This window comes from Salmo trutta, chromosome 1 (genome assembly GCF_901001165.1).
Source record: "Salmo trutta chromosome 1, fSalTru1.1, whole genome shotgun sequence".
In the NCBI taxonomy this organism is placed as follows: Eukaryota; Metazoa; Chordata; class Actinopteri; order Salmoniformes; family Salmonidae; genus Salmo; species Salmo trutta.
Genome location: NC_042957.1, coordinates 18,092,015 through 18,145,765, shown reverse-complemented (window position 1 = coordinate 18,145,765; position 53,751 = coordinate 18,092,015). Strand labels below are relative to the sequence as shown.

The window sequence follows — 53,751 nt, the reverse complement described above, 5'->3', positions numbered from 1 at the left end:
TAATTTATTATTGATGTTTGCAGAAGTACCCCCTACCATTCTATTTCTGGGTAGGTTCCATCTCAGTCAAACTATAGAAGATAAGCAAATTCCCATTGTATTGTAGAATAATGGTTGATTCTTGCCTTGGCCCACAACAATGTTTACAGATGGCTCGTTGCGCAAGCTTCCGTAACAGAGGTTTCCCATCAACAGAGGCATATCCAATATCCCTAGGTACAATAATTTCGATTCATCAAGTTGAATGTGTCATTTGCTATCAAATAAGTATTTAAAACACATTTTTAGCCAGGGTCTCCCATTTTCCTCCTGTAGAAGTGGGAGATTACATAGTAGCCTGCTCTTGCATGGTCTAGACAATGGCAGCACAGAGGCGGAAAATGGGAGATGTGTTTCAAAGGACACATTCAACCTGACGAATTGTAAGTCTTGTTGCTAGATATATTAGATGTGCCTCTGTAAACTTTATTTTTGTGAAACCAAATAATTTAGGTTTGGTTGATAAAGGACGCCAGGCTACAGAAGCCTCTGTAAACAATGGGTTGTTGCAGGACAAAGCAAGCTTGATTCATGAAAGCATGGGAGACTTATTACAATTATTCCGTTTCCTTATAGCATTGCTATGGTCGACTCCCTTACTGCAAAGCCATAATAAAAACCTGTTAACCTGTTGTGTTCAACTGTGTGGATGTGACGTTCTGTTTGACTGCAAACCACTTGTATCCCCTATAATGCCCACGTTTGATTTAAAAAACAATTGCTGACAAGAATCTAGAAACAAGCCGTGTTTAAGCTTTCAAACGCCAGACTACGTCCAAATGTAAAGGTTGCCTCAGAGAAAAACGGTGCAACGAGCAGTACAGCAGATATTTAGATGAGTGTGACGCAAGACTTCGCTCTCTCAGTCACACACAGTATCTGCGCATATGCACGGGTTCACTTCACACGGTTCACATCGTGGTAGCCACGTGACCAAAACAGCGGAGAAGTTGAGCCTCAATCTTCAATGCTATTAGTTGACCCACTATGCTGTTTACTTTCTACATCATTTCGCTGAGTCTACCTTTACCTACAAAACATGGATAATATGCTTATAAGGGTTGCGGTGTACAGTAAATCATTGATGCTCCTACAGAGACAAACAATGATACAGCGAGAGGAGGACAGTCAATTTATTGATAAATTATTGGCTCAGTGGGCCGTACTGATTATATTTCCAAAATGATCATCTACTATTATCTAATGGACAAAGTTAATGGTTCATAACACCTCTAGCTGTTCAATGAAACTGATGATCATTGATGCTCTGAATATAAATGGTTAGAAAAGTATTTATTCAGACAGGCAGATTGGTTGATATTTGCATAATTGATGCAGAAAGAATTCAAACAGTCATTTATTTCAATCTGTTGTGTTTCTCTGATGTAGCTTTCTGTTCCTTTTACTGCTCAAAGTAAATTGTCAGAAATACAATTTTCATTACAGAAAAATAAAACACTGGTGTTGGCACCATCATTTTGTGGAGTGATGATTATTCTTTCTGACCAAGGACATTCTTTGTCTCTAACATATATTTTCAATGAAATACATTCCGTTTCCACTTGAAAAATGTATAAAACATTAAAAAAAGATATTTGAATCTACGCACACGCGCAAGGTTTCTTTAATTGATACAGCTACTTCTTCTGAAACCCATTTATTTTAGAACCTCTTTTCTGTCATGCCTACAAAGATTTGAATAAGTGAGATCAGATTTAAGTTTCAGAAGGCACATTTTTCACTTGACATAACCATTTTAACAATTGAAGGTTGTCTCTATAACTGTTGACACGAATGTATGTCTACCTCTCAGTAGCCACAATCCTCTCTGGATGGTGTACGTCAGAGACCGGACTAAAATAGAGGGGAGAAAATATCGTAAAACGACAGTTGCAATATTTGATTGGGAGCATATGTGCTATTCTCCACGGCCGCCATGTGTCTGGCAAGCAAGACTACATTGGTGCCAACTGGAGAGGAATTATGGGAAAGTGCTAATTGGTGTGATTAATTGTCATTTTTAATTCGGTGAGAAGCTCATTCATTTAATCAAGAGGTGCCATTGACATGTTTCAGGAAGACAAAAACAGGAGCCAACATTACTGAGATAAAAATGCCTTGAGAGGCTCAATTAAATGGATATGGAATACTGTATAACTGAAAACTACTCTTTAAGAGAAACATTCACACAAAATCGAAAAGATGGGGGAAATATTTCAGTCTTTGGAGAAGAAGTGATGTCATCCTCACACTCAACCATTATTACTGTCAAAGATTATGGCTATACTGACAAGATACATACATGTCTCTCTGCCCTAACAATGGGAGTCGTTGTCCACAAAGTGGCATGGCAGTCTAGTGTTGCTCCCTCGTACCCTTTCTTTGGATTGGTGGATACATCTCATTATTGTAAACCTATTTTGAATATTCAATCAAATAAACCTCACATAGAAAATAAGCCATTAACTTTTATGTTGACCAAATTCCACACTTTCACATTGACCTCCATACAAAAACTCCGTGCATGTTGGGCGAAACAATGAAAAACGCCACCTGCTGGAAGGAGACAGATATTCTGCCGAGTTGGGCCTCTCTCTTCCTCTGTTACTGTCGCTGGGCATTTTAATAAAAACCCTGTTACTTTTCTATCACGGCTAGTCAATAAAAAGTATCTTGAAGTGACTGAAAGCATCTCGTCTTGTCTTGCTGAAGACATTACCATCCATTATTTAGTGATCTGGATGTGTCCAAGCAAAGACATGGCAAGGTTTCACACGGCTGTTGAGCTGGCTGACTGGGGAGAGTAGCAGTTCAAATTCACACAGAGGACTATCACTTTCCTCTCACTGGCTATCCCATCAGCCTTGCATACCACTTAAACGTGCTACGTTTCATCTCAATGTGAAATCTGTAACAGTGAACAACACTTTCTGTGGGAAAATGGGTTTATCCAACACTGTTCATCTCAGGCTTATGAAGTGAGGGTGTGTTTAGGGTGACTGAAGTCATCTTACAAGGACAGACTAAAAGGGGGAAATTATACATAGCACTGTCACTGCTTTTATGGCAGATCGGCAATGTATGGCTTGAGAAAGATTTTGTGACAGCAAATTCCTGAAGAGAGAAAAATCCACAAGGAGAGGAATCCACGATAGACTATTAAGATGGAGCCGCAGTGTCATGGAGAGGGATCCACTATAGACTATTGAGATGCAGCCGTAGTGTCATGGAGATTGTTTTTATTTGAAAGAAATGGCTGCAGTCACCTTCAGAGCAGAGAAATCCCCACCATCATGCGACTCTCATGCTGTTCTCCTCTCAGGCCCTGCGTGGAGGAATACATAGCATGGAAATCATAATGAGAGGAAGCACCCTGGTCTCACGCTGGGTAGTCATGCTGCTCTGACTAGAACAACAGGCATTATATACTGTAAGACCCCTTTTGCAACACTCACTCATCTATCTTACTCCTCACACAACCGTCACCCCTTAACCATTCTTCACAACTTACCCCCTCCCGTATCCCACGTATCTCACCCCTTCTTCAATTAGGCCTCAAACACTCCTGACCCCTCCCTCCATTCAGCTGTAACCTATCTCACTCTCCTCCACCCTGGCTCTTTTACCCGGAAGAGCCAGATTTATCATGTGAAGGCAGATCAATACCAAGACAGCCTCTGAGAATGTGGCACCAAATGGCTCTTAATAGGAGTATCGACTGTTTAAAACATTAAGACATGCTTGGCTGGTGCCGTGACTAAAACATATTTTATATAAGGAAAGCCCCATGACTCCCTCACCCATTTATCCACCACCCTCACCCAACATTCACTCCTCCTTCCCTCAACCATTACCCACTCCTGTCATTCTCAGCCTTCCTAACCCTCCCATCCCCTACTTCGCTCAGCTGTCAACTGAAGACAATTTTGCAGTATCACCATGAATTTCCACGCTCTCCTCTACCATCCTCTAGTCTCACCCTGTCAGCCAGCCAGCCAACTGGAAGAGACAGATTTATCATGTGAAGGCAGATCAATACCAAGACAGCACCTGAGAACGTGGCATCAAATGGCTGGTATTAGGAATATTGACTGTTGAAAGCTCTCCTAAGCTTTTCATAAGACATGCTTCACTGGCCATGGCTTCATGGGAGGATTTACCTTACATTAATATCAGGGCTTTTGTCAACACCAAGCAGTCAATATAATGAAGAATTTGTTCTTAATGGACTCAGCTGGATAAACAAAGGTTAAATAATTGTATTTATTTTTTAAACACAGTTCTAACCCTGCATATAATTACATAGAGAGAAAGAAAGAAAGAGTGAGTGTGTGTATGAGACAGAGAGAAAGACCACAACACAGATAAAAGGGAGAGCCTCAGTTTAAAGTTAAACACTTTATTATTTAATTAGTTAACCACGTCAGTGAATCTCAGGGCAGAATCACATGTAGAAAAATACACTTGTCTTTGATAGCTATCTGTGATAGACGGACTCCAGGCATGAAGAGATGTAGAGGAAAACATGGAGTTCATCCTCAGACAAAATACACAACCATTCTGCTACTGTGGCCCTGTACAGAAATAACCCCTAGCTCCTAGGTACTTGAAATGAATGGGTAGGAATAACCAATATGCTAGTAGCTCTGCCTCCACCTCACACTCTGATAATAGTTGATTCCAAAATGTTCAGATCAAGTTACAGAAGTGCCTTGGGGTACCGACTATATGAGTTAGTGGTCATCTCTTATGGCTAGGTGTTGTTTCTGGATGGTGATTGACTGTGGCTTAGTGGGGATGGACAGAGAGAAAGAAAGAGCTGTTGAGCTTCCTGTTGTTGAGAGCAGAGACGTGAGCTTACGCAAGTCAACCGTAGTCAGCGGGTATAATCAGTCTCCATAGCACTCAACTCTTATTCCAATAAGCCGGTTGAAAGCTCCAGCAGATGGGTTTTTTAATAAGATAAAGATAATACAAAAGACTGTACATAAAGGCTATCTGACTAAATGCGTAATGTAGCCAGCAACGGTCCACTATGTATTATGTCTGATCTGATCTGCTTGAGCAAACCTCTGACCTTCCATCATCAGTTAGAGTCTCCAACTTGAGAGCTTGTGATAAGAGAATCAGGAAAATCTCTAACCCATTATGACATAATGAGTGATTTACATGTGTAGTCAGAGCTGCTCTTGTGTTTCTCCAGTTATGATTTGTTCCGGTTTCCATGATCTATATTGAATTTAGTCATTACTATTTGTCTGAGGGCGAGTTCTGGAGATAAAGGGTCTGTTAGGATTCACAATGTCACACATGATAAGGAAGAGCGAAAGTAAAAATACTTATGAGAGCAGTAGCGGTGCGTGGGTAAAATCACTGGGGAAGCCAAGCCTGGGAAAAAAAGCCATATTACAACCAATTGTATGTGTTGTGATAATTGCATTGTTTGCTCTATAACCTGTTAGTTCATATGCCTTGGCACCATGATATATAGGCCTAAGACCGAGACAATAAGACACAGCGGCATCACAAAACCTGAGAGCAACATATGTCCTGTGGAGTCCATAAAGCATATTGCATGTGACAAACAGTTACATGACCTACAGCATGGTCAATCAAGCTAATGTTTCCGACATCTTCAGACTACTAAACAGCTATTGATTTAGAACCCTGCCTCCACTATTCCAGCACCATTTCAACATCATCAAATAACCTATGCTTAGTCAATTACAGTGACAACTAAAAGATTGCAAAAACGATTTATTCCAATCACTGTAAGCTACACTATACAATGCATTCGGGAAGTATTCAGACTCCTTGACTTTTTTCCCATTTTGTTACGTTACAGCCTTATTGGATTAAATCGTTTTTTAAATAACCAGAACGTAACCATTCAGAACCTTTACTCAGTACTTTGTTAAAGCATCTTTGGCAGCGATTACAGCCTCAAGTCTTCTTGGGTATGACGCTACATGCTTGGCACACCTGTATTTGGGGAGTTTCTCCCATTCTCCTCTGCAGATTCTCTCAAGCTCTGTCAGGTTGGATGGGGAGCGTCGCTGCACAGCTATTTTCAGGTCTCTCCAGAGATGTTTTGGGTTCAAGTCCGGGCTCTGGCTGGGCCACTCAAGGACATTCAGAGATTTGTCCTGAAGCCACTCCTGCGTTGTCTTGGCTGTGGGCTTAGGATCATTGTCCTTTTGGAATGTGAACTGTCACACCAGTCTGATGTCCTGAGTGCTCTGGAGCAGGTTTTCATCAAGGATCTCTCTGTACTTTGCTTCGTTCATCTTTCCCTCGATCCTGACTAGTCTCCCAGTCCCTGCCGCTGAAAAACATCCCCACAGCATGATGCTGCCACCACCATGCTTCACCGTAGGGATGGTGCCAGGTTTCCTCCAAATGTGATGCTTGGCATTCAGGCCAAAGACTTCAATCTTGGTTTCATCAGACCAGAGAATCTTGTTTCTCATGGTCTGAGAGTCCTTTAGGTGCCTTTTGCCAAACTCCAAGCGGGCTGTTATGTGCCTTTTACTGAGGAGTGGCTTCCGTCTGGCCATTCTACCATAAAGGCCTGATTGGTGGAGTGCTGCAGAGATGGTTGTCCTTCTGGAAGGTTCTCCCATCTCCACAGAGGAACTCTGGAGCTCTGTCAGAGTGACCATCGGGTTCTTGGTCACCTCCCTGACCAAGGCCCTTATCCCCCGATTGCTCAGTTTGGCCAGGTCTAGGAAGAGTCTTGGTCCTTCCAAACTTTTTCCATTTAAGAATGATGGAGGCCACTGTGTTCTTGGGGACCTTCAATGCTGCAGACATTTTTTTGGTACCCATTCCCAGATCTGTGCCTCGACAAAATCCTGTCTCTGTGCTCGACGGCCAATTCTTTCGACCTCATGGCTTGGTTTTTGCTCTGACATGCACTGTCAACTGTGGGACCTTATATAGATAAGTGTGTGCCTTTCCAAATCATGTCTAATCAATTGAATTTACCATAAGTGGACTCCAATCAAGTTGTATAAACATTTCAAGACTGATCAATGGAAACAGGATGCACCCGAGCTCAATTTTGAGTATCATAGCAAAGCGTCTGAATACTTATGTAAATAAGGTATTTCTGTTTGTTATTTGTAATACATTTGCAAAAAATTCTAAAAACCTGTTTTTGCTTTGTCAGAATGGGGTATTGTGTGTAGATTGACAAGGGGGGGAAATTATTGAATCAATTTTAGAATAAGGCTGTAATGAAACGAAATGTGGAAAAAGTCAAGGGATCGGAATACTTTCCGAATGCACTGTACCGTAATTTCCGGACTATTAAGCGCACCTGAATATAAGCCGCACCCACTGAATTTAAAAAAACATTTTATTTTGAACATAAATAAGCCGCACATGTCTATAAGCCGCAGGTGCCTACCGGTACATTGAAACAAATGAATTTTACACAGGCTTTAACGAAATACGGCTTGTAACAAAAATAAATAGGCTTTAACGAAACACGGCTTGTAACAAAAAATAAAAAATTAGCAGTAAGCTTTAGTTGTCTTTTTGCACTGAGTCAATTCCTCACGCTGCTGTTTCCAACGTCTTATCATCGACTCATTAAGACCAAGCTCCCGTGCAGCAGCTCTATTTCCTTTTCCAACAGCCAGATCAATCGCCTTCAACTTGAAAGCTGCATCATATGCATTTCTCTGTGTCTTGCCATGATGAGGGTGACAAAATGACTACCGTAATCAGAATGATGGGAAGTTTGAGAGCGCTCGATTTAATCTAAACAGTAAACAAAAAAGTTGTTTGACCTTAACCCGTTCAGCAATTTCATTGGTCTAATGAAAGCTTCATGCCGCCAAAAAACTGAGCGCGTCATAGAATGTGTTTTTTAGAAAAAAAATTGAAAGCGGGAAAAATCCATATATTAGCCGCGTCATTGTTTAAGCCGCAAGGTTCAAAGCCTGGGAAAAAAGTTGCGGCTTATAGTCCGGAATTTACTGTATATACAAAAGTATATCGACACCCCTTCAAATTACTGGATTCAGCTATTTCAGCCACACTCGTTGCTGACTGGTGTATAAAATCGAGCACACAGCCATGCAATCTCCATAGAAAAACATTGGCAGTAGAATGGCCTTACTGAAGAGACCAGACTACCCCTGTCTGGTCTCCTTCACCACCAGCAGTTACCATACCGGTCTCCTACGTGGTTGCTACTTAAAGTCCCCAGGACATTCACAGTATTAGGCAAGACTGCCTTCTCTTCTTGTGCACCAGACGCATGGAATAATCTCCAATCCATGCTTCATCTAGATATGTTAGTGCCACTGAATGAATTTAAATATTGATGGAAGACTCTGTTACAGAGGAGTGTAAATGCTTTTTTAGGCTGGATCATGTTGTTGTATGTTTTAATTACATAATGTATTGATTGTTGCTGCCTTCTTGGACAGGTCTCCCTTGAAAAAGAGACTCTGGGTCTCAATGGGCTTTTCCTAGTTAAAAAAAAACTGTGACCTTCAATTAGCCATAGGATGCCACCTTTCCAACATGCCAGTTCATCAGATCTCTGCCCTGCTAGAGCTGCCCTGGTCAACTGTAAGTGCTGTTATTGTGAAGTGGAAACGTCTAAGAGCAACAACAGCTCAGCCGCAAAGTGGTAGGCCACACAAACTCACAGAACGGGACCGCCTAGTGCTGAATTGCATAGCGCGTAAAAAACATCTGTCCTCGGTTGCAACACTCACTACTGAGTTCCAAACTTCCTCTGGAAGCAAATTCAGCACAATAACTGATCATCGGGAGCTTCATAAAATGGCCGAGCAGCCGCTCACAAGCCTAAGATCACCATGCGCAATGCCAAGTGTCGGCTGGAGTGGTGTAAAGCTTGCCACCATTGGACTCTGAAGCAGTGGAAACGCGTTCTCTGGAGTGATGAATCATGCTTCACCATCTGGCGGTCCAATAGACAAATCTGGGTTTGGCGGATGCCAGGAGAACGCTACCTGCCCCAATGCATATTGCCAACTGTAAAGTTTGGTGGAGGAGGAATAATGGTCTGGGGCTGTTTTCATGGGCCCTTAGGGAGGTAACCCTTAATTCCAGTGAAGGAAAATCGTAACGCTGCAAAATAAAAATATCATTCTAGACGATTCTGTGCTTCCAACTCTGTGGCAACAGTTTGGGGAAGGCCCTTTCCTGTTTCAGCATGACAATGCCCCTGTGCACAAAGCGAGGTCCATAAAGAAATGGTTTGTCGAGATCGGTGTGGAAGAACTTGACTTGCCTGCACAGAGCCCTGACCTCAACCCCATCGAATAACTTTGGGATGAATTGGGACACTGACTGCGAGCCAGGCCTAATAGCCCAACATCAGTGCCCGACCTCATTAAAACTCTTGTGGATGATTGGAAGCAAGTCCCCGGAGCAATGTTCCAACATTAGTGGAAAGCATTCCCAGAAGATTGCAGGCTGTTATAGCAGCAAAGGGGGGACCAGTTCCATATTAATGCCCATGATTTTGGAATGGGATGTTCGATGAGCAGGTGTCCACATATTTTTGGTCATGTTGTGTAAATTTGATTTGGTTGTCCATGGTACTGATTTCTGTGTGTGTGCGTAGAAAAAAAACACGTTGATTAACCCTAGTTGTAGAGAAACGCCAATGCCTTTGTTCTCTCTTACATGTTGCCAAAACAGTCTATGACTCTGACATACAAATTTTTTTTTATAATAATAATAATACAGTACACGCTTTTTGTTTTTGTTGTCCTAGGCTACCTGGCTCAAATGCTTGCTCGCTAGCCTAACTTCCTTTCAAGGACAACAATTAGCCAGCTAGTTAACATTAGCCTACTATATCTAGCTACATAAACTCAGCAAAAAAAGAAACGTCCCTTTATCAGGACCCTGTCTTTCAAAGATAATTCGTAAAAATCCAAATAACTTGACTTAATTGTAAAGTGTTTAAACCCTGTTTCCCATGCTTGTTCAATTAACCATAAACAATGAATGAACATGCACCTGTGGAACGGTCGTTAAGACACTAACAGCTTACAGACGGTAGGCAATTAAGGTTACAGTTATGAAAACTTAGGACACTAAAAAGGCCTTTCTACTGACTCTGAAAAACACAAAAAAAAGATGCCCAGGGTCCCTGTTATAGTCCTGATACCTGACAAAGACAAATCATTTTGATTATTCTGAATATCAGCTACCATAGGCGGCGCGTCCTAAAGTTAATTGAAATAAATTGACCAAATGTATATAAATACTTAGCCACAGAGGATCATTAGCTTCTTAAAAAGAAATTGCTGTGGATTGTTTCAAGTGAGTAGGCTTATGCCTAAATTGGGAAGTCCGCAATTTGGCCAGCATGTGTGGCATTAGGCCTAGCTGATTATTGAGTTCTGGCTGTCAGTGAAAAGCATCTAAAATATGTGTGAAGATAATGTGTCTTGAGTATAATTTCAAATGTTGAGACAAGAAGAAGGGGAGGGGTGGGGGCTGAATTTATAGGCGCATCTCTCTCCAGAATGCACTCCCGTCAATTCTTGCACATTGTTTTATTGTATGAATTGTTTGCCCTTTGATTGTTTATTTTTTTCAATTCCCCATTACATACTGTATGTCACCAGTAGAAAATGTACTATTAGGAAAAGAGGGATACCTCATCAGTTGTACAACTGAATGCCTTCAACTGAAATGTGTCTTCCGCATTTAACCCAACCCCTCTGAATCAGAGAGGTGCAGGGGGCTGCCTTAAATCGACATCCACGTCTTCGGCACCCGGGGACCAGTGGGTTACCCGTCTTGCTCAGGGGCAGAACGACAGATTTTTACCTTCCCTGTCATTTGGTTACATAAATTTGTCACGTCCTGACCATTGTAAGAGGTCATTTGCCATAGTGGAGTGGTGAGGGCGTGACAGGTGGTTGTTTTGGGTGGTTTTGGGGTTTTCAGTTTCTAGGTGGGATCGTGATAGAATTCTATTTCTATGATTCGTTTTCCATGTTTTGGCCGGGTATGGTTTCCAATCAGAGGCAGGTGTCTTTCGTTGTCTCTGATTGGAAGCCATACTTAGGCAACCTGTTTTCCTTTGGGGTTTGTGGGTAGTTGTTTCCGTTTAGTCTAGTGTACCTGACGGGACTGTTGTTTTGTTGTTTTGTTGTTAAAGTGTATTAATTAAAGACAAAGAATGAGCACTATACCTGCTGCGCCTTGGTCTCCATTCAACGACCCCTATGACGAAATTCCTGTTAATGCATGTATTAATTAGTAATTTACCTTTCTCATTCTCGGAGTGGAATTGTTGTTTTGGTTTATTTCCTATCATAATTTACGAGTTTTATAAACGTTTTCATTCTTTTGTTTAGAGCGCTCCATATGAGCTTTTGTATGGTTTGTTTCTCTGTGCTAATGTTGACCGAGTGCCTGAGCATGCATAAAGTAGGCTACCTAGCCTGCTGCGTGCAACTGTAGGAAAGTGCGAATTTGGGGATGTCTGATTTCTGACCACCACTAATAATAAGCTGAGTTTAAATCATAAGTGGCACGCAGATTGGTAGAAATGGTAGGATAAATTCTTAGCTTCCCCAAAGATGAAACACACACGTTGCCTATTTCAGCTACCCAAAATGATCAGGCGTTGCGTTATCTTGGACAATTTAGCCCACTGAGTGAAACTCCCAGACAACAGTCGTGAGTAGCCTCATTTCATTCCATAGGCTTTTGTCAATTTTTCTTTAACCCATCCTGTTTTTAGTATATGTTGTGTTAACATGTTAATTCATATTCACATCGAAGCATATTTTTATTTGATAAGGTGCCATTTAGGCCATTTGATAGGAAACACGCATGATGTAAATAGTGTCTGTCTCATGAAATTGTCATAAATTTGGTTGCCCTGTAAGCTACAGAAATGGCCACAGAGGCTATATACTCATTCTACCGTATAGGCTACGCTGCATCATGCCCCTGCCTTTGGCAAAGAGGGCACTGTTTATCTAGAGGCGGCATCAGCGTTCACCTTAATAGCCCATATGCCTCTCTATCCCCCCCATCTCTTCCTGGACTGGGCGAGAGGGTAAGAGGGGCTAGAGGAGACAGATAGGCGAGAGGGATTAGGAGAGAGAGGTTGAGACTGCTGCCTGCTAATGAAACTCAGGACTATAGGGTACAGTAGGTCTACCTAAGGGGAAGTAGCTACTAGAGCACCAATAACAGAACATAAGACTGAGATTAGCCTTATTGTGAAAACAGTGGTGAAACGGTAGCTTAACAGGCCGGTATGCAGCTTTGAAGTTGGTATGCCTATGTAGGGAATGTTTTGGTTGTATTTGCCTTCCATGGAGTGGACCAGAAGGACTCACAGACACAGATGAATTACAGCTTTAATCATTTGAACGGAGGCTTTACCGAGGTATGGCCCACCTTTTTCACATGCGAGTGTTATGTGGTATGTCTGCACATGTTAAAATTGCTGCATTAGAGGTCCATTGTTAGCACACTGAGTTCCATAGTGTGATCATTGTGTTATACCTGGCATAGCTGATATGTGATTGACTGCCTTAACATGTAAGAATTTGTTAAGTTATGAATAAAACAACATTGAGGCCTGGATTCAATCCAAAGCAAATTAACAACCTATGCAAAGCAATAGATTTAAATATAAAGGCAACTTCCCAGACAATGGCTGCGATCACATTCACTGTTAACGGCTTAATCACAGTACACAGGTTGTTTATCTGCTTTTGTTTGAATCCCTGTCTCAGTTGATCTCCACACGCTGTCCTGGAGTTATCCTGTTCTTTGAAGACTTGAAGAGAATTGAAAGAGTATGTATTTCCCAAGTCCAGTAGCTAGCTACAAAGCTCACCTGGAAAAGCGGTCCGAGGTCGACGTCGAATCCCAGGTCGGCAAATCCCGTGGTGATGACCTTTGCCCCCCTTGTCATGGCCGTCCTGGCCCATCTTGGCCTCATGCTTCTTAAACTCCACTACCCTGGGAGAAGATTAATAAATCATATCAAGAGTGAGACTCAGGGGGTTGAAAACAGAGCAGAGGAGAAGACAATTTTAAGTACTATTCTCTTCTGCTTTTACTGGTTGTGTGCTATAGAGATCTTCTCATGCTCTCCAAACTCGCTGCGATAGGCTCCACTCACCATTCTGGTGCTGGCTTTATGTTCCCCAAACACAGCCTTCATGGCATCCGTGATCTCCCCTACAGAACATCTGGGGAATACACAACAGCATGTCTTAACAAATATTCTCATTTAATCACATACAGTGGGGTCCGGAATAATTGGATCCCTTGAAAAATATCAGCTAAAAAGACTATATAAAATAAAAATAAATACTGAGCTATTTATTCTGGTCCTGGTGCCCTTGTTAAGGTGAACAGCATCATGAACTTTACCAAGTACCAGGACATTTTTGCCAAAAACCTGGTTGCCTCTGCAGGAGTCCGAAACATGGCCACAAGTGGATCTTCCAACAAGACAATAACCCCAAGCACAAATCCAATCCACAAAGAATGGTTAATTGACCACAAAAATCAACATTTTGCAATGGAAATCTCAGTCTACGGACTTGAACCCCATTGAAAACCTGTAGTTTGAATTGAAGAAGCTAGTCCATAAGCGCAGACAAATAATATCAAGGATCTGGAAAGATTCTTTATGGAGGAATGGTCTGATCCCTCCCAATGTGTTCTCCAATCTCATAAAACATTTTAGAAAAAGGCTCAGCGTCATTATTTTCGCAAAGGGAGGGTGCTAGAGTATTGAAAACAGGGGTGCCAATCATTTTGTCACCTATTTTTTTTATTATTACTTGTTAAATTAAATATCTTTAGCTGAACAATTGAATTAGTATAAAATACATATATTTTTAAATGTGAGCATACGATATAGCTCAGTATTTGTATTATTTATTTTATACAGTCTTTTTTCTCATCTTTATCAAGGGATCCAATAATTCCGGACCCCACTATACATAAGCAAGGTTTTTTACAAAGCTCTCCTTTCAATACTCCCTGCCAGTTCAGCTTACTTTATTTATTTAACCAGGATAGTCCATTCAGTAACAATTGCACTGCACTGATCGCAGGGGAGTCCTGGGTTCAAAGACAAATGCCGTTATGTATTTCTTAGGTGATTGTATACGCAGTGCTGGGGAGTAGTGAACTACATGTAGTTCAACAAGTAATTTAACAACATTTTGCTGTAGCTTGGTAGAAGTTGAACTAAATTCAAATCTTGGTAGTGTATTTAGTTGTTAATGGCTTTTTTGCCATGTAGCGGTGTGGCTAATTACTGGAACTACACACTGCTTTTTTGCAAAAAGAAAATATTGGTAATGGAGGCAATCATTTTCTTTTTTATTCAGCATCAGACCAGCCTAATTCTCACTTGAAACTTTTTTTTGTGTTTAATAGGCTAAGTTACACATTATGTTAACATCTGACTCCAGAGAGATCTGTTGTTGCAATTTGTATTCTATGACATTTCAGATTTAGGTATGATAATTTTTCACAAAGTAGTTTACATGTAGTGAACTACTTTTTCAAAGTAACTTTAGTTAAGTAAAATACAGAAAGAATTCCACATTGTTATATTACTGCCTTATTTTAAAATTGATAAAATAAAAAATTGTCCTCAATCTACACACAATACCCCATAATGACAGAGCGAAAACAGGTTTTTAGAAATGTTTGCAAATTCATTACAAATAAAAAAACAGAAATAACTTATTTACAAAAGACCTTTTGCTATGAGAATCAAAATTGAGCTCAGGTGCATCCTGTTTCCATTGATCATCCTTGAGATGTTTCTACAACTCGATTGGAGTCCACCTGTGGTAAATTCAATTAATTGGACATGATTTTGAAATGCACACATCTGTCTATATAAGGTCCCACAGTTGACAGTGCATGGCAGAGCAAAAACCAAGCCATGAGGTCTAAAAAAATTGTCCGTAGACCGCTGAGACAGGATTGTGTCGAAGCACAGATCTGTGGACGGGTACCAAAAAATGTCTCTAGCATTGAAGTTCCCCAAGAACACAGTGGCCTCCATCATTCTTAAATGGAAGAAGTTTGGAACCACCAAGACTCTTCCTAGAGCTGACCGCCCAGCCAAACGGAGCAACCGGGGGAGAAGGGCCTTGGTCAGGGAGGTAACCAAGAATCCGATGGTCACTTTGACAAAGCTCTACAGTTCCTCTGTGGAAATAGGAGAACCTTCCAGAAGGACAACCATCTCTGCAGCACTCCACCAATCAGGCCTTTACGGTAGAGTGGCCAGATGGAAGCCACTCCTCAGTAAAAGGCATATGACAGCCCGCTTGGAGTTTTCCAAAAGGCACCTAAAGATTCTCAGACCATGAGAAACAAGATTCTCTTGTCTGATGAAACCAAGATTGAAATCTTTGGCCTGAATGCCAACCATGACGTCTGGAGGAAACCTGGAACCATACCTATGGTGAAGCATGGTAGTGGCAGCATCATGCTGTGGGGATGTTTTTCAGCGGCAGGGACTGGGAGACTAGTCGGGATCGAGGCAAAGATGAACAGAGCAAAGTAACAGAGAGATCCTTGATGAAAACCTGCTCCAAGAGGACAACAACCCTAAGCACATGACCCTTGAACCCGATCAAACATCTCTGGAGAGACCCAAAAATAGCTGGGCAGCCACGTTCCCAATCCAACCTGACAGAGCTTGAGAGGATCTGCAGAGAAGAATGAAATAAACTTCCAAATACAGGTGTGCCAAGCTTGTAGCGTCAAACCCAAGAAGACTCGATGCTGTAATCGCTGCCAAAGGTGCTTCAACAAAGTAGTGAGTAAAGGGTCTGAATACATATGTAAATGTGATATCAGTTTTTTTGTAAACATAAAAAAAAATCTGTTTTGCTTCGTCATTAAGGGGTATTGGTGTGGTGCGCAATGTCTAATATTAAAGAAGTCTTGAGGTATTGTTCGCCTGAGGTAGAGTACCTTATGATAAGCTGTAGACCACACTATCTCCCAAGAGTTCTCATCTATATTATTCGTAGCTATCTAGTTACCACCACAGACCAATGCTGGCACTAAGACCGCACTCAACCAACTCTATAAGGCCATAAGCAAACAAGAACATGCTCATCCAGAAGCAGCGCTCCTAGTGGCCTGGGAATTTAATGCAGGCAAACTTAAATCCGTTTTACCAAATTTTTACCAGCATGTCACATGTGCAACCAGAGGGGGGAAAAAAAACTCTAGACCACCTTTACTCCACACACAGATGCATACAAAGCTCTCCCCCACCCTCCATTTGGCAAATCTGACCATATTTCTATCCTCCTGATTCCTGCTTACAAGCAAATACTAAAGCAGGAAGTGCCAGTGCCTCGCTCAATACGGAAGTGGTCAGATGACGCGGATGCTACGCTATAGTACTGTTTTGCTAGCACAGACTGGAATATGTTCCGGGATTCATCCAATGGCATTGAGGAGTATACCACCTCAGTCATCGGCTTCATCAATAAGTGCATCAACGATGTCGTCCCCACAGTGACTATACGTACATATCCCAACCAGAAGCCATGGATTACTGGCAACATCCGCATCGAGCTAAAGGCTAGAGCTGCCGCTTTCAAAGAGCGGGACACTAATCCGGACGCTTATAAGAAATCCTGCTATGCCCTCAGACGAACCATTAAACAAGCAAAGTGTCAATACAGGATTAAGATTGAATACTACTACACCGGCTCTGACCCTCATCAGATATGGCAGAGTATGAAAACTATTACGGACTACAAAGGGAAACCCAGACGCGAGCTGCCCAGTGACGTGAGCCTACCAGACAAGCTAAATGCCTTTTATGCTCGCTTCGAGGCAAACAACACTGAAGCATGCACGACAGCACCAGCTGTTCTGGACGACTGTGTGATAACGCTCTCGGTAGCCGATGTGAGCAAGACCTTTTAACACGTCAATATTCCCAAAGCCGTGGGGCCAGGCGGATAACCAGGATGTGTACTCAAACATGGCGGACCAACTGGTAAGTGTCTTCACTGACATTTGCAACCTCTCCCTGACTGAGTCTGTAATAACAACATGTTTCAAGCAGACATCCAAACAGTGGGGGAAAAAAGTATTTGATCCCCTGCTGATTTTGTACGTTTGCCCACTTACAAAGAAATGATCAGTCTATAATTTTAATGGTAGGTTTATTTGAACAGTGAGAGACAGAATAACAACAAAAAAATCCAGAAAATCGCATGTCAAAAATGTTATAAAATGAATTTTTTTTATTGCATTTTAATGAGGGAAATAAGTATTTGACCCCTCTGCAAAACATGACTTAGTACTTGGTGGCAAAACCCTTGTTGGCAATCACAGAGGTCAGACATTTCTTGTAGTTGGCCACCAGGTTTGCACACATCTCAGGAGGGATTTTGTCCCACTCCTCTTTGCAGATCTTCTCCAAGTCATTAACGTTTCGAGGCTGACGTTTGGCAACTCGAACCTTCAGCTCACTCCACAGATTTTCTATGGGATTAAGGTCTGGAGACTGGCAAGGACACTCCAGGACCTTAATGTGCTTCTTCTTGGGCCACTCCTTTGTTGCCTTGGCCGTGTGTTTTGGGTAATTGTCATGCTGGAATAACCATCCACGACCCATTTTCAATGCCCTGGCTGAGGGAAAGAGGTTCTCACCCAAGATTTGACAGTACATGGCCCCGTCCATCGTCCCTTTGATGTGGTGAAGTTGTCCTGTCCCCTTAGCAGAAAAACACCCCCAAAGCATAATGTTTCCACCTCCATGTTTGACGGTGGAGATGGTGTTCTTGGGGTCATAGGCAGCATTCCTCCTCCTCCAAACACGGCGAGTTGAGTTGATGCCAAAGAGATCCATTTTGGTCTCCTCTGACCACAACACTTTCACCAGTTGTCCTCTGAATTATTCAGATGTTCATTGGCAAACTTCAGACGGGCATGTATATGTATTCTTGAGCAAGGTGACCTTGCGGGCGCTGCAGGATTTCAGTCCTTCACGGCGTAGTGTGTTACCAATTGTTTTCTTGGTGACTATGGTCCCAGCTGCCTTGAGATCATTGACAAGATCCTCCCGTGTAGTTCTGGGCTGATTCCTCACTGTTCTCATGATCATTGCAACTTCATGATGGTGAGATCTTGCATGGAGCCCCAGGCCGAGGGATATTGACAGTTCTTTTGTGTTTCTTCCATTTGCAAATAATCGCACCAAATGTTGTCACCTACTCACCAAGCTGCTTGGCGATGGTTTTGTAGCCTATTCCAGCCTTGTGTAGGTCTACAATCTTGTCCCTGACATCCTTGGAGAGCTCTTTGCTCTTGGCCATGGTGGAGAGTTTGGAATCTGATTGATTGATTGCTTCTGTGGACAGGTGTCTTTTTTACAGGTAACATTCTGAGATTAGGAGCACTCCCTTTAAGAGTGTGCTCCTAATCTCAGCTCGTTACCTGTATAAAAGACACCTGGGAGCCAGAAATCTTTCTGATTGAGAGGGTGTCAAATACTTATTTCCCTCATTAAAATGCAAATTAATTTATAACATTTTTGACATGCGTTTTTCTGGATTTTTTTGTTGTTATTCTGTCTCTCACTGTTCAAATAAACCTACCATTAAAATTATAGACTGATCATTTCTTTGTCAGTGGGCAAACGTACAAAATCAGCAGGGGATCAAATACTTTTTTCCCTCACTGTACCTGGTATTCTATTATATTGTTTGCTTACTTATACAAATCATACTGCCAAAGTTTCCTTTAAAGTGACAATGGGCCCAGGGTTGCTGACCACGGGACTAGCGAAGTATACTAGTTCCTCACCTGGCTCTGGCAACCTCCACAGCCAGCTCCAGCAGGTTCCCCTCCCTGGTATGAGCACACTCCTCTATGGTCGCCAGACACCTCTTCGCAGCCTCAGCATCACGACTCGCCCTCACCTGCAGGAGAGATACATAGACTTGATATACATATAGAAATAGATCTTAACTTACTTATTCCTTTAGCTCCTAGTGAAGCAAATGGCCTCAACAGTGCATCTCCAGCGAACACTATATACAGTTGCAGCCAAATACAATAATGAAGCATTCAAATGAAGCATTCAAAGAAAAGAACACCCTGCCCACAATCAAACATGGGAAAGGTTAGATAACGCTGTGGGGTTGCTTTACTGCCTCTGGTACTGGGGTTTTTGAATGTGTGCAAGACATCATGGAATCAGCCAATTGTCAAGGTGTATTAGAGTGCAATGTGTCCAACATCTTTCTCTCTGTTAAAGGTTGTGGGCCTTCCAGCAGGACAACAAGCCTAAACAAACATCAAAAGCACCCTGGAATGTTTCAAGAAGGAACATTGGACTGTTCTGGAGTGGTCAGAGAAGAGTCCTGATCTGAATCACATCCATAACCTATGGTGAGAGCTAAAAACAGCAGTTGGTGGAGGGCACCCATCAAACATTGAAGAATCAGAGCAGTTTGCTGCTGAAAAGCGGCCAAATTGCCAGTAGGTGCAGCAAGCTCAGCAAGGGCGGCATGAAGCCTAGTGGTTAAGAGTGTTGGGCTAGTAACTGAAAGGTTGCTGTTTTGAATCCCAGAGCCAGCAAGGTGGAAAAATCTGTTGTTCTGCCCTTGAGCAGTTAACAACTAACCCCTGGGCGCCGATGAAGTGGATGTCCATTAAGGCAGCCCCCCACACCTCTCTGATTCAAAGGGGTTGGGTTAAATGCAGAAGACACATTTCGGTTGAATGCGATCAGTTGTGCATCTGACTATGTATCTTCTTTCCCCTTGTGGCTACAGTTATCCTGGCAAAAGGCTGTGCTTCCAAGCACTAGCTCCGGGGTGGCAATAATTTTGTTCATGCCATTTGTCTTTATTTTCTAAATTAAAATAGTAAACTTAAGTTACCAAAAATACTTTTGGTTCTGCAATGTTGAAAATCCAATAACATGTGGAGACAAAGTGTTGTTAAATGTCTTATTTTAGTAGAAAATATAGAATTATTTAAGAAAAGGGCAAGGGTGCCAATATATTTGGCCGCAACTATATACAGTGCCGTCAAGTATTCATACCCCTTGACTTAATCCACATTTTGATGTGCTATAGCCAGCAGCATACCACCCTGCATCCCACTGCTGGCTTGCTTCTGAAGCTAAGCAGGGTTGGTCCTGGATGGGAGACCAGATGCTGCTGGAACTGGTTACCAATGTAATTAGAGCAGTAAAACTAAAAACAATTGTCATACCCGTAGTATACAGTCTGATATACCACAGCTGTCAGCCATTCAGGGCTTGAACCCCCCAGTTTATAATTACATTTAGACAGTGCCATCACTCTCCAGTTTTTTCACATTTGTAATCCCAGTTGTTAACATGTGTTTCTGTCCTAATCAACCCTGTTAGAAACACAGCACCATAATAGTGAAACCACAATACCAGATATTGGCAGTTTATCACTTGGTAATGAGATTCTCTTAATTGACCTGTCCTGACTGGCCGAGGAGTCTTTTCTAGTAGCAGTGATTGGGACAACAATATAGAGAATCTGTAACGGCTGTCGTAGGTGAGAGAGGACCAAGGCGCAGTGGGTTGCATGCTCATCATTATAATTTGTTAAATAAACGTGAACGATAGACCGACAGTTTCACAGGCTACAATAATAACAGCAGTGCGAAATACAACTACCCACAATTAACAACCCCAAACACATACCTATATATAGGACTCTCAATCAGAGGAAAATAGAAACACCTGCCTCCAATTGAGAGTCCACACCCAAACCGAAACATAGAAAAACTAAACTAGACAGAACGTAGAAAATACAACCTAGAACATACCCAACACCCAGAACTAACAAATCACACACCCTAAACACAACCAACCACCCCGAACCAACCAAAACAAATACCCTCTGCCACGTCCTGACCAAACTACAATACAAATAATATCTAAACTGGTCAGGACGTGACAGAATCAGGGAAAAAAGAGGATGATGTCAGAAAGGCAGAAATTCCAGATTAATAAAACGATGACAGAAAGGCAGGAATTACGGATTAATAAGGGGAAATCACTATGGTAACTCAACCTTGAGTACCGGTAGTGAGTCCGTGATGGGTTTTTCCATTAAAAGATTGAAGCTGCCAAGCTAATGACCTTGTTAGAAATTAATTGGCTACTAAACCCAGTCAGACAAAGGAATCACTTAATACTAAGCCTCGAGGACACAGTAGCACACACACCAATCAAGACGTGATCACACAGGAAACTGCAAGCTAGCAAAGGACGGAGAGGGGTGTGGCACAGTATAGGCAGGTCGGCCACCAGGCAGACAGTCAGAACCGTGCACTAGGCCCATTTATCGGCAATCAAAAGCTGTCTCCAGCAATGGAATGGTGTATTCCGCAGCTTCTTGGCGTGAACTTTTTTGCAACTTCCGTAAAGCAGGGCATATCATCAATGAATAGGCTAGGATATTGAGATGAGCGAGATGCAACACTTTGCTCTCACACAATCACACACAATACCTGTACGTCACACTGTTCATAGAGAGGTAGCCATGGCACCAAACAGGGGAGAAGTTGAGCCTCGTGTCTCAACACTCTTAGTTGTTGCGGAAATTGACCCAATATGCGGTTAACTTTTTGGTTTTGATTTTTCTTAACGTTAAGGATCACAATTTCACACCCCTACTGTGTAGAGTGTATTTTCAACCAGCAACTATCAGGAAATAACACTGATAAAACATTCACACTTTACAGTGTTAGTTTCATCAGTTATTGTACTATATGATACAATACACAGAACATATTTTTTAAATAATTCATACTCAACACACCAGTGTTTCCTTCAGGATTTTATTCAACAGCGGTGGCAGAGGTAGAATTGGGGGGGTATAAGACGGGTGGGGTCTTCCTAGAGAAACATTTTTACAATTATAATTAGGTTTCCATACAAACCTTTTATGGGAGTGGGATCTTTTTGTGTCGGTAAAATGTATTATGCGAGAAATGGTGCAAATATTGATATAATAACCATCCTATCGAAGTAAACTTGGAGTCACGCAATGATATGTTGCATGATCCTCCCACTACGACTCAGGAAAGCATGCAGTTTATTAGGCAACAGATTAAATACATTTTGAACTTCACAGGGTGGTGAAAGTGCAAGGTGATGATTTTGATGCCCCTTTCCAACAAATATCAAGGGTCTTATTCTGGTGACATGTCACATCCTGACCAGTAAAGGGGTTATTTGTTCTTATAGTTTGATCAGGACGTGGCAGGGGTGTAACGCCCTGGCCATAGAGAGGGGTTTTTTGTTCTTTATTTTAGTTAGGCCAGGGTGTTACATTGGGTGGGCGTTCTATGTTCTTTTTCTAGGTTTTTTGTATTTCTTTGTTTTGGGCCGTGTGTGTGTGTGTGTGTGTGTGGCTCCCAATCAGGCACAGCTGATGTTCGTTGTTGATTGGGAGTCACACATAAGGAGCATGTTTCCCCTTTGGGTTTTGTGGGTAATTGTTTCTGTCTAGTATTTTCTGTGTAGAGTTAATCCTGACAGGACTGTTTTGCTGGCGTCTTTTGTTTATTTTTGTAGTGTTCTCTTTTTCATTAAAACACTAATGATGAACACATCCTCCGCTGCGTATTGGTCCACCTTTTCCGACGATGACTTCTCTGTTTCATCTGACGACGAAGACAGCCAGGGGGTATTTGTTTTATGTGGTTCAGGGTGTGTTTGTGTATGTGTTCATGTAGAGGGGCTATTTGGTTTATATGGTTCGGGGTGGTTGTGTATGTAGAGGGGTATTTGATTTATGTATTCCGGGGTTTTTGGGTTATCGTTCTGTTAGTTTATTTCTATGTTCTGTCTAGACGTTTGTATTTCTATGTTTTGGTAATGGGATTGGGGCCTTCAGTTGGAGGCAGCTGTCTATCGTTGCCTCTGATTGAATGTCCTATATTTAGGAGTGTGTTTGTTTTGGAATTGTGGGAGATTGTTTCTTGTTTTGCTGTAGGCCTGACGAGACTTTTTTTTTTTTTTTTTTGGTATACGTTGTGTTTTTCCTTCTTCACAAATAAGATGAGTATACATTTTCCCGCTGCGTTTTGGTCTACACCCCGCGACAGACATGATGATCGATGCTTGGCTGCCGTTTGACAAATAAAAATTATATTACTCTTTTGTCCATTATAATCTCATCATGTAGGCTATACCCACACTGTATTTGCGAGCTGTACGCTAGACCAGAGTGGTCACATTTGCTTTATAATGCTACATTTTTAGTGACAACCATCAGTAGTGTTGAAAACCCATTTAACTTATACGGTACATGGGAATGTATTTTTATGTGCACTACGGCATCACGCCGAACCTTTCCCACAACAAGTCAATTGATGGGAACACATCTCTGGTGGGGAAAATACACAAATGGTTTTTAGGCAGATTTTATATTCGCATGAAAATCTGTCACCAATTGGATGGGAATCTAAAGGACAATTACTCAAATGCATGAACATTTGAATATTCTCTCTTCCTTTGAAACTTATCTGAAAATCCAGGACAGTTTAATTTGATCTCTTGATCTTAATGACATTGCCAACCAATCCTATTCGGTTCGGTGCGCTGCTGCTAAATGAATATAGGAAACACTGCACACAGAGAACATAGGCAAGCGCTTAAGATAATCTCCCTTTTTCTCTCCTCTCTTCTCCCTCCCACTATCCTCTTCACATCCTCTCCTTTCCCACATTGTCCTAAACCCAGTCTGACAACGGATTCACTTATACTGTCTCGAGAATGCAGTAGCACACATACACACCAATCAAGACATGATCACGCAGAAAACAACTAACAATGATTCATATTCAACATCTGAGATGTACCTCAGAGATGCAATAAGGAAGCAATGGTACAGACTCCTCTTCTCTGAAGATGCTTTAGGTAAGACATGACGTCAGACGACAACCAGCAATACTTCATAGTTAAGAGAACACAAGTAAGTAAAGTAGCCTTGGCTCATAGGAGCAGGAGCCTATCTCTGTTTTCTATAGCGTGAGGCAGCTTGATGTACAAGTACACCCCCTGAACAGTACACAGTCTATCGCAGGGCATTACCCCCTATCTATCTCCTTTATGCTGAGTGCCAAGCAGGCCACTGACACCAACCACAAGGCCACTGAGTTGGTCCAAGAACCCAGACGAGCCCTTAAGAGAATCTCCTTTCTTATTTTCTCCCTTTCGCTCTCCTCTCTTCTCCCTCGTACTCTCATCTTCATATCCTCTAATTTTCCCTCCTTCATTCCCCCTCTAACCTTCCTTTTCTATCACTCTCACTCCGCCCCACTTCCCCTCTCTTATCTCCTGCTCCTCAGTGCCCCTCCCTTCTCCCTTGCCCACCTTTCTATGAATAGGTCCTAAACCCGTCGTCTCCATTTGCCTCGGGTCAAAGTATATGATTGCTTCCATGGCCTGTCTAAAACCTGAGGGGATAACTCACCATAGACAAAACATTTGGTCATTTACATTACCCTGGCCTGACAGCCTCTCTATACCTGATCAGCCATGTAGCTCTTTTCCAATGCTAAGTGACCTTCAAAGAGAGGCAGAGAGAAAGGAATTATACTGTGACCCACAGACATAGGTAAACAACGTCTTCTTGTCAGTAAGCCTCTACACATGATTGCCTCCTTCCGGACGCACTCACATATTATTACACACATGAACCATCATCATTGCTGGCATGTGCTTGAGGTCACACAGTTGGAAACATTTTGAAGAGAATGATTTAAAAAACTGTTGAACATTTGAACATAAAATTCAACTGAAATCTGTCTAAGTTATGAGCTTTCTAAACTGAAACCAACAGAAAGAGGGAGAGAGGTGAAAATATTTCATCTTCCTTTAAAAAGGTCCAATGCAGCTGTTAATAAAAATACACAGTACCAGTCATAAATTGACAAACCTACTCATTCAAGGGTTTATCTTTACTTGTACTATTTTCTACATTGTAGAAAAATAGTGAAGACAATAAAAATATTAAATAACACATATGGAAACATGTAGTTACCAAAAAAAGTGTTAAAGCAAAATATATTTTAGATTCTTCAAAGTAGCCACCCTTTGCCTTGATGACAGCTTTGGACACTCTTGGCATTCTCTCAACCAGCTTCACCTGGAATGCTTTTCCAACAGTCTTGAAGGAGTTCCCACATCTGCTGAGCACTTGTTAGCTGCTTTTCCTTCACTCTGCGGTCCGACTCATCCCAAACCATCTCATTTGTTGAAAAACAAATGATGGTCCCACTAAGCGCAAACCAGATGGGATGGCGTACCGCTGCAGAATGCTGTGGTAGCCATGCTGGTTAAGTGTGCCTTGAATTCTAAATAAATCACTGACAGGGTCACCAGCAAAGCACCCCCACACCTCCATGCTTAACAGTGGGAACCACACATGCAGAGATCATCCATTCACCTATTCTGCGTCTCACAAAGACACGGAACCAAAAATCTAAAATTTGGACTCATCAGACCAAAGGACAGATTTCCACCCGTCTAATGTCCATTGCTCGTGTTTCTTGGCCCAAGCAAGTCTCTGTTTTCTTATTGGTGTCCTTTAGTAGTTGTTTATTCGACCATGAAGGCCTGATTCACACAGTCTCCTCTGAACAGTTGATCTAGAGATGTGTCTGTTACTTGAACTCTGTGAAGCATTTACTTGAGCTGCAATCGGAGGTGCAGTTAACTAATGAACCTATCCTCTGCAGCAGAGGTAACTCTGGGTCTTCCATTCCTGCGGTGGTCCTCATGAGAGCCAGTTTCATCATAGCGCTTGATGGTTTTTGCGACTGCACTTGAACAAATGTTCAAAGTTCATGACATTTTCAGAATTGACTGACCTTCATGTCTTAAAGTATTGATGGACTGTCGTTTCTCTTTGCTTATTTGAGTTGTTCTTGCCATAATATGGACTTGGTCTTTTACCAAATAGGGCTATCTTCTGTATACCAACCCTACCTTGTCACAACACAACTAATTGGCTCAAACGCATTAAGGAAAGAAATTCCACAAATTAACTTTTAATAAGGCACACCTGTTAATTGAAATGCATTCCAGGTGACAGCCTCATGAAGCTGGTTGAGAGAATGCCAAGAGTGTGCAAAGCTGTCATCAAAGCTGTCATTGAAGAATATTAAATATAAAATATATTTTTTGAATTGTTTAACACCTTTTTGGTTACTACATGTGTTATTTCATAGTTTTGATGTCTTCACTATTATTCTACAACATAAAAAATGGTCAACTGCATTGTTGGTTAGGGCTTGTAAACAAGCATTTCACTGTAAGGTCTACCTGTTGTATTCGGCGCATGTGACATACGATTTGATTTTTAAGTACCTACTTTACTTTATTGAATGATCACTCATCATGAGCGGCACCATTAGTGGGTTTATGTTTTCACATTATCCCAAAACATCATATAGCCTATGTTTATTTATCACAATGTTTTTGGGATGTAAGGTGACACAATGTCTATTGTCTCTCAACCCCCCTGACATAAATAAACTCATCAAAAAAAGAAACATCCTCTCACTGTCAACTAAGTTGATTTTCAGCAAACTTAATACGTGTAAATATTTGTATGAACTCAAGATTCAACAACTGAGACATAAACTGAACAAGTTCCACAGACTTGTGACTAAGAGAAATTGAATAATGTGTCCCTGAACAAAGGGGAGGTCAACATCTAAATTAACAGTCAGTAAGTATCTGGTGTGGCCACCAGCTGCATTAAGTACTGCAGTGCATCTCCTCCTCATGGACTGCACCAGATTTGCCAATTCTCGCTGTGAGATGTTACCCCACTCTTCCACCAAGGCACCTGCAAGTTCCTGAACATTTCTGGGGGGAAGGGCCCTAGCCCTCTGATTCAACAGATCCCAAACGTGCTCAATGGGATTGAGATCCGGGCTCTTCGCTGGCCATGGCAGAACACTGACATTCCTGACTTGCAGGAAATCACGCACAGAATGAGCAGTATGGCTGGTGGCATTGTCATGCTGGAGGGTCATGTCAGGATCCCGTGTGGCTCAGTTGGTAGAGCATGGTGTTTGCAATGCCAGGGTTGTGGGTTCGATTCCCACGGGGGACCAGTACGGGAAAAAAATATATAATAAATGTATGAAATGTATGCACTCACTACTGTAAGTCGCTCTGGATAAGAGCGTCTGCTAAATGACTAAAAAATGTACAAAAAATGTAAGGTTGAGACTGCAGGAAGGACATGCCTTGCAACATGCCTACAAGCCCTCAGTCCAGCCTCTCTCAGCCTGTTGCGGACATTCTGAGCACTGATGGAAGGATTGTGCATTCCTGGTGTAACACAGGCAGTTGTTGTTTCCATCCTGTACCTGTCCTGCAGGTGTGATGTTCGGATGTACCGATCCTGTGCAGGTGTTGTTACACGTGGTCTGCCACTGCGAGGACGATCAGCTGTCCATCCTGTCTCCCTGTAGCGCTGTCTCACAGTACTGACATTGCAATTTATTGCCCTGGTCACATCTGCGGTCCTCATGCCTCCTTGCAGCATGCCTAAGGCACGTTCACGCAGATGAGCAGGGACCCTGGGCATCTTTCTTTGGTGTTTTTCAGAGTCAGTAGAAAGGCCTATTTAGTGTCCTACGTTTTCATAACTGTGACCTTAATTGCATGCCATCTGTAAGCTGTTATTGTCTTAACGACCATTCCACAGGTGCATGTTCATGAATTGTTTATGGTTAATTGAACAAGCATGGGAAACAGTGTTTAAACCCTTTAAAATGAAGATCTGTGAAGTTATTTGGATTTTTACAAATTATCTTTGAAAGATAGGGTCCAGTTTACAGGATCCAGTTTACAGGGTCCAGTTTATCTTTGAAAGACAGTTTACATAGGGAACATATGCTAACCTGTAGAGCACCTAGGCCTATATGTCTACATACTATGGTGCAATGGTAACAACACAATTAGAACACCTAGAATGTCAAGAATCAGGCTAGGTTACATACCTCTGGACGCTTGCTTTGTCACTTTCACTTCCCAAACACGCCTTTGTATTTTGACACTGCGCCAGATCCAGGTGTCAGAGGCTTTGTCAGAGGAAGGCCCAGAAAAATTGTCAAAGACTCAAAAACCCAAGTCATAGAATGTTCTCTCTGCTACCGCATGGCAAGCTGTACCAGAGCGCCAAGTCTAGGATCAAAAGGCTCCTCAACAGCTTCTACCCCCCAAGCCATAAGACTGCTGAACAATTAATCAAATGGCCACCCAGACTATTTGCATTGACCCCCCCCCCCCCACTTTGTTTTTACACTGCTGCTACTCGCTGTTTATTATCTATGCATAGTCACTTCACTCCTACCTACATGTACAAATTACCTCGACTAACCTGTACCCCCGCACATTGACTCAGTACCAGTACCCCCTGTATATAGCCTAATTATTGTTTTTAAATGTTGTTTAGTTTATTTAGTAAATACTTTCTTAACTGCATTGTTGGTTAAGGGCTTGTAAGTAAGCATTTCACTGTAAGGTGTTGTATTCGGCACGTGACAAATAACATTTGATTTAGAAATACAGCAGCAACAGCTGTATCTTTTAGTATCGTTCAGTTTTCTGTCCCCATCATTTCAGATTGACCATCTCGTTCATATGCATTGTTGCTGAGGCACTTACTACACACAAGCAGCGATGCAAGGTTGGCTGCAGGAGTATTTACATCATATTTACCATTTCAAACTGCTACTAACCATCTTCTGCATCTCTCTGTATCTTTTATCGGAAAACAGTGACATTTGGTGCCTTCTTCCCTTGATTTTCTGTATAAAGTGCAGCCAGGGACCGAACACTAGCTTGCTGCCATCTCTTTTTCCACTTTGCATAACTATCTTTACCTGCAATGTGCCTAACTATCAACTCTATCAGCCCCCCCCCCCAAAAAAAAAACCTTTAATCTGTGACATCAAGCTCCATATAAGGGCATATTGTGACCTAACCCATCTCCTCCCCTTCATCTACACTGATTGAAGTGGATTTAACAAGTGACATCAATAAGGGATCAGCATTAGAATCACAGGATCATGGAAAAGGAGAAGATGATCATGCTCACAATACAGTACAAAATGAGGTAAATCTGCTTCCCATCGCCATCTGTAGACAAAGTGAAGATGACAGAATACAAATCCAATTGTAACTAACACCAGCCAGCCTTGATTATGACTATAGGAAGCACAATCAGAAGGAGGAAAAAAAGCATACCATTCCGGGAAACCCGATAATCAATACAGAACGACAATATAGATCACTTTTCTGAACCTCTACTTGCAGTTGAATGCATCGATGGTTTTCGGAAATATGGAACACAAAACGTTTCTATTCTACCACTTAAAAAACAATCTGGGAAATGCGTCTGCTAGTGGGTCCCGATGCGCGCTAATCAGTGAAGACAAGATTATACATTATGATGATGGCTTACCTAGACATCTGTATGTTAAGTATGTGTTGTGGGATTTAGTCTCCATTTTTGGCATTCCTGTGACTGAGGTGGAAAAAAATCAACAAGCCAAAGACACATTTCCATTTGAACATAAAACTGTTGAGAAAACTTTGAAATTGAGCTTGAACTCTTGACTTTCATACTGAAGCTGATAGACAAGAGTCTACTGATAAATCTGGGTCTTGATTCAGGCTGGTTAAATTGACCAGGATCATAGGGCTATCAACAGGCTATTTGTTTGATTGGCATTGGCACGAATGCATCAAAAGTATGTACTGTAAGACAATGAGGGTTTGTTTTGTGGCATGTTGGGTAACATTCATGTTACACACCATCTTTATGAAATCCATTCATTTTAATTCTCTCCCGACCTCAAGTCTCATGATTCGGCCTTAATGTTATATTTCATGGACAAAAAAATTAATAAAACTGAAACAGAAATGTATTCTATTCATAATATAATAAAATGATTAGGGTGATAGTGCTGGTAAAGATCGAGAGCAACGTGAGGGGAAATGACAAGAATAAGCAGTGTTGTTAAAATTTAACAAATCTAATCATAGGCTTTAAATCGAAATTTCTTGTCACAAATAATACATTTTCATTACCCCTTTTATTATCTCATATGTCTATTCCCTTAGATTAGCCAGTCGTTTGGGGGAAACTACTGTTAGAGAGAACAATGTGTTCCTTCAAACCAGTCGATCAAGAGATGGGGGAATGTTGTTGTTTTTTTAACTCTGTTTATTCAGTTTTACACACAAGACAACACAAAACAATATAAATAATATACTAAACTAGAAAAAATACAAATAAAACATTTTAATAATTAGCTTTAAAGATACTGTACTTTAGACAAGTTAAACACACCGGGCAGAAGGCTACAAAGGTTAAAGGGCAATCTGTAGTACAGGGACAGAGCAAACAGCTCACCATTGTTCCTGTAAACAGACAAGGGATAGGGGTGGAGAAATGCAACCACTCACAGACAGTCATGGACACAGACCGACCATCCACTGACCAAAAATAAAGTTTACAATGCCTTAAAATAAAAAAATATATAATCATTTTATGTAAGCGTGAACAAAATGTACAAAACAAAAACTGGGCAAATCAAGCTCACATTTTAGTCTCTGACCGGGCAAGATGAACAAGGCATCCGCAGGTCACAATCAATAAGCACATCAACCTTAATGCCCCCCCCCCAAAAAAAACCACAAAGAAATGTTCAAATACAGACTTATTTTTGTTTTAAAATGAATGCCGTCAGAGGATGGACTGTTTAAAGTAAGAACGGAATGGGGCCCAAGCCTCATAAAACAGTTTGGGGTTCCCACGTGTATTGAATTAAAAATGTTCTAGTTTCAGAGAGCACAACATATCTCTCACCCAATATTTATAAGATGGGGGAGCTGCCATCTTCCAGTTCTGTAGTATTAGCCGTCTAGCTAAAAGAGTTGTATAAGCAGCAGTGTCCAACTGGATTCTTGACACGGGGGTACCTATGGACAGTACTCCAAAAAGGGCTGTAAGGGGAGACAGATTTATAACAGTGTCATATATAATCAGAGAAACACTTAAATATTAATTCCCAGAAACCTGACAGTTTATGACAGCCCCAAAACATATGCAACAGTGTGGTTGGTTCCATTTTACATCTGACACAGGTAGGATCAAAATCAGAGAATATACCTCCAAGTTTGGCCCCGGACCAGTGGATACGATGAACCACCTTGAATTGAATGAGGCTGTGTCTAGTACTACAAGAGGACAAATGCACCCTGTGCAGCACAGATTCCCAGGTGTCTTCCCCAAGTTCCTCCCCCAAATCCTTTTCCCATCGAGTCTTTAAAGGCAACAAAGAAGGGTTCTGTAAGTCATTAATGATTGCATATACATCTGAAATTGCTCCCCGAGGAAGCTTGTTCAGCTCAAAGATGCTCTCTATAGCTGTATTCGCAGGCCTATGGGGAAATTCAGGTGTGTTAGTTCTGACAAAGTTCCTAGTCTGGAGATAGCGGTAAAGGTGGGATTGGGGGAGGTTGAACTTTTCCTGTAGCTGAGCAAAAGAGGCAAATGTATCATCAAAGAATAATTGGGCTAGTGAGGAGAGGCCTAGTGAGTGCCAGATGGCAAATACCCTATCATTCAAAGATGGAGGAAATAAAATGTTCTGATTGATTGGGCCTGATAGAGAAAAGCCTCGGAGGCTAGAGGCTAAACGGAACTGATTCCAAATTTTAAGAGACTGCTTTACAATTGGGTTGACACATCAAATTCAGATTGGAGTAGTTGGCGCTCTTTATGTAGATCAGAGGAAGGATCCGTAGCATACTTCTCATCCAATGTGGCTATGGATTCGCTCAGGTCCCGAAGTCGTTGAGAGGGAGCTTTGTTTTGGTTGGCTGTAAAATAAATAATTTGGCCATGTAGGTATGCTTTGAGAGACTCCCATATGGTAGAGAAGGACATACCTGGCGCTGAATTAGTTTCTAGGAATAAGGTGATTTCAGAAGAAATGAAATTGACAAACTCCTTATCTGAGAGTAAAATGGGGTTAAGACGCCATTGATAACACATAGGAGGTCTCTGGAGAAACTCTAGTTTACATTTGAGTCATTTAGCATGGTGAATGGTCAGAAATAACAATACTCTCGTAAGTACACCGCCGAAGGTTAGGCAGACGTTTTTTGTCCAAAAAGAAGTAATCAATGCGGGAGTATGTTTGATGAACATGAGAATAAAGGGAATACTGTCTATCTGTAGGGTGTAGGAAACGCCAGGCCTCATACATAGCATATTTCTGAAGATAAGATTGAATAAGTAGGGCACATTTTGATGGGCCTGTAGTTCTTCGTGAGGACTTGTCAAGAACTGGGGACATTGTACAGTTGAAATCCCCCCCTAAAATCAACAAATGGGAATCTAAATTGGGTATAGCAGATAAAAGGAAGAAATTAAACTTGTGACATTCCAATTGAGAGCATAAACACTAGCCGAAACAAGAGGGGTAGAAAACAGTTTACAAGTTACTATGACGTATCGTCCCTTAGGGTCAGCAATAACCTCAGAAGCTACAAAGGGGTAGATTTATCAACCAAAATGGCAGCACCTCTTGATTTACTATGAACGTTAGAGTGGAACACTTGACCTAACCCAGATCCCTATGCATCCTAAAATGCTCACCAGTCCTCAAGTGAGTCTCTTGTAGAAATGCAACATTTGCATTCAAACCCTTTAAGTGTGCCAGCACCCTCTTACGCTTCACAGGGTTGTCAACCCCTTTGATGTTCCACGAAATGTACTTCATCGTATTATTTTCGGCCACCCTGAGCACTTCCGTTATACAACCCTGTCATTAGAGCATAGAGCGGAAAAGCAATGAGTACCCAAAAAACCCAGAATAACTTGTCTCAGAGTAATAATGTACGGTGCAAGATATTTGGAAAAAGCACAGAAAAATCAACTAAAAAGACAGAACGACAACATTAGAACTGAACAATTCAACCTCCTTCCTCCCCCCAACCACCTCTCCCCATCCCAGACAATACCTCCCCAAACGAGGTACAAGCCTAAATAGAACATAGTAGAAAGAGGAGGAAGGGAAGCGCTACTAAGGTATACAATAGTAAATGTTGGTAGACAGAAGGTGCTCTTTGGTAAAAGGGGTAAGTTGGTCATCAAAAAGAAATGAGGACCAAGGCACTCTTCATATAATTGATTAAAATGCCTTTATTAGTATGGCATGTTCAATAGAAACAATGTTTTAAAAATCCGACGCGTTTCGGCTGCATGGCCTTCGTCAGGGAGTACAAAGAAATAATACAATGTTCTCTTTTTAACAGCTTTTCCAATTAGCCCTAATTTGAAGAGGGAGTGGTTAAAATTGATTGGACACAGCTAGTAAGCAATACTATACACACTTTAAAGTGAAATACTGTAGCTATGTTATCATAAAAATTTAACTCCAAGCTAGAAGTATCAGAACACTTAGAAAGGTAGTTCTAACCTTAAATATGGCTGGGAGAAGTGTCAAGAATAAGAAAGCAATATATTCCATAGTACACTAGAACACAGCAAAACATGAACAACAAGAGTCTAAACATGGCTGAGGGCAATTGAGCAAAATGTCCACTAGATGACAGCAAATGGACCCATCACAACCCTACAGGAAGGGTGATAAATCCATATCTTCATTTAAACCCGGGTATTTAGTGGCCTGCAGTTTGTAAATCCCAAAACTTTCCCTTTGGTTTAACTGTTTAAGACGGTCCCCTTTTCTAATAGAGGCCGGGATATGATCAATACCCATAGCTTGTAGGGAGGCAGGGTTGCCATGGTGTAAGGACGTATAGTGCCTTGCCATGGGGTAGTCGTCATTGCCAACCCGTATGGCGTACTTGTGTTCCGCTAGGCGGTCTTGAAGGCGTCTCTTTGTCCGTCCAATGTAGAACACCTTGCACTGTGGACATTCCAATCTATAGATGACATGAGTGGTTTTGCAGTTAATGAAATGTTTGACGTAATACTCCATTTTGGAAGCTGTATCAACAAAATACTTTTTCTGTGCAATATTTCTGCAATGGTTGCACTGGTTACATTTAAAAGAGCCTTTGGGTTTGTGGCCAAGTCAAGTTTTTTGAGAGTCACCCGGAAGAGAACTGTGGACTAATTTGTCCTTTAGGGTAGGACATCTCTTAAAGCTTATGACTGGTGGCTCAGGAAAGACTTGGCGTAGTAGCGTATCTCTTTGTAGAGATAAAAATGATTCAAGGAAGATCAGTGCATTCTGGTGTAATGTAAACAACTGGTAAACAATATAATCATAAAGGCATCATTCTTTTTAATCTTTCAGTTGAACTTTGACTTCGCACTTCAAAGTTTAACCAATCCAAAGTCTTACCTTTTGTCAGCTTAATAATATCCCTTGAGGATAAAAAAAATAAAAAATCTAGGAAAACCTATTTGTAGTGTTATAGGTCAGAGGTTGTCAGACTGATGAGATATCTAGAGCCAGTCTAACAAGATAACAACATCTCCCCAGGTTCCAAGAGTTTGTTGTCCTTTTGGTATGATTAGGATTATGTAGCAAGGTCAAGAAAAACATGGCCTTAGCTTTGATGCATTGAAGCATTGTAGGCCAACAATGCACGGCTTATGTTACATGACATGTACTTACCAGGAATCTCTTATGTTTCCTAGAGGTCTGGACTATTTAGACTATCATACTACTCCTGTAGAGCCATTATCTATGCTCTCTGACTGACCCACCGAAGGGTCTACCAGGCCCAAAGAGCAGAGCACGTGTGTGTGTGTGTGTGTGTGTGTGTGTGTGTGTGTGTGTGTGTGTGTGTGTGTGTGTGTGTGTGTGTGTGTGTGTTGCCTCCCAGGCCCAGCAGCAGGTACATATTTGGAGAAATGAAAGTAAGAGGGCTCGAGGACTAGTTGGGTCATTTTACACATTGAGTCTTCGGGTGAGTGTGACACTGACCCTCTATAGTTTGTCAATCTGCTTGTTGCGTACGTTGGTGTTGTCGATAGCAGTACATCCACAGACTCCTCTTTCTCCAGACGGTACTTATTCACCCCAACAATCACCTCTGATCCTGGGGGACACAACCAGAGAAACACACAGTCAGAGAGGGGACCGAGTCAAGCACACACACACACACACACACACACACACACACACACACACACACACACACACACACACACACACACACACACACACACACGTAACTGAGTAAGAAATATATCCTGTTTTATTTGTGAGGTTCGCAAAAATTAGTTTCCTAAGCAGTGACTTCATGTTATTGAGTTCATGTTTGAATAGGTCTTATATTTTCAATTATTCCTATTGACAGGTTTCATTCATGGGTACTTGACTGACGTCATGTGGTTGGTTGACGGTATTGCAGCCTAGCTCCTGTATTATTTTTGACCATGATTTTCCCTAAAACTGTTTCATGCTGATGGAATTTATGGTAGGTAGGAAATGCTTCTCCACTCCTTTCCCAGTTAAAGGCACTTTCTTTTGATATAATTATGTCCAAATTGTCACAGAATATGTATGAACTAACGTACAATGTAATGACATGTAGTTTTATTGTAATCTAAAACGTATTATGGTTGTTTTAACCAAGTTTTCATGCTAACTTGTTAGCTGTGCTAGCTCTTGTCCTGTTAGCCATGTACACTGTTAGCTAGCTTGTTTTCAACATGTGCGCCCCAAACATAGAAGGTTCAACATTTTTGTTGAGTTATCCTTTTCTGTTGTAGGAGTGTGAGAAGCCATAAGTCTAACACTAACACTGCAGTGCATGTTATTGTCTGTCCCAAGTATGTGAATGAATGTGTTGTCTACAGGGTATTTGTTCTATGTAATTGTTATTGTGTATTTGATCATTTTACATGGAGCTCATATGAATTAAGAAAACATGTTAAAATACTATACGACCAAAACAAGAATAATATAAGATTGTTAATGGAGTTGTAATGGAGAATTAATGGAGGTTGAGAGAAGCCAAAAGTCGAATAACACTGTGGTGTGTAAATGTCTGTCACAGAAATAAAAAATAAAGTTTACATGAGCTCCAATACCATCATGTCCATGCCTGCTGATTGGTTGCCTCTGAAAAAGTTAAAACTAGAAGGTTACACACACACTCCACCCCATCTCTCCTGAGTCAACCCCCCGACCACGCTGCTGGCTGCAGTTCACTTTTCCACGACGGCTAGTTAACATCATGCACACATTTGAAACTGTAGGGAATAGAAAGTAGGGGAAAAGAAAGTAACCCACCCCTACTGTAATCAGTGAGCTCCTATCAGAGCCCCACCTCCTGTCTTCTCCCTTTCTAACTCTCCCCCGCCTCTCTCAGCATGCAACAAAGCAGTAGAGTACAGCTGGGCATCTTTGCGTGCTAACAAGGCCAACCACTGCCAATGTTCACAAGAAGCACATCGTAAATGTGGTACTGGCACCAACCCTTTATATACAGTTGAAGTCGGAAGTTTACAAACACTCAGGTTGGAGTCATTAAAACTCGTTTTTCAACCACTCCACAAATTTCTTGTTAACAAACTATAGTTTTGGCAAGTCGGTTAGGACATCTACTTTGTGCATGACACAAGTAAATTTTCCAAAAATTGTTTACAGATTATTTCACTTATAATTCACTGTATCACAATTCCAGTGGGTCAGAAGTTTACATACACAAAGTTGACTGTGCCTTTAAACAGCTTGGAAAATTCTAGAAAATTATGTCATGGCTTTAAATCAAAACAAAGTGTATTTGTCACGTGCGCCGAATACAACAGGTGTAGACCTTACAGTGAAATGCTTACTTACAGGCTCTAACCTATAGTGCAAAAAAGGTATTAGGTGAACAATAGGTAGGTAAAGAAATAAAACAACAGTAAAAAGACAGGCTATATACAGTAGCGAGGCTATAAAAGTAGCGAGGCTACATACAGACACCGGTTACTCAGGCTGATTGAGGTAGTATGTACATGTAGATATGGTTAATAAAGTGACTATGCATATATGATGAACAGAGAGTAGCAGTAGTGTAAGAGGGGTTGGTGGGTGGTGGGACACAATGCAGATAGCCCGGTTAGCCATGTGCGGGAGCACTGGTTGGTCGGCCCAATTGAGGTAGTATGTACATGAATGTATAGTTAAAGTCACTATGCATATATGATAAACAAAGAGTAGCAGCAGCGTAAAAAGAGGGTTTGGGGGGGTTGGGGGGGCCACACAATGCAAACAGTCCGGGTAGCCATTTGATTACCTGTTCAGGAGTCTTATGGCTTGGGGGTAAAAACTGTTGAGAAGCCTTTTTGTCCTAGACTTGGCACACCGGTACCGCTTGCCATGCGGTAGTAGAGAGAACAGTCTATGGCTGGGGTATTTGACAATTTTTAGGGCCTTCCTCTGACACCGCCTGGTGTAGAGGTCCTGGATGGCAGGCAGCTTAGCCCCAGTGATGTACTGTGCCGTACACACTACCCTCTGTAGTGCCTTGCGGTCAGAGGCTGAGCAATTGCTGTAACAGGCAGTGATACAACCAGTCAGGATGCTCTCGATGTTGCAGCTGTAAAATCCTTTTGAGGATCTCAGGACCCATGCCAAATCTTTTTAGTTTCCTGAGGGAGAATAGACTTTGTCATTCCCTCTTCACGACTGTCTTGGTGTGTTTGGACCATTCTAGTTTGTTGTTGATGTGGACACCAAGGAACTTGAAGCTCTCAACCTGCTCCACTACAGCCCCATCGATGAGAATGGGGCGTGCTCAGTCCTCCTTTTCCTGTTGTCCACAATCATCTCCTTAGTCTTGGTTACATTGAGGGATAGGTTGTTATGCCAGAAGCTTCTGATAGGCTAACTGACATTTCAGTCAATTGGAGGTGTACCTGTGGATGTATTTCAAGGCCTACCTTCAAACTCAGTGCCACTTTGCTTGACATCAAGGGAAAAATCAAAATAAATCAGCCAAAACCTCAGAAAAAAGATTGTAGACCTCCACAAGTCTGGTTCATCCTTGGAAGCAATTTCCAAATGCCTGAAGGTACCACATTCATCTGTACAAACAATAGTATGCAAGTATAAACACCATGGGACCACGCAGTCATCATACCGCTCAGGAAGAAGAAGTGTTCTGTCTCCTTGAGATGAACGTACTTTGGTGCTAAAAATGCAAATCAATCCCAGAACAACAGCAAAGGACCTTGTGAAGATGCTGGAGGAAACTGGTACAAAAGTATCTATATCCACAGTAAAACGAGTCCTATATCGACATAACCTGAAAGGCTGCTCAGCAAGGAAGAAGCCACTTCTCCATAACCGCCATTAAACAGCCAGACTACGGTTTGCAACTGCACATGGGGACAAAGATCGTACTTTTTGGAGAAATGTCCTCTGGTCTGATGAAATAAAAATAGAACTGTTTGGCCATAATGACAATCGTTATGTTAGGAGGAAAAAGGGGGTGGCTTGCAAGCTGAAGAACACCATCCCAACCGTGAAGCACGGGAGTGGCAGCATCATGTTGTGGGGGTGCTTTGCTGCAGGAGGGACTGGTGCATAGCACAAAATAGATGGCATCATGAGGCAGGAAAATTATGTGGATATATTGAAGCAACATCTCAAGACATCAGTCAGGAAGTTAAAGCTTGGTCGCAAATGGGTCTTCCAAATGGACAATGACCCCAAGCATACTTCCAAAGTTGTGACAAAATTGCTTAAGGACAACAAAGTCAAGGTATTGGAGTGGCCAACACAAAGCCCTGACCTCAATCCTATAGAAAATGTGTGGGCAGAACTGATAAAGCGTGTGCGAGCAAGGAGGCCTACAAACCTGACTCAGTTACACCAGCTCTGTCAGGAGGAATGGGCCAACATTCACCCAACTTATTGTGGGAAGCTTATGGAAGGCTACCCGAAACATTTGACCCAAGTTAAACAATTTAAAGTCAATGCTACCAAATACTAATTGAGTGTATGTAAACTTCTGACCCACTGGGGATGTGATGAAAGAAATAAAAGCTGAAATAAATCATTCTCTCTACTATTATTCTGACATTTCACATTCTTAAAATAAAGTGGTGATCATAACTGACCTAAAACAGGGAATATTTACTAGGATTAAATGTCAAGAATTGTGAAAAACTGAGTTTAAATGTACTTGGCTGAGGTGTATGTAAACTTCCGACTTCAACTGTAGCTCCCTGTCTTATTTCTTCTGTTTTCTTTCACACACACACACACACACACACACACACACACACACACACACACACACACACACACACACACACACACACACACACACACACACGTTCATAGTTTTTGAAAGAAAAGCATATTTTTCCATTAAAATAACATCGAATTGATCACAAATACAGTGTAGACATTGTTAATGTTGTAAATTACTATTATAGCTGGAAACGGCAGATTTTTTATGGAATATCTACATAGGCGTATAGAGGCCCATTATCAGCAACCATCACCCCTGTGTTCCAATGGCATGTTGGGTTAGCTAATCCAAGTTTAGCATTTTAAAAGGCTATTTGATCATTAGAAAACCCTTTTGCAATTATGTTAGCACAGCTGAAAACTGTCATTCTGATTAAAGAAGCAGTAAAACTGACCTTCTTTAGACTAGTTGAGTATCTGGAGCATCAGCATTTGTGGGTTCGATTACATGCTCAAAATGGCCAGAAACAAAGACTTTTCTTCTGAAACTCGTAAGGCTATTCCATGCGAGAAATTGCCAAGAAACTGAAGATCTCGTACAACGCTGGGTACTACTCGCTTCACAGAACAGCGCAAACTGGCTCTAACCAGAATAGAAAGAGGAGTGGGAGGCCCCAGTGCACAACTGAGCAAGAGGACAAGCACATTAGTGTCTAGTTTGAGAAACAGATTCCTCACAAGTCCTCAACTAGCAGCTTCATTAAATAGTACCCGCAAAACACCAGTCTCAACGTCAACAGTGAAGAGGTGACTCCGGGATGATGCTATTTTAAATGGGCAAAAAAGTTGCTTTTCTTTCAAAAACAAGGACATTTCTAAGTGACCCCAAACTTTTTAACAGTAGTATATATATATTAATATATATATTAGTACCAGTCAAAAGTTTGGACACACATACTCATTCAAGGGTTGTTCTTTATTTTTGACTATTTTCTACATTATATAATAATACTGAATACATCAAAACTATGAAAAAACACACATGGAATCATGTAGTAACCAAAAAAGTGTTAAAACAAATCTAAATATATTTTAGATTTGAGATTCTTCAAAAAGCCACCCTTTGCCTTGATGACAGTTTTGCACACTCTTGGTATTCTCTCAACCAGCATCACCTGGAATGCTTTTCCTACAGTCTTGAAGGAGTTCCCACATATGCTGACCACTTGTTGGCTGCTTTTCCTTCACTCTGCAGTCCAACTCATCCCAAACCGTCTCAATTGGGTTGAGGTCGGGTGATTGCGGAGGCCAGGTCATCTGATGTAACACTCCATCACTTTCCTTCTTGAAATAGCCCTTACACAGCCTGGAGGTGTGTTGGGTCATTGTCCTGTTGAAAAACAAATGATAGTCCCACTAAGTGCAAATCAGATGGGATGGTGTATCGCTGCAGAATGCTATGGTAGCCAGCAGGAATTCTAAATAAATCACAGACTGGGTCACCAGCGAAGCACCCCCCACACCATCACACCTCCTTTTCCATGCTTCACGGTGGGAACCACACATGCGGAGATCATCCATTCACCTACTCTGCGTCTCACGATGACACAGTGGATGGAACCAAAAATCTCACATTTGGACTCATCAGACCAAAAGGACAGATTTCCTCCGGTCTGATGTCCCTTACTCGTGTTTCTTGGCCTAAGCAAGTCTCCTCTTCTTATTGGTGTCCTTTAGTTTTTGATAATGGTGGGACCCAGGCCTCTAATGTAAGCTCTGTTACAGTCAACTATGATATAAGCCATCATGTGAACCATTTTAACTTCAAGCCTGTTTCTTATACTGAGGTCTATAAAGTACTAAAGGCTATAGACACTAAAAAGTCTACAGGTCCAGACAGCCTTGACCCCTACCTCTTAAAGATAGCAGCTGGTATTATTACTGAACCTGTGGCACACATTTTCAACTTGAGTCTCGACCAATTCCATACCCAGCATTTGGAAATCAGCTTATGTTCTCCCACTGCTAAAGGGTGGAGATCCCTCAGATGCTAATAACTATCGTCCTATCTCCAAAATCCCTATCCTGGCCAGTCTATGAATCCCTAGTGAGGTCACAGTTAAAAAATGTCTTAATTGAAAAGAATATACTGAGCAGGATTCAGTCTGGCTTTAGATCAGGTCACAGCACCACAACTGCAGCTATGGCAGTGGCAAACGACATCATTAATGCACTTGATAAAAAGCAACATTGTGCTGCTCTGTTTGTGGATTTATCAAAGGGCTTTGATACAGTTGACCATAAATTATTGCTACTGTAGCTAGACTCAGAAACATTGGTTTCAGTGAAGGGACAGTAAATTGGTTTAGGAATTATCTTTCTGACAGAACACAATGTGTATATACTGACAATCACATGTCTAGCTTTCTTGAGATTAATAGTGGTGTGCCCCAGAGATTAATTTTAGCTCCTGAGTTGTTCTCAATAGAGACTGCCAGAGGTCCGGACAACAGGCCCTCCGATTTGACACACTGAACTCTATCAGAGAAGTAGCTGGTGAACCAGGCGAGGCAGTCATTTGAGAAACCAAGGCTGTTGAGTCTGCCAATAAGAATGTGGTGATTGACAGAGTCAAAAGCCTTGGCCAGGTCGATGAATATGGTTGCATAGTGTTGTCTTTTATCGATGGCGGTTATGATATCGTTTAGGACCTTGAGCATGGCAGAGGTGCACCCATGACTAGCTCTGAAACCAGATTGCATAGCCAAGAAGGTACGGTGGGATTGGAAGCGGTCGGTGATCTGTTTGTTAACTTGGCTTTCGAAGACCTTAGAAAGGCAGGGTAGGATAGATATAGGTCTGTAGCAGTTTGGGTCTAGAGTGTCTCCTCCTTTGAAGAGGGGGATGGCCGCGGCAGCTTTCCAATATTTGGGAATCTCAGACGATATGAAGGAGAGGTTGAACAGGCTAGTAATAGGGGTTGCAACAATTTCGGCAGATAATTTTAGAAAGAGAGGGTCCAGATTGTCTAGCCCGGCTGATTTGTAGGGGTCCAGATTTTGCAGCTCTTTCAGAACATCAGCTATCTGGATTTGGGTGAAGGAGAAATGGGGGAGGCTTGGGCGAGTTGCTGTGGGGGGTGCAGGGCTGTTGACCGGGGTAGGGGTAGCCAGGTGGAAAGCAGGGCCAGCCGTAGAAAAATGCTTCTTGAAATTCTCAATTATCGTGGATTTATCGGTGGTGACAGTGTTTCCTAGCCTTAGTGCAGTGGGCAGCTGGGAGGAGGTGCTCTTATTCTCCATGGACTTTACAGTGTCCCAGAACTTTTTTGAGTTTGTGCTACAGGATGCACATTTCTGTTTGAAAAAGCTAGCCTTAGCTTTCCTAACTGCCTGTGTATATTAGTTCCTAACTTCCCTGAAGAGTTACATATCGCGGGGGCTATTCGATGCTAATGCAGTACGCCACAGGATGTTTTTGAGCTGGTCAAGGGCAGACAGGTCTGGAGTGAACCAGGGGCTATATCTGTTCCTGGTTCTAAATTCTTTGAATGGGGCATGCTTATTTAAGATGGTGAGGAAGGAACTTTTAAAGAATAACCAGGCATCCTCTACTGACGGGATGAGGTCAATATCCTTCCAGGACACCAGGTTGATTAGAAAGGCCTGCTTGCTGAAGTGTTTTAGGGAGCGTTTGACAGTGATGAGGGGTGGTTGTTTGACCGCAGACCCATTACGGATGCAGGCAATGAGGCAGTGATTGCTGAGATCTTGGTTGAAGACAGCAGAGGTATATTTGGAGGGCAAATTGGTTAGGATGATATCTATGAGGGTGCCCGTGTTTACGGATTTGGGGTTGTACATGGTAGGTTCATTGATAATTTGTGTGAGATTGAGGGCCTCAAGCTTAGATTGTAGGATGGCTGGGGTGTTAAGCATATCCCAGTTTAGGTCACCTAGCAGCATGAGCTCTGAAGATAGATGAGGGCCAATCAATTCACATATGGTGTCAAGGGTACCTCTAGGGGCAGAGGGTGGTCTATAGCAAGCTGCAACGGTGAGAGACTTGTTTCTGGAAAGGTGGATTTATAAAAGTAAAAGCTTGATATGTTTGGGTACATACCTGGATAGTAAGACAGCCTGCAGAGTTCTATCTCTGCAGTAGATTGCAACTTCGCCCCCTTTGGCAGTTCTATCTTGTCGGAAAATGTTATAGTTAGGGATGGAAATTTCAGGGGTTTTGGTGGTCTTCCTAAGCCAGGATTCAGACATGGCTAGGACATCCAGGTTGGCAGAGTGTGCTAAAGCAGACTTAGGGAGGAGGCTTCTAATGTTAACATGCATGAAACCAAGGCTTTTACGGTTACAGAAGTCAACAAATGAGAGCACCTGGGGAATAGGAGTGGAGCGAGGCACTGCATGGCCTGGATTACCCTCTACATCACCAGAGGAACAGAGGAGGAGTAGGATAAAGGTACGGCTAAAGGCTATAAAAACTGGTCGTCTAGTACATTCGGAACAGAGAGTAAAAGGAGCAGGTTTCTGGGCGCGATAGAATAGGTTCATTTACATTTACATTTTAGTCATTTAGCAGACGCTCTTATCCAGAGCGACTTACAGTAGTGATTGCATACATTTCATGATTTTTTTTTTTGTACTGGCACCCTGTGGGAATCGAACCCACAACCCTGGCGTTGCAAACACCATGCTCTACCAAGCATGCTCTACCAACTGAGCCACAGGGAAGCCCATGGAGGTTTAACCTAGGCATTGAGTGATGATGAGAGAGATATTATCTCTAGAAACATAATTTAAACCAGGTGATGTCACCGCATGTGTGGGAGGTGGAACTAACGGGTTAGCTAAGGCATATTGAGCAGGGCTAGAGGCTCTACAGTAAAATAAGACAAATCACTAACCAGAACAGCAATGGACAAGGCATATTGACATTAGGGAGAGGCATGCGTAGCCGAGTGATCATAGGGGTCCAGTGAGTAGTTAGGCTGGCTGGAGACATGGCGATTCAGACAGCTAGCGGGCCGGGGATAGCAAGCTACCAGAAGGGCCTTTGAGGGACGTCGCAACGGAAGAAGTCTGTTGTAGCCTCCTTGTGCAGAGCCTCCTCGTGCGGTTAGTAGGCAGACCAGTTGTGATGGATTAGTAGGGTTCCATGTCGTAAAGGGGTCCAGTCCAATTGGAAAAATAGGTATAGTGGCCCAAGAAATTGGCCGATGGACCTCTTCAGCTAACAGTCCAATATGGTCTAGACAGCTAGCCGGCCGTGGCTAGCAGGCTAGCAGATGGGCATTCAGGGGACGTTGCGATGTGGGAGCCAGTTGAAGAGCCCCCTCGGGCAGATTACGTTGGTAGTCCAGTTGTGAAGGATCGGCGGGGCTTCATACCGGCAGTAAAATGGGTCCATGCCAATTGGCAAAATAGGTATTGTAGCCCAAGGAGTGGCTGATGGACCTCTTCAGCTAGCCGGGAGATGGACCTAGCATGGGCTAGCTCCCAGGTAAACTTCCAACTTCAACTGTATATGGTTGGATGACAAGTTGTCCTTTTAAGTTCATGTGGATAATCTTGTGACAAAGCTTGAATTGAAATTGTTTTTTTATTTTCGTAATAAGTCTTGCTTATGAAAGTCCCCAGGACATTCACAGTATTAGGCAAGACTGCCTTCTCTTCTTGTGCACCAGAGGCATGGAATGGTCTACAATCCATGCTTCATCTAGATATGTTAGTGTCACTGATATACATTTTAAATATTGATGGGAGACTCTATTACAGAGGAGTGTAAATGCTATTTTTAGGCTGGATCATGTTGTTGTATGTTTTAATTATGTAATGTATTGATTGTTGCTGCCTTCTTGGACATGTCTCCCTTGAAAAAGAGACTGGGCTTTTTTGGGGCTTTTCCTGGTTAAATAAATAAATACAATTTGTGGTTTCTTTGCAGCAATTTGACCATGAAGGCCTGATTCACACAGTCTCCTCTGAACAGTTGATGTTGAGATGTGTCTGTTACTTTATCTCTGTGAAGCATTTATTTGGGTTGCAATCTGAGGTGCAGTTAAGTCTAATGAACTTATCCTCTGCAGCAGAGGTAACTCTGGGTCTTCCTTACCTGTGGTGGTCCTCATGAGAGCCAGTTTCATCATAGCGCTTGATGGTTTTGCAACTGCACTTGAAGTTCTTGAAATTTTCTGTATTGACTGACCTTCATGTCTTCAAGCAATGATGGACTGTCATTTCTCTGCTTATTTAAGCTGTTCTTGCCATAATATGGACTTTGTCTTTTACCAAATAGGTAAAAGACAAATTGTCACAACACAACTGACATGCTCAAACACATTAAGAAGGAAAGAAATTCCCAAAATTAACTTTTAACAAGGCACACCTGTTAATTGAAATTAATTCTAGGTGACTACCTCATGAAGCTGGTTGAGAGAATGCAAAGCTGTCATCAAGGCAAAGGGTGGCTACTTGTTTAACACTTTTTTTGGTTACTACGATTCCATATGTATTATTTCATGGTTTTGATGTCATCACTATTATTCTACAATGTAGAAAACAGTAAAAAAGTCAAACCCTAGAATGAGTAGGTGTGTCCAAACTTTTGACTGGTACTGTATATATTTTAGATGTTAATTAGTTATACTATTTTGATATTGATCACTGGACTGTTGTGTAGAGCTTGCAAGTTAAGCATTTCACTGTACTCGTGCATCTGACCATAAAACTTAAACACCAGCCCTCACTATGTTCATAGGACCCGGCACTGTGCAGGCATCTGATAAGGACAGCCTCAGGTCCTCGATCCTCGAGCAGATCAAACACTTTGAAGCAGAGGTCGGTGCTCAGTGAGTGTGTGTGTGTGAGTGGGCGCGTGTGAAAGCATACATGCGTGCATGCGAGAGAGACCATATATTATGTGTGTGTGTGCTATGGTGAAAATTACAATTTTATGTTATAATGCTGTTATTGATTCAAATGGTTGTTGTATGCAACAGAATAAGGGGTTGTTAGAACGCTCGCCTGTGTGTTCTACTGAGGATGGGCCTCTGGCAGATTTACAATGTTTTTGGGTGATACCACATTCCAGAGCATGAGTTAATGTTTCTGTTCAATAAAGGTACCACGGAGAGATGATCCCAGGGCCAGCCTTGGTCTCTACACAAAGAACTGTTTTTACAGCAGATATTGTCTGCTGTGAATTATAAGTATCTTTCATACAAATCTTAACCTTGTGACCCATTCCATACATCTGTTTGTCATGTAGACTGAAGGGGGTGCATCTTGGCTATAAAAGATCTTTGTATCTTTGTCTCGGGGCTCTCAACGAATAATCTGAGGGTGATTCACCGACCAGCCATTATTAACGTAGAGCACTCAATCGATTCACTCTTTATGTGTGTTGTACTGACCTGCTCCCTTAAGTGAATAAAGATTTCATTTAAGTATAACTCTGACTTGTGTGATAAGTTTCTCACTCCTCATTTGATATTAAAGAAATTAACCGCCACAGAACGTGTGCGTGCTAGAGACCGTATGTTATGTGTGTGTGTGAAGCACAAAAAGACTGAGCTTTATATCGTAACACTTTTGAGAGCTGCTGGATTTCATTACTACCTCCCTTTACCCGGCAAGCATGGAGAGATGACAGCAATACAGAACTGGACATGAGATCCTCCATCTATCTAGATCTCTCCTTACCCCCACACTATAGGCAGGTTGCCTAGCGGTTAAGAGCGTTGGGCCAGTAACCGAAAGGTTGCTGGTTTGACTCCCTAAGCCGGCAAGGTGGAAAAATCTGCCCTTGAGCAAGGCAGTTAACCCCCAACAACTGCTCCCAGGGTGGCGACGACATAGATTAAGGCAGTTCCCCGCAGCGCTCTGATTCAGAGGGGTTGGGTTAAATGTGGAAGACACTTTTCGGTTGAATGAATTCAGTTGTGCAGCTACTAGGTATCCTTTTCCTTCAAATAACTCTCACTTCTAAGCCTCAGACTGTTTTGTAACACAGTCTTACTTTCCCCTGGCCAGTTTTCATTAGGCCTTTGATGAATGTATGATCCAAACCACAGCTGTGGAAACGGACCTCTAAGACCTTAAATGCTACTTAATTCCAGGCAGACTTGTGTTGCTATGCTCCCGGGCAGAACACTTAATCCACCTGCCACAGGCAAATAGTTTGTGTGTCTGAGGGCACTCGCATGCAAATACATATCCACTTTTAAAAATTTATGCGTGCATAGATAGCCTCCATGCAGCTCTGTGTGAATTAAATTCGCTAAAACCTCTGAGCAAAGCTTGGGCTATATAAAAGCATATTCATACCGGGAGGCTGGAACAAAACTTTCCAATTCATAAGCAGTTATAAAATAGCCTCTGGGGTAAATTTGAAAGTGAATGAATTCATGAATCCTGAGGGGAAACAAAGTCGTGCATCAACCATGCCCTCATGGGGTGTATTTAAGCAATAAGGCCCGAGGGGGTGTGGTATATGGCCAATATACCACAGCTAAGAGCTGTTCTTAGGCACATCGCAACATGTGCCTGGATACAGCCCTTAGCCGTGGTATATTGGTAATATACCAAAACGACCCGAGGTGCTATTATAAATTGGTTACAAACTTAAATAGAGCAGTAAAAATAAATACTTAGTCAGTCATACCCATGGTATATGTCTGATATACCACAGCTTTCAGCCAATCAGCATTCAGGGCTCGAACCACACAGTTAATAAACGTAGATAAGAGTTGACCAACTCTCTGGTCTTCCTGGTGAGATACTGGGTACACAGACTTTCTTTCCTACCTGTTGATCAGATCCCGGATATCTCATCTCCCTCTAGTGACATTAAAGAACTGGACAGATGAAAGCTAATTCCAGGTAGTACTGTTGACAACCGCCACAATGTTTTCAACTACACAGAGATATGCACAGCAGGAGTGCTTGGTTGTAACGGTCTTCCAGAACTAGACAAATGCGAATGTCACTTCTGTTTTTAGTTTTCCTTGAATAACAAATGTAAGCCTATGACTTCACGATACTATCTGGGTACTGCTTCAAGATTTATCAGACATTCTTTGGAGTGGAAACTGACAGTTGAAAACACATAAGAGACCACAGTTAAAGGTATGACACTAAACCACAGCTCTCTGACTGAAGTTGGACTATTGAGACCACTGGTACCAGACGATCTTACACATCACGTCAGCTACTTCCTCCGGGTCTTAAAATTACATCTTCCCTTATTTTTTTTTATTTAACCTTTATTTAATTAGGCAAGTCAGTTAAGAACAAATTCTTATTTACAATGATGGCCTACCAAAAGGCCTCCTGCGGAAACGTGGGCTGGGATAATAAAAAATAATAATAGGACAAAACACAAAATCACAACAAGAGAGACACCAAAACACTACATAGAGAGACACCTAAGACAACATAGCATGGCAGCGCAACAACATGGCAGCAGCCCAACATGGTACCAGCACAAAACATGGTACAAACATTGGGCACAGACAACAACGCAAAGGGCAAGAAGGTAGAGACAACAATATATCACGCAAAGCAGCCACAACTGTCAGTAAGAGTGTCCATGATTGAGACTTCGAATGAAGAGATTGAGATAAAACTGTCCAGTTTGAGTGTTTGTTGCAGCTCGTTCCAGGCGCTAGCTGCAGCGAACTGAAAAGACGAGCGACCCAGGGATGTGTGCGCTTTGGGGACCTGTAAAAGAATGTGACTGGCAGAACGGGTGTTGTATGTGGAGGATGACGGCTGCAGTAGATATCTGATAGGGGGAGTGAGGCCTAAGAGGGTTTTATAAATAAGCATCAACCAGTGGGTCTTGCGACAGGTATACAGAGATGACCAGTTTACAGAGGAGTATAGAGTGCAGTGATGTGTCCTATAAGGAGCATTGGTGGCAAATCTGAAGGCCAAATGGTAAAGAACATCTAGCCGCTCGAGAGCACCCTTACCTGCCGATCTATAAATTACGTCTACATAATCTAACATGGGTAGGATGGTCATCTAAAATCAGGGTTATTTTGGCAGCTAGGGTGAAAGAAGAGCGATTACGATAGAGGAAACCAAGTCTAGATTTAACTTTAGCCTGCTGCTTTGATATGTGCTGAGAGAAGGACAGCATACCGTCTAACCATACTCCCAAGTACTTGTATGAGATGACTACCTCAAGCCCTAAACCCACAGAGGTAGTAATCACACATGTGGGGAGAGGGGAATTCTTACCAAACCACATGACTTTTGTTTTGGAGGTGTTCCGAACAAGGTTAAGGGCAGAGAAAGCTTGTTGGACACTAAGAAAGCTTTGATGTAGAGCGTTTAACACAAAATCCGGGGAGGGGCCAGCTGAATATAAGACTATCATCTGCATATAAACGGATGAGAGAGATTCCTACTGCCTGAGTTATGTTGTTGATGTAAATTGAGAAGAGCGTGGGGTCTAGGATTGAGCATTGAGGTACTCCCTTGGTGACAGGCAATGGCTGAGACAGCAGATGTTCTGACTTTATACACTGCACTCTTTGAGAGAGGTAGTTAGCAAACCAGGCCAAGACCCCTCAAACACACCAATACTCCTTAGCCGGCCACAAGAATGGAATTGTCTACCGTATCAAATGCTTTGGCCAAGTCAATAAAAACAGCAGCACAACATTGATTAGAATTATGGGCAATGGTGACATCATTGAGGACTTTTAAGGTTGCAGTGACACATGAGAACTTGTTCTCAACTTGCCTACCTGGTTAAATAAAGGTGAAATAAAAATAAAAAAATAAACACATCCATAACCTGAGCGGAAACCAGATTGTCTATAGTATTCTCTCTGGTATGCAATCAATCAACTGACTGGCTTTCTTGAAATCAACTTTTGATAAACAATGCAAAATAGAAATAGGCCTATGACAGTTAGGATCAGCTTGATCTACCAATTTAAATAAAGGACAAACAGTGGCTGCCTTCCAAGCAATGGGAACCTCCCCAGAGAGGAAACAGGTTAAAAAGGTCAGAGATAGGCTTGGCGATCATATGAGCAACAACCTTAAAGAGGAAAGGGTCTAAACCATCTGACCCAGATAGCTTTTTGTGGTCAAGTTTAAGGAGCTCCTTTAGCACCTCGGACTCAGTGACCGGCTACAGGGAGAAACTTTGTTGTGGGGCAGGGGAAAAAGAGGGAGGAGCATTGGGGCTAGTCGCATTAGAGAGGGGTGGGAGATGAGGAAATGTTGGACGGCAAGTCACATACTGTAGGTCAGGGTTCCCAAATAGGCGGCCTGCATATATACTGAACAAAAATAGAAACGCAACATGTAAAGTGTTGGTCCCATGTTTCATGAGCTGAAATAAAAGATTCTCCATATGCACAAAAATATTGTCTCTCTAAAATGTGGTGAACAAATTTGATTACATCCCTGATAGTGACAATTTCTCCTTTGCCACCATAATCCCTCCACCTGACAGGTGTGGCATATCAAGAAGCAGATTAAACAGCATGATCATTACATTACATTGTCTCCACCTTGTGCTGGAGATCGCCTCGATCACCGTACGCACCACGTCGGTATACGGGTCCTGGGGAAAACAGAATACAACACAGAAAGGTCACAATAGATTAAATTAGACTAGACTACGTGGTGTAAAGAGATTGTGTGGGACAGGAAGTATCCTCTATCAGCACAGGTGAAGAAATTATCAGACGACAGCTGAGTTCAGTGTTTATTAGATAACATAAGACCAGACAAGAGTGAGTTCCCCCTTCATTAATGACTTGGCCACAATCAAAGTTATTGTGTTTGTCCTCCCCCCACCTGTTCAGTGAGGGACCAGCCTGAGGTCTGACAGTGGCCAGCTTAGGTTGGAACTTCTCCTTGATGAGTGTGGCCCACAGCCTCCTGCCTGCCCTCAGCTTGGCTATCTCCATGTAGAAGTTCATACCGATACCACAGAAGAATGACAACCTGGAGAGGAGACAGAGGGATATAGAGTTTTGTTGTATGTACAAGTACCTGAGTATCAAAGGACCTTTGAAGAACATTTTATTTGGTGTTAACATTACTTGAGAAATAGTTTGACAAATTGAGTGATGCTTGAAGGGACCTGCATTATTGTAGAGAAGGACATGAGACAAAGGAATGTGTAGTATTGGGGAAAGTATTGTAATGACCCTGGGTTCATAAGCGCGGGAATCGACTCTGCCGCTTGAGCATGCTTTTGCGGCATGCTTTTGCGGCACAGTCGATAGCGCGCTGGGCTTTCGAGGGTTTGAGACCTGCTCCCTGCCGTTTGATTACATTGGTGTCAGAAGTAAAAACGTTGATAAAAGTTAGCCAGCTAGCTAGCTGATTTCTGTGGCTAGCTACCGTAGGTGAGAACGGGGGTTGAAAATGCTTTGAGGGAATCCGAAAGGAATCCGAAAGTGAAGGTGGAGGTAGGGGACGATTATGGCTAAGGAAGTGCGTGTGCATGGACGTCGGAGGATCTGGCTGAGGAGATCGCCAGGGCGTCAGAGCCCAGAGGCCGCTTGAGGGAGGACGTTAGAGTGATGGTGGCTGAAGCGGGCATGAGTGCTTCGTCGACTGTGCTTTGCGCGGTTTCTGTTGGGCGGAATCTGGGGCTCAGGATGTAAACAAACATGGCGGCGCCCAGTTCCCGGTTGCGTCCGTACCTGTTAAGACCCCAAAGTATTCCGGTAAGGCGGATTGGGAAGCTTTTCATGCTCAGTTTGAACTATTAGCTCATTTTAGGGGGTGGTCGAATGAAGATAGAGCACTGCAGTTGGCTTTATGCCTGACGGATGATGCTCTGGCCTGTTTGATATTGATTAGCCCCGAGGACAGACGCGATTATGGTGCTTTAGTGGGAGCACTGAGGAGGCACTATGGACAGTGTGTACAGCCCGGGCTGCTGCGCTCCGAACTGAGTAATAGACGCAGGCAGCCTGGAGAGCCACTACGGGTGCTAGCTAATGACATTGAGAGCCTCTCTCGGCGGGCATATGCTCACATGCCCCCCTCCGTGCAGAGCGAGCTAGCACGGGACCAGTTCATACAGGCGCTTTCTCCTACGGAGCTGCGCATACAGACCCAGCTGAGTCATTGCAGATAGCCTTGGAGATGGCTTTGGAGAGGGAGCTGGTGTGGGCTGGGGCTTCAGCTGGGGCTTTGGTGGAGGTGCAGGGAGACAGACCCTCTGGGGTCTGCATGGGCCTGCATGGGTCCACAGTAACCCTGGTGAGGCCGGATATTGTGCCAGGTTGGACTCAGTGTGAGCCCACAACTGTGCAGCTCCGCACAGTCACAGGTGAGCTGGCACCCATGAAAGGGAAGGGAATAATGACTCTGACAGTAGGGGGCAGGTCTGTGCATCATCCTGTGTGGGTGGCGGCTGTGCAGGACCCTTGTCTCCTGGGGTTGGACTTTCTTAGGAGCACAGGCTGCCAGTTAGAACTAAATGGGGGCACACTGAGCTTCCAGGGAGGGCCGGCAGTCACCATGGCCCCCCCTAATGTCACATTCACTCAATCCAACAAACCCTTTACTCCAACAGTTAAAGCAGCAGAGACTCATGGCTGCCCTCCCACCCCCACATCTCTGTGTGACTTTTCCCCAGCCCCCTTGTCACCTACGGCTGTGTGTTACATTCCCCTAGCGCCCTCCATGACTCATCCCTCCGTGAGCCCGGGCCGCGCCCCCCCAGCCCAGCTACCCCAGATGGGAGAGGAGAGGACACTGTCTGCAGTGAGGGAGATATGGGGAGGAACTGTATTGGTCTTGACCCTGAGCAGCAGAAACGGTTGTGGCAATTGCTGTTTGAATTCAGAGACAGCTTTGCGCTGAGTGAGGAAGAGGTGGGTCAGACTCGTCTGGTGCAGCATGAGATCGACACACGTGATGCTCGAACCATCAAGATGCGTCCCCACCGTATCCCGCTGGCACGCCAGGAGGCGGCAGACAAGGCTGTGTTGGAGATGCAGCGGGCCCTCAGACAGCCCCTGGGCGGCGCCAGTCATCATGGTTCCTAAGAAGGGGGGCAAGCTGAGGTTCTGTGCGGACTACAGGCGGCTGAATGAGGTAACCAGGAAGGACTCATACCCCACACCACGTATCGATGGAGTCGCTGGACCTGGTTAGGGGGTCCTGGATCTCCTCACTAGACCTCCGCAGTGGCTACTGGCAGGTGCCCCTCTCCCCAGAGGCCAGAGCCAAAACTGCGTTCTCCACTAACAGAGGACACTGGCAGTTCAAGGTCCTGTGCTTCGGCCTGTGCAACACTCCAGCTACTTTTGAGCGTTTCATGGACAGGGTGCTGGATGGCATCCCCTAACAGCAGTGTCTGATATACCTCGATGCCATCCTGGCCCATGGCAACTCCTTCCAGTCAGCCCTGGTGGCTGTAGCGGGTGGCTGCCGCAGGTCTGAAGCTCCACCCCGAGAA

General features: G+C 42.7%; 1 pseudogene; it reads right to left on the bottom strand.

Moving 5' to 3' along the window:
- Window positions 1–3,307: 3,307 nt before the first annotated feature.
- LOC115202430 (methylmalonyl-CoA mutase, mitochondrial-like) lies at window positions 3,308–52,519 on the bottom strand (annotated as a pseudogene).
- Between the last annotated feature and the right edge of the window lie 1,232 nt (window positions 52,520–53,751).